Consider the following 72,089-nt stretch of genomic DNA (forward strand, 5'->3'; position numbering starts at 1 on the left):
TGTAGGCATTCTTTAGTGAACATAGATAGATCTATACCTACCTACATGTTGATATCAGTCAGATCAGACTTATCCCAAACTTTTTACAGTAGGTAATACTTTGACAAAAAATATCTAGACAATCTAGAGTAACTACTTCAATACTTTCAACTCTTTTAAAGGTCACAGCCAAGTTTTTCAGCTGTCACGTTCGGTGAATTTATACATATTTAAAACTTGTGACTCTGCAGACATATAATTCAAACTTACTCCGTTCATCCACAATTTCGCGTCATAAAAAACTGCTATAACCAGACTGTGAACTCGAGACTTAACTTTAGCTATCCTTTGCCCCAAAAATGTGTACCAAGCTTAACATTGTCGTGAATAATTAAAGTTCGGGCTAAAGTACAACTTAGCACGTTCACCCAGTTAATATTTTTGCTTGCATCAATTATTTAGGCCGACCGCTACGCACGTCTGCAGATTGTGAGTTACAAACCGGCGCGTGCGCTTGTAAATTAGTTAACAGCTTTCCTTGTAAATGGCTAGGATGATAAAAGTTTGGTAGAACTAGTTACTTGTATGTTTTTATAGTCTTAAGAGCTGTAGTTCCGCTGGTTAAACTAAGTTTCATATTAATCCTTAAAGTTATAATGAGGCATAATATTAATTACTTTCCTAGACTTTTGAGTTCGTTCGTTTTTTCGTTTCAGCCAAAGACGTCCACTGCTGGACAAAGGCCTCCCCTAAGGATTTCCATAACGACCGGTGCTACGTTGCCCGCATCCAGGCTCTTCCCGCGACCTTCACCAGATCTTCGGTCCACCCAGTGGGAGGCCTGCTCACGCTACATCATCCAGCCCGCGGTTGCCACTCGAGAACTTTTCTGCCCCAACGGCCATCGTCTCTACGATCTTTGTGCCCCAGACACTGCCACTTGATTTTAACAATTCTGCGAGCTATATCTTGAGTATTAGATTTAATGTTATTAAAGTTGTGTCGGTAGTATGTAATATGCACTAGGTCTAACAATAAAGTGCATACCGGCTTGCCAAAGACTAAGCAGCTGGGGTTTGAACTAAAATAGAAATGCGTCCGTTTCGAATATTATGATGTTTTCTAATATTCAAAACAATTTCAATATGAAATAAATTAACATCAAAATGAAATAGAGCTTCATTCGCATATTCGGTTATATTTCCAGTTCATTCACCTGCAAAAAATAAATTCTTGTGGTTTCAGAATTTCCAACACAGACGGTGAATTTATTTTCTACCGTTGTAATAAATTAATTTTCTGTGTAAAACGCTAAAACAATTATTGACACCTATTAATCTTTATGAAATAAACTTTAAAAGAATCGTTCTAAAATAGGCACTATTTAAATAGCAGATTTCGAAGTGGGTGTAGGATTTTTTTCATAAATAACGTTTATTTATTATTTTTGGCCAGCATTTTCAAAGGATTCTATTTAAAACAACTTTTTATGAATCAAATGTCATTCAGTTGAGCGACACTAATTAAGTTGATTCTTTTTTTTTAACTAAAATTCACAAAGCTTTGATGAAAATTGAATTGTAAGGTACCGAGGTTCGAAATCAATTATTATTTTATTCTGGCAGTAAAGATTTTTTTCGAAATGACGAACCGTCGGACATTAATCCTTTTATTGATTTATCTTTCATTGTACCTAATACTTGTACAAATTATTGTTTTACTTATTAGTTATGATTCCATAACTCCCAAGTATCTTTGACATTCTGTAATGACAAACAAAAAAAGATTTATTCACGATAACACAGTCACGAAATCAATTTAGAATTTAAGGGAGAAGTTTTCACAATAAATTAAGAATTTGAAAGTTTGTTAATGACTTCCTCTTGCGGATCTTGGAGGGATTCCAAGAACTGAAAGATCTCAGGAGTGTTTCTTGGAACGACGGCTTTTCAAAGTAAAGACGGCTTATCAAGCTAAAAAAATGTGTACCTTAGGTATTAGTGATAAGTGCTATTTTTCAATAGAATTATACGTTATTGACTGTACCTACCTTTTTACTTTGAACCGAGACAGACGATTTTTACAAGCAATATTTTGTAGCGAGATGATTATTTTTACGCAAAGTTACAAGTTAAAGGTAAAATAATTTTATCTTGGTGGTACTATTTAATTAATTTGATTTTTTTTTCAGGAAATGAGAATAACATGACAATATAAATAAAATATTTTGTCTGTCTGTTCCAGTTAATCTCCAAAATGACTAGAGCGGTTTTAACGAGATTTCCACTGGTTGATGTAACTTTAATATTTTAGACGAAGATTCAAGGTGAAGAAAAACTCATTAAATTGTGAACTATTTAAATGACAGACTGAATCCACATGAGTGAAGCCGCGGTCAAAAGCTAGCCTACTAATAATGTTAAACTCAACGGCGGTGACGTCAAAACATGGCGTGAGAGCTGTCACACAAGCATCACATCCTGAGTGTGACAGGTAGGGATTTGTATTACTTATTAATTAATTATTTTGATGGGCATTATTACTTAATAAGCTTCTCTTGTTAATCTTTGTTAATTGTTCTTGTTAATTGTTTAAGTTTGCAGTGATATCCAATATTAATAAATTAATTTTAAACTTATCGTCAGCTCTATAATTATGTTTCTCTCGGTCTTGCCTGTTTCAGGATATATGTCAATGAAAGAGAGAGGTAATGAAAGTAGGTCATCGTAGGTACGAATAAAGGTATATTATGAAGTATCTTATGTAGTCATTATAGGAGCTATTTTGCAACGAAAACATGTAGAGTCGTGTGCCGATGACTGTATTTATCGAGATCAGAAGTCACTGTGTCGCCGTTGGCGTTATTTATGAAGTAATAAATTATTAATTGAATAATTTCCAACACCCTTCTGTCCTTCAGAAGTATATTTGAACACGGCGATTTTCATTACATAGATTGATTGCTCATCAGATGCAAAACTTAAAGCCTACCCTCGTCAAACGCGTTCATGTTTTAATCATCTTTCGCGTCACGTATGAAGGATGTAGGATCTTTGTTTACTTTGCAAAGTTTAGACTTGTTGCAAGTGTGTTCGTGGCTCAAAAGTGGAACGCAAACGTAGTCTAGCAGTTTGTTACCGGTACATTTAAATCCCGTCGCTGTACAAACTTTATTAACATACTTAGTTACTGGGACAGACTGTAGTGACAACCCTGGGAATTGACCCAGATGATTCTGCAAGCGTTCTCCGACACAGTCGTTTCTCCATTGGACTGATCACCAATAGGAAGTTTCGTTTTTGAGAGATTCATCGATATAATGTTTCACCTATGGACGTTTCGCCGACAGAATGGTTAGCATTTGTGTGTTTCGACGACAGGCGTTTTCCACTCATTGAAGTAATATTACTACGTATACATTATAACTCAATGTTTCCACTACGGACTATTCACCGACAGAACTTTTCACCTCTTCTGGACGAAAACTAGCTGATTTCTATTCTGTTTGTTATTTTAACATGAATGAAATGAATCAATCCCAGATTTCCATTAATGATGATATGTAGTCAATTGCCAATAATTCATTTGCAAGCCGTAAGTTTGTTTGTAGGTATTATTTAGATGTTACAAAGTAATAATATGAGAATATTATGGACCCAGAATTATTGGAATAAGTCATTTATTTCTCCCATTCCCCGTCAGTACGCTCCCGTGGTTTTAAAACAAACCGCACTACTGAAATTTATACGCAGCGAAACATAATAATTTAACCTTCATATTACAATATTTCCATTTCGCATCCTTCACATAATTTTATAATATTATTTCCATTTTACATCCTTCACATTCAAAATTACCTGTCCTCAGGTTCCCTGGTACAAAGCAAATCCAAAACTCATGACAAAATGGAAAAGGTAATAAATTGCTCTAGCACCAGACATTTGTAAAAAGGAAAGTTGCTTTGATAAACTACGTGTCACACACATAACTTCACGGATCCTCCCATTTGCGGTGGATTCAACTACAAATACCCACCTTACTAACGTGACGTGTTCTTGAAATATTAGATACTAGATTTTGCCAGCGTTTCACCTGCGTTTCACAGAAAGACTCACTTACTCTTTATTTGTAGTTGTAATTTGACTACTTATTTATAGTCAAATTTTACTATAAGTATATATCTATTTATATACATAAAACTCAAAGATGACTGACTGACTGACTGACATAGTGATCTATCAACGCACAGCTCAAACCACTGGACGGATCGGGCTGAAATTTGGCATGCAAGTATATGTTATGACGTAGGTATCCGCTAAGAAAGGATTTTACGAAACTCCTCCCCTAAGGGGGTAAAATGGGATCCACGCCTACGAAGTCGCGGGCGGCCGCTAGTAAATAATAATACTGTACTGTTTCATTAAAATCCGTTCAGTATAATGTGCATAAAAGGATATTGAACTCCCAGTCTCACAAACTTTACGTTTATTATTAGTAAGATGCTCGAAAACTATTATAAACGAATAATTCGAAATCTGCAATAAACCTACCTACTGTACATATATGTGCTCCATGCAGAGTATTATTAATCCTGGAATGCAATAGCTCATAGAGTTTGTCACGTTTGTTTGACTGCGTGGAACGGAACGTAAATTATAAAGTTAATATGTCAAGCTCTTCGCCATTCCCGCCATTTGTTTTGTCAATCTGTTTTCACTTGTCATTCTTCCATGTACATTTTCAAATATGCACAGGAAAAAAAATAACTTAAACTCCATTAAATAACTTCCAAAGAGAAATTTACACACATTCGTATGCAAATTTTTAATCTGCAATACAAATATTTGTGTACTTATTATAATATTTCAGTCATGAGAAAGAAGCCAGGCAAAAGTATTCTATCACAGCATAGGTCGCTATGGAGTGAGAGAAAATTAAACTTGTTTTAAAAGGTCTCCAATGGCAGGGGAAGAAATAATAGTTCTCAAAGTGCTCCCGATGAAATGGAAAGAGTACTTAAAATATTCACTGGAGCAACTAGATATTACAATAAATTTTCACAGAAAATGTTTGCTTGCTGAGATTTTTACACATCACTAACACTAAATAGTATAAATTCTCTCTTGAGATTGAGATAACTCTTTTATAATGCGAACAGCTAGGGACTGGAATTCGGTGCCTGCTGCTGTCTTTCCCGAAGCCTATAATCCGGGCCTTTTCAAGGCGAGAGTGAATAGGCACTGCATAAAAAAACAAAGTCGCTTTCCGGTCTATCTGTCCATATGTATGCTTTGCTTAGATCTTTAAAACTAAGCAACGAATTTTGATGCGGTTTTTTAATAGATAAAGTGATTCAAGAGGAAAGTTCATCATTAAAAATAACGTGCATATTATAGAAGAGAAAAGCCGATAAATGAAGTTTGTATGCTTTGCTTAGATCTTTAAAACTAAGCAACGGATTTTGATGCGGTTTTTTAATAGATAAAGTGATTCAAGAGGAAGGTTCATCATTAAAAATAACGTGCATATTATAGAAGAGAAAAGCCGATAAATGAAGTTTACTTATTTATAAAATAAAACATTTTCATTTTCGATAAAATCCATTGCAACCGTGCGAAGCCGGGGCGGGCCGCTAGTTTGGTAACAAAATACACATCAAAATGAAGGGAATGTGTGGTTTCATCAGAATGTAATCCGACAGTAACACTTAATTTATAGTTTTTTCAACATTTTGCTCGAAAACGACTTTTGTAAAAGATATTGAATTCGTGATTTTATTCTCCGTTCCACGACGACGATATCGGTTCTGGAATATATTAGAATTACGCAACTGTTGAGATAACTGGTGCATTCCAATGTTTTTTTGTAACTAGATCAACCGATTTTTTACAAATGAGACAAAAGTATACCTACTCGCCATATCAATAATAATGCTAGCACAGTTTTTAAGTGATGTCCTTTGTCTGTATACAGAGATTTTCATAAATTACATTGATCAATAGGCATTACTAAATAAATACCTTGTAACTTCTTATCAAATACCTAACTTCAAATCTTTTAAATCGTTTTTCTATGAATCTGGATGGCAGCGCAGGTCCGGTCTTTATGGAGACCTGTGTCCAGCAGTGGACTACATAATTATAACTGAAACGAATGAATGAATTGAGTAGGTATCACCTACTATCAAAAATCGAATCCTTGTGCCTTGTATTACGTAATTTTAGCCATCGTGATCACCAAGGTTTTTATAAATTGGTTTAAGCCAGTTGTAAGTAAATTAACATTTTAATTACGAGTATTATCATAAGTGAATTGGTTTTATTAATTTATTTTAGCCAGTCGTAAGTAAATTAACATTTTAATAACGAGCATTATCTTAAGTGAAATATTTATTACTAAGTGCACAAATGATAAAAAACCGTGAATTAGAGCAGTGCCTACTTATAATTTCATGAAGAAACGGCTCAAAAAATTACCACTTTATCTAGATTAATAAAGCGTTTCTCAAAATTACGCTACTTTGTGCATATTAACATTGACCGCTTGATATGCCTTCCAATCGGATTATTCACCAACTCGACTAAAGATACTGGACACAAGTGTGGACACGCCAAGAATTTAACGCGTAGTTGTCGCGAAAATATAAAAGCGATTTCGTCGTTTCAGCCAAATGACGTCCACTGCTGGACAAAGGCCTCCTCCCAAGGCTTTCCATAATGAACGGTCCTGCGCTGCCCGCATCCAGCCCGTGCTCGCCACTCGAGAACTTTTCTGCCCCAACGGCCATCGTCTCTACGAGCTATGTGCCCCGCCCACTGCCACTTGATTTTAGCAATTCTGCGAGCTATATCGGTCACTTTGGTTCTCCTGCGGATCTCCTCATTTCTGATTCGATCACGCAGGGAAACTCCGAGCATAGCCCGCTCCGTTGCCCTTTGGGTGACCTTGAGCCTTCGATTTAATTCTTGTAAAAATCTTAAGTGTGTCTAACCGGGCTAGGATGTGCGCCTTGATATAATCTCATCTATAAAATGCTACGATAACAGTTTATCATGCAGTGCATCCTAGGACAAAATAATCATGATCATTTCAGCCATAGGACGTCCACTGCTGAACATAGGCCTCCCCCAATGATTTCCATAATGGCCGGTTGGTTGGCGACCTGTATCCAGCGCTTTCCTGCTACCTTTGTGAGGTCGTCGGTCCACCTTGTGGGTGGACCAAATAATTAGTGACACTAATTTTGAGTTTCACCAACTGGACACGCGTGTGTTCAGTCTCTTGTGTCGAGTTGGTGAATAACCCTACCGTCTTTAGTAAGAACCTTTCCATGATTGCGCTGTCACATTTCACTAAACTCTTTACTTAACGCCCTCTGGTGACAATTTCCTATAAGCTTGTTAAATTAAAACCAATTAGAGCCCTCCAATAACATTTTCCTAGGGATCCCTACTGAATAGTAATTGTGTATGTTGAGATTGGTTCTGTCTTCTGATTAGTTTCACAATATTAGGCCCGGAGTTGTGAAGCTATGCGCATACTTAGGAATAGTTCTGATTCGGAATTGCCGTTTAATTAATAATAATGTTTAGAACTTAATATTATACAGATGTTTCAGGTTTGTATTTGAAAGAATGTTAAGTTTGGTTCTAAAATTAAAGATTGGTAGTTGACAATACATAATAGGTATCTTTGTTTGTAAATTAAATAGGACATTAGTGCCCGTTTTCACCATCAATCGCTTTAACCGCCTCTGTGGTCTAGAGGTAAGACCACCTGCTTCATACGCAGAGGACCTGGGTTCGATTCAAAGTAGGAGTCTGTTCAGTTTGGTTGGTGGTAGGGCTTGTTCCAAGTCCGCCTGGCTAACTTACCTAAGGTTGCCGCCATAACTGTCACCTGTCAGAGGTAAGATAGCCAGTTCCTCTGTGGTTGAGGATTCTGGGTGAAGCTCGCTTCCACCTTTGGCCTTCGGATCATCACTTTACCATCAAGTGAGATACAGGCCAAGAGTTTCCTCGTTGTGGATAAAAAATCCCCAATTTTTATCAAAATTAATATTGTTGCGTCTTAAGGTCTTAACATTCTATTATTTAAAATAATAATATTTGAATAACCCTTTATCGAAAAAACTCTTTGTGCATTCCAAGAAAAATTAGTGTCCAATTTTCAAAAAAATAATTGGAATTTCTACCAAAAATTTTCGTTTTCTCAGAAAAGAAATCTATTTTGATAACAAACGGAGGAGTGGAGCTCAATTATGGAAGTGCTCGATATTTCAAAAGGGAACGTCGATAATCACCGAAGGGGATTGTGTTGCTTCAGATTTGTATCAGGTAGCTTTAATAAGGGAGAAAACTAGATTTTACCCGTGTCTTTGTCCCCTGGTTGGATTAGGCCTGTAACAGAAAATAGACTTTATTTACAAGTAGAAGCATAAAATCATGCGGCTAGCGTGAACTGTATTTTTTATTTTATTTTACTTGTTTAACAATCTACATACATGTGCAGGATCTCCCTGAAACATCACTACAACATGAACATAAGCCAAGTAAATAAATACATTCTACTTACTACTGAAACATGTTTAAATAGGTTGTAGGCCTAAGATGATGTGCGGCGTGATAAGCTTTTATCGCGCGTGCCGTTTTTATTTATTTATTTTATAGATTTTACTCGATAAGCCATCATTTGTCGTCTAAAATTATCGATAAGATTTTATCACGGCGCGAATCTTAGCTCGGCTGAACAGTGATGAACTAAATAAAAGCTTGTAAAAAGAACCTTTTATTGGACTTTAGACCAAATCATTTTTTATAATGATTTTCAAAATTCGTCCACTAATTTAGGCGTGGAAACATTATGAACACTGTATTCAGGACTCCTTAATAAATATTAATCTTTACAAACTGACATTCTTAATAGTTCATCAGAATATTATGACACAAAAGTTACTCACTACGTATGAATTAAGGCTGGCTAGATACTTAGTGAGAGCAAGAAAAACAACCGTATTGTAATGGACATACTGTAACATATTCAACTTCGCACAAATTAACATGGGGCAGAGATACAGCAAGAAAATGAAAATTACACTTTATTTCAGTTGACAATGTTCGCATTTTCCATGTCGACAAAGTACGCAGTTTTCAAACATTCCCTCCTACTTTTATCACTTCAAATCCTACAAACCCTTGTATCGTATCAGTGTAGACATTCGTCGCATCCGAGGTGACGCATCTAGATGGGAAACTTTAATCAGATGTGTTTGAAAAATACCCGCGATTTGTAAATGTCTTGATGCGACTATCCGGCCCACCCGCTAAGTTTTTGTAGACGCATTTGCGGTAGTGATGTGAAGGAGAAAATGGCTGAAAATCGCACAAACGATTTTCAGCTGTTTTCTGCCGCGTGAGGATTTTCCGAATTTTATCTGTTTTTTTTTGAGCTACTTGAGGGTTTCCTTTTTACTTTTTTTTAATGGAAAAACTATGCGCTATTTAAGTTTTATTTCATTTTATGTGAAGCTCTCATTAAGGACTCCTATCATTTATGTAAGATGAAGCCTTAAATGTAAATGCTGGCATGGATGAGATACTAAATTCCGGTGTATTGAGTTTTTAAGCCACCTGGCTTAAAAACTGGCACTAGGAAGAAACATCATAGGGTCATAAAATATAGTTTTTTTTTTAATTTCTCCCCCTAAAAAGGAAAATTCGTTTCTTTAAAGTTTGCTTTAAATGAAAATTGGTAGGTATTGTACATACACTCGGCATCAAATAAATCGCACCTCCCGCGACAAGCACTTATCAAACGTATGCATCCCCACTTCCCACCAACGTTGGTCCCATTTGAAAGCCTAGTTCTAAACTTTATTTAATTAAAGGAAAGGTTTTTACCCCAAAAATGTGTCTTTACAAGGATCCAGAGTCACTTCTTCAAAAAGTAGGTAGTTACGCTATAGCCATTTTTTATGACTATAAAACTGTTAAGTTGGGATTAATCGCTATCCATCTGTTAAAGAGGACACGTGAGATCTTTATTTGGTTTTATAACCATAAAAATTGGTCTAATTGATCCCACAGGTGAGCCCAAAGTGAGGTCTATTTTCAAGTCACATTTATGGTATATGTTAATCATTTATTTAGAAATGAAATGTATTTTTCTTTAAGGATATTTATTGGGCTTTCAAATAACACCAATATTGTTGGGGTACCATGATTGTGTCAGAAGAAAATCTTTAAAGTTCGCGTCGCGGAAGGTGCGGTTTATTTGATGTTGAGTGTATTTACCTAAATCTTTATGAGCCGTAATTCTTCGTTTCAATATTTCAAAACCTGAAATCGGATCATCTTACCCCCATCCCTAAAATCGGGACGTACGAGCGGTTGGTTCGGCAAAAGTGGGAAAGTGCTGAATAATTTTCGTCGCAATCGACTTTATCCTTCCCTGCCCTATATTCGTAGTCGGTACTTTTTTCGCGGTCAGCGTTTTAACCCTCCATTGGTGACGTCAATTTTGTCTTACATTATCGAAAATGGTCTAATGTGTTTTTATTTTAGCCCTAATTGTCCATACAATTAACGATCTTGACAATTATTGAAAAAATTGAAATAGGTATACTCTTCTACCACATAGGTAGTCTAATGAAATGTTAATTTAGGCCTCAGACGTCTAATACGATACGAGTAATAAACTTGATTGACGGCTTGAAACGAATCTTGTTTTCAACAATTAACCATGAAAATAATTAGGATGTTTTATTAACGAAATCCTTGTCCTTTAGAAAACTATAATTCTGTTTCTTTTGTTTTGTTTCAACCACCCTAAGCTATAAGTAAATATAACTACCTATCTCATAAAGGACATCACAAAAAGGCTACATAGTTTACCTAAGGCCGATACTATAAATCTGTGGTCGCGATCCTCTTCAGTGAGGGACCGAGGAAGAAGAAGAAAAATACTATAAAGGTTACATAGTGACTCTAATAAACCTACAGAAAATATTTTTCTTAGAGTTTTTCTTGATTCTACATCATTAAAATTACGTAGTAAACAACAACAATATCTCAACACGAAGTTTGGATTTGTCGAATATTTTCGCCGAGTGAGCGGCAAGTTTGAAGGCACATTGTTCTTGGATGGTTAAGTTAAATTAAGCCTTGAATGGAGTTTCACTCGCCTTTGCTTGCTTCAGCTGGATTTAATTTGGATTCAAATATATCTACACACACAATGGCGAGCCCCATAGTAGTCCAGTCAATAAAGCATTATAGATGGAAAACTGTAGAACACAATTTCTGACTTCAGGACTTTATTTAGACTAGTTAGGAGGTGAACATAGCAAAAGTCCCCGCCCTTAGCCCTTGAGCCGGCGGGGAGAGGGGGGTTTAAAGGTGCCACTTTTCGGTTTTTCGCTTAATCCTCGGAAACTATGCGTCCTAGTGACATGACTACTTTGAACCAAAAAAAGCGTATTCAATTTGCTACAGATGAGATAGACAAGTTTTTCTATAAATTGTATAGTTTTCGCGGCATCTGCTCTAGAAGGTCTGTAATATTGGAAATTTTATTTTTGTCTTACATGTTACCATCAGGAGAAAATCGACTAAATCAACATTGAGCAATCATTATAGACATGCGGGAGCATGTTAAGCCTAGTTCCAGCGAGGGGACTACACCGTGCGTATATTTAGACGAATCACTTTGAGCCACTTTTGAGTCCTCATCACTCAAAAACTACTGTGCATTAACACTTCAAATTTGGCTCATGTGTTGAGACTTACAAGATATACATCAGTTTCAAATTTCATAAATCTGCCTCAAACGGTTCTTTAGATATTGACGTCCAAAAATCTACATGTTTGACCTATAGACCGAATTCTAACCACTTCCAGATGACCTCGAAGGTTCAAATTTGGCATCCAGAAAGGTAGTTATGTAAATACAAAGGAACAAATAAAAAACCAGTAAATTTTAACATTTCACATGTGATAGATATCTAGTAGTGCTCTAAATATCGATTTTTGAACGTCAATACCTAAATAACCGTTTGAGCTATATTTATGAAATTTGAAGCTGATGTACATCTTGCAAGTCTCAATACATGAGCCAAATTTGAAGTGTTAATGCACAGTAGTTTTTGAATGATGAGGAGTCAAAAGTGGCTCTAATTGGTTCGTCTAAATATACGCACGGTGCAGTCCCCTCCCTGGAACTAGGCTTAACATGCTCCCGCATGTCTATAGTGTTTGCTCAATGTTGATTTAGTCGATTTTCTCCTGAAAGGAACATGTGAGACAACAATAAAATTTCCAATTTTACAGACCTTCTAGAGCAGATGCCGCAAAAACTATACAAGATATAGAAAAACTTGACTGTCTCACCTGTAGCAAATTGAATAAGCTTTTTTTGGTTCATAGTAGTCATGTCACTAGGACGCATAGTTTCCGAGGATTAAGCGAAAAACCGAAAAGTGGTACCTTTAAACCCCCCTCTCCCCGCCGGCTCAAGGTCTAAGGGCGGGGACTTTTGCTATGTTCACCACCTAACTAGGCTAAATAAAGTCCCGAGGTCAGAAATTGTGTTCCATGGATTTCTCTCTACACCGTCGTTAAGGCATTCATTGACTGGACTATAGGCAAATTACCAACGTGACATTTGTCGAAATCGCTTCGCTGTTTCTTTTTTGCATACGTACTTATTTCACTCCGTGAAGAGATTTCAATATTAAAACTGTCACTAATGTTCGTTCATTTTACGTGATCGAATCAGAAATGAGGGGATACGTAAACGCCCGACGGATTAGCAAGCTGAAGTGGCAAGGGGCAGGGCACATAGTACGCAGAACTGACGGCCGGCCGATGGGGCAGCAAGATTCTGGAGTGGAGGCCACGTACGCAAACGTAGCGTGGGACCTCATAAAGGTGGCAGGAAGGCGCTGGATGCAGGCCGCTACCAACCGGGCGATATGGAAGTTATCGGGGGAGGCCTATGTTCAGCAGTGGACGTCCTGTGACTGAAATGATAATGACGATGATGATGAATGTTACTTTGTTTAGCTAGATAGGTTAAAGTCACGTTTACCAATCTATTTGTTATAGCTATTTGCCTTTAAGAAAGTAAGGTATTTCATAATATTATTGTTGTTTGTAAGACTAGCCTGTTTTAAAATGTTAAACTAGATTTATTATTTTGTGGTAAATCTAGATTAATTTAATCGATAACGAAACAACTGTTTAAACCTCCGATTGTTAATTAAGGCGTATTTGATAAAGGCGTAATACCTAAAAGAACATTATGTACGCTTTATTATATCTTGTGTTTCAGTTTTGATATTATAATAATGAAGTGTATTTTATTATCTTAACACTTGTTAAAATAAAACTAAATAAAAAGAATGTAAAGTTTTTACAACTGGCGAGTAAGTTTCGAATATCCATCTGCGATGTCAAATTTTTTGGAATTACTTAAATGTTATTTTATCTTCAAATTGTTTTTGAAATTTTAAATCCCATACTTATTTATTACTCTGCTGAAACAAGGAAAAAGTAAAAATAAAAAATATTCACCATTCTCTAAGCCCGTGTGTACCATCGTTAAAGATTTGGGCACGAATGCAGATACGCAGTGATTTATTGTCACTTTTTTCTTGTATAATAAACAACAATAGATCTGTCATTTGCGTGATAAATTCGATAGATCCAACTGTTCCCTGGGATAGAATAAATTGAGTAATAACCCGTGGTATATAGCTTCCTTAGTATGATTTTGATTCATGAATATACGCATTAAGTGATATGATCAAACTACGATATCGATATTAGTGATTTATCAACGTTAGTAACGCCTGGCTACTTCAACCGTAATAAGTGAGTTCACATCTATAAATTATTATGTCAGATTTTATTAATTTTCTTGCTTGAAAGGTTCGGATACTTTGGTGGGCCCTTTCACATAACATGTTTTGAGCTGGACGTAAGTCGACTTTAGTGTGACAACTGCTTTGGATTAAAAAATACGTTTATCTACTTACATGCCAACAATTAAATTTTTGGTCTTATATATGACGTACAAAACGTCCTCAAGCAAGAGCCCTTTGATAGATCTATAATTTTATTATTAGTAATTTTCGAGTATTAAATATACATAATTATTTTTACTAGTTACAAATAAATATTTGAATTTTGAATTTTCGAATTTTTTACTTTTCGTATAGTACATTTTATCATGATTTACTCTTTTCGTTGGTCCGTTTTAGCTGAAAAACGTCCACTGCTGAACAAAGGCCTCCCACAAGGTTTTCGGTAAAAATTTCCACAAAAATATAGGAAGAAGGTGAAAAAATAAAACCTACTTGGTTTGGTGTAAAGCTAATAAAATCGGAAATAGGTTATTAAAGCATTCAATATTTCATCTGAACCGTGAACTTTTACTTTATGAATAAGCAATGTACCGTACGGCTAGCACGAAAAACTTTCGAGTTCGAATCGTTTGCGTATTCGAATCGCCATCAAAAGATTTAGTACGAAAACTACAACAGCGCCCTTGTGTATGAGAAATGGATGCACGAAACTTATTTTGAGAATCAAAACTGTCACGTTATCGTTTAATTCGAAGATTGAGTATCGAATTTTGTCGAATACGCAAACGATTCGAAGACGAAAGTTGTTCATGCTTGAGGTACAGGCCCGAGAATTTGTGTCGCCCCGGAAATTCGCTAAAAATTGCATTACAGCACCGGATGGCGTACTGTTTCACTTCCGCGGGTATTAATGAAGTATCCATTGGCGTAAAGTTAATGTGCTACCAACTTCCGGCATTAAAAGTGTAGCATAATGTTGCAAAGGTTTTCAATGTTGCACAGAAATTTCATTAATTTTTAAAAGACTTCGTAAAAGGAAGAGGTTGGATCGATCTGTATGTACCTACTTAGGTACTTATTTAGTAAATAACCCCCCCAATTTTTGGTCGAGAGAAGCGCGGGGTGCGAGGAGTTTGATCCGAGCAATCCGAGCGTCATTATTGTAGTGTGCGTACTCATGGATAATTTTAGCGTGTACTGATAACACTCTAACATTAGCGGAAGAATGGTGGGGCGCGTCTTCTTGGATGAAACGATCTATACCGTATTAAAAACTAACATAGAGAAGAGGGGAGGAATGAGCATGAAAACCGAGAAAGGATTATGAAACTGTCATCGACATTTTTAAGCATAACGAAGTGTTAATCAAGTGAGTTACAGAAAAAACACATTACTGTTCATTGCAGTTTGTTCTGCAAAATAAACCTTAACTCTATCACATTAGCACCCCAATAAAAACAGCCTAACCTAACCGCATTTAGGGGACTGCGTTTGTAAAGTGTGAGTAGTGTTCATGGCAGGTGGGTTCCGTATAATTTGTAAGGCAGAAAATTGAAATTTCACACAGTGCTACTTTAAAATAATGTGCTTTTGCTAACATTGTTCATTATTAGCATAATAATAATAAAAAAAACAATATTTTTATGTTTATCGTTGCCTTTTTTATGTAGTACCTAGTAAATAGTTTAATTTGAGACTCATAAAAGATGAATGTACTTTCAACAAATTCATTTCACTCAAGTGAACGGAAAAATGATTCCATTCACTTTTTACTGTGTACATTATGTGTTCCATATACTAAGTAAATAGTTTACATTACAGCATTATGTTTACATTGTAAATTACATTGATGAACAAAATTTATTTATTTCTCGTTCTACGTTTTACTAGTTGAGGTTGATAAAAGGTGACGTGCATCCATTCTTTATTTATGTTGTCAATAAAGATTTATTTATTTATTTAAATATTTATTTATTTCCCGAGACGTAATTTTTGAGCTGTCCCGAATCTAGTTGGTATTGTTGATCGGATGGCGGTACCCAAAAAAGGGTTTTAAGGGCGTACCATACAGTGCTCTGAAATTACTCGGTTCATTTAACTCTTCTTTGCTTTAGCTGTTCATTTGCCAACCCAACTTGGTTTTTAAGTGCGTTTTAAAATTTTATGCCTCCGTAAAACAAACTGAATTAAAAATTATTTTGCCTTATGTGGTACGTTTTAGGGGCCAGTATCGCTTACAAAAGAATATTAAATACAAAATGAAATGTTAATCTTAATATAATCTGGATAAAAGTAGGTATCTATGTGTATTTAAAATGTATAAATCTCGGTATCTATGAACTTTATTCTGTACAAGATTTTTACCGCGGCACCACTCTTCCATTTTATAATCTAAGGTTTATAATCCAATCTAAAACTTTATAAATATATAAACCCAATAAATTGTTTGTTTGTGAATAACAAAACAATCAAAACTAAAGTTTTGCTGACACAAATGTTGATAAAAAAATGTTGCGTACGATGTCAGGTAACAGTCCTATGAGATTATTTGTGTTTTACAATAACCCTGTATAGATAGCTCTTTTCAAGGCACTTCACGTCTCGTATCAATATAACTTGTCCTACCACTACTTGGGGACAAAACGGCTGGTGTTGAGAAGAAGTGGCAGAAGAAAGTTATCGTGATCCTACGAGATTTTTTGCCAATTCCATCCAGCCACAAAGGCCTTCCCTAAGGATTTTCACAACATCCAGTACTACGCTACCCGCATCCAGGTACTTCCCGCGACCTTCACCGATCGGTCCTTCTAGTAGGAGGATTCTTAAACTATTCGTTCGTTCGTTCGTTTCAGCCAAATGACGTCTACTGCTGGACAAAGGCCTCCCCCAAGGTTTTCCATAATGAACGGTCCTGCGCTGCCCGCATCCAGGCTCTTCCCGTGACCTTTACCATATCGTCGGTCCACCTATTAAAGTATTAAATAATTATTATTGCCATGTACCCAATGATATTAAAGAACTATAGATATGTTACGTTCATAGAAATTACGATTTGAATCCGTGCCGAGCTATTCCAAATTGCACACATTGACAAATGTAACTGATAAGTGAAACAAAAGACACGAAATAGCACGCAAATGAAAGAGATAGCTATAGTTTTAACGATTCTGCACTAACTAATCTATGTCCGCAGCGCACGCATCCTTATCGCTCTAACGTCAAAACAAGATCGCTTTCTCTTTCTTAACTTGAACATGGCGCATGGCGTCTTGATTGTTTGCATAAATAATTGAAAATATAAATACTAAATAATTTTGCATAATCACATGTGGTAAGAGATCCCTTGTATTTTGTTTACTTTAGAGTCATAATTGGTACACTTTCGAAACACACACGATGGCATTTTTTATTTATTTTGGTAAGAACAGGAACTTACGGTGTGGTACGCACGCGATTGCGCACGACGCAGGCCACACGAAGACTAAACACAAGACGTCCCAATTGGGACGTATTTGAGTATTCACAGCGCGAGCGCTTATAACATATCTGCTTTTGTTTTTATATAATATCATTGCATGTACCTTAATTTCGAGTTGCAATCGTTAAAAGACTGCGAAAGAGGGTAGACTGATATATCTGGCCAAAACATCTCACCCGCCAGTTTCCTCAGTTACTCTGTGATCATGGCGCTTGCAACAGTGCCGAAATATCGGAAACTCGAAATTTAGAAGGTACATGGTAGTAACCCTGTCATTAATAGTAATTCTTTTAGTGAGCATGAAAATTTATAGCTTGCAATAACTTTTGACACCAGCAAGATCTGAACCTGCAGTCGGTGGTGCTATTATAGTTATATTACAAAATACTCCTTCACTGTCATATTTTTCTCCAGTGCTTCGTCAATTTGTACGTAATGAAATTTCCATGAAAGCATGTTCTTAGAATTTTTAATATACCAGAATCATCTTACAGTCCTTAATTTTATCAGTCGAGTTTATTACAAGATTAAATACAAGTAGGTAAGGTATAAGGTCGACCCTTTATTGTCCCACAAAGTGTTTATACGGAAATCTATACTAATATTATAAAGCTGAAGAGTTTGTTTGTTTACTTGAACGTGCTAATCTCCGGAACTACTAGTCCGATTTGAAAAATTTTTTCAGTGTTAGATAGCCCATTTATTGAGGAAGGTTATAAGTTATACAACATCACGCTTAGATCAATAGGAGCAAAGCAATAATGAAAAATGTTGCGAAAACGGGTTTTCACGCGTACGAAGTCGCGAGCACAGCTAGTGTAGTATAATACTGATAACACTGGCCTTGATCTAGAAAAGCATCTAAACTGTGTCTGAAAACAAGTATGGAGGCCATTGGTGTACAGACGACAGAATTAAGATAAAAACTGTAGCATTTTATGTAGTGGTAATAGATGTTATTTTGCAACAAAAATTTACAGTCTAGTGTGCTATTGACTGTACATACCAAGAAAATAAAAGAGCCAAAACAATGGCAATTTAATATTGTATTAACCACTGCTTGTTTTTATATGGTGCACACAAAAGTAGCTTTTTAGCCTTTTAGTATTATTATGGATACAGTCGATATGAGTTGGTGAGTTGCATTTATTTAATTACATAGTAACACAATTCAATTCAACAATTCTGTTTATTGGCCAGAGTCTCATCATTTTGATTGTCCAGGAATTAATTATTTGGACATAGTGTAAAGTGTAAAATTATTATTGTCTGCATTTAACTTGAAAGGTCTCAATGTGATTATGATATTAGTGATTATGATAATAATATTAGTTACTACGTACTTATTTCTAGTGGATTCAACGCTTCCTGCATTTCACCGACCACCGGAACAGCACCAGACACATTCGGTGCTGCAGTTCAGTTCTTTGCGGCAGCTCAGTGTCTTTTAACAGATGCGCCGATTCCAGATGATGAAGTAACAGGTAAATTACTCCAATATGTGCTAAAATACTTTAAAGCAAGTGTGCGCAATGCGCATGAAAACGCATTTTTCAAAAGGCAGTGTAAATCTATCAGGTCATCTTTCTCCCACCGATAAATGACCTCATAAAAGTTACAGGAAGACGCTGCTGGATGTAGGCCGTTGCCAACCGTCCAATCTGAAAATTATTGAAAGAAAGAAAGATACATTTATTACAATGGACATCACACAAATACAGGCAATTACATAGACATGACACTGGCACATAATAATGGAAGAAGAAAAAAATAAAAACAATAGTAAACTGAGCAGTGCCACCCATTCACCAACAAGATGCCCACTGCAACGGGATTACGGGACCCCACTCAGCATATGCCGTGGCCCACGGTGACGAAGGCCACGGCGCTGGTTTTCAGTGTGCCCCATGCCGAGTGAGGGTCACGGACCATTGGTAAAATAAATAAAATAGTAAGCTATTATTAATATATATTGGGGAATGCCTATGTTCAGCAGTGGAAGTTCTGTGGATGAAATGATGATGATGATGAGATACAGCTTGCAGGTATTTTTGTACGTGTGCTAATGACATTATAGCCTCAATATTTTTAAAAATCTTATTTCAGATGGTGCAACGTTCGACTTCATTATAGTCGGAGGAGGATCTGCAGGGTGTGTGTTAGCCAACCGCTTGAGTGAAGTGGAACAATGGAAAGTACTGCTGATCGAAGCTGGTTCAAGCCCACCAGTCGAGAGTTCTGTAAGATTGAAAAAAAAATGCAATTCTATTAATAATGCTTATTATTCATTATACGGTGGGCGGGAGTTTGCATCGTGCGGTCCACACAGCTTATGACCGCAGTGTGTGGAGGAACATTATCTGTGGTCGCGATCCTCATCAGTGAGGGAACGAGGAAGAAAAAGAATTATTTATCCAGATACCATGATGTTAAATTTAAATGCTTAATTAATTTTTGTTTTTCTAGATACCAGGATTGGCTAAAGGAATCTACGGCACAAAATATGACTGGCAATATTATACCCAATTCAACGGAGTTACAAATAAAGCAAACATAAATAAGCAAACTTATTGGCCCCGCGCAAAAATGTTAGGTGGATGTAGTAACATCAACGGTATGTTATATTTCAGAGGAAACAGTTTAGATTACCAAAGATGGTTCGATTCTGGAAACATAGACTGGAGCCCACGAGTAGTTAAAGAGTGCTTCAAAAAAGCAGAAAGTCTCCAAGACCAATCATTATTGAAAAATCCGAACCTAAAAAGATTCTACGGTACTCAGGGTCCATTAGTAATTAATACCTTTAACAGCACTTACAGAAGCTTAACACAAAAAGTACTCCAGTCGTGGGACGAAATTGGTTTTAAAACCGTTGAAGATTTAAATTATAACAATGAACTAGGATCTGGAATTTTCCGCGCAACTGCTTTTAATGGACGCCGTGGAAGCACTGATCATGTGTACTTAAATCCAGCAAGAAGTAGGAAAAATTTATTTGTTATTACAAATACGCTTGTTACCAAAGTTCTTATTGACAGTAACACTTTAGAAGCAAATGGCGTTGAAGTGGAACGCGATGGAAAGCTGATGAACGTTTTCGCAAAATCAGAAGTCATTTTGTCTGCTGGTACTGTAAACACACCACAACTTCTAATGTTGTCTGGGATTGGACCAAAAGAACATTTGGAGTCGAAGAATATTCGGTGTTTAGTGAATTTGCCTGCTGTCGGAAAATACCTTCAAGATCACTTAATGATCCCAGTGACCATATACGGTGACGGTGATAGTGAACCATCGCAGGCAGAAAGAAGTTTTGATTCAGTTCAATATATTTATAACAAAACGGGTTCCTTAGCACAAAATAGTTTTAGTGACGTCGTAGCATTTTACTCACGTAAAAAAAGGGCTGGATATCCAGACTTTCAGAACCATCTTCAAATATTCCACAAGAACTCATCGGATTTGCAGGACTATTTGAATAAAACTGTGAGATATAAAGAAGTCGTAATAGATTCAGTGGTAAAACAAAATAAAAACAACACTTTATACTTATTCCTGTTCAATCTGCTTCATCCTCAATCTACAGGGTATATTAAGCTAAACTCTTCAAATCCCATAGACCATCCATTGATTTACGCCAACTATCTGAATGATACTCGAGATATAAAAGCTACAGTAGATGGGATTAAGATGTTAGCAAGGATTGTTAAAACCAAATATTTTAGATCCATCAATGGATTTTTAGGCCGAATGAGTTGGCCTACATGTGATGCTTTGGAATTAGATAGTGATGAATATTGGAAGTGTATAGCTATAAATATGGTATTCACTGTATATCATCCAATAGGGACTGCAAGAATGGGTAGTGATAAAAGTAAATCTGTAATAAACAGTAGATTGAAAGTACATTTTGTCAAGAAACTGCGAGTGATTGACGCCAGTGTAATGATGTCTCATATCAGTGGAAATATCAATGGTCCAGTTATAATGATTGCTGAACGCGGAGCTAATATGATAAAACAAGATTATAGGTTGGAACAACCGAATGATCTATATGTAACTGAGACGTTTTAACACTAGAAAGGCCGCCGTCCCATTTTTGTCCCACTCGCGAGTTTGATCGTCTCTAACTTTTTTATTTTTCAACGAAAGTCCATGAAACTTTTTGACTTTTTCTGATTTATTGAATTTTATAATTTTTTAATGTTTTTGATAATATAACATTAATAGATTTTTTTTTAAAATCGGATTTACCTAGAAGCGCCACTGGGTCAATTTTGTCCCACCCTGGTATTTGCCACAATAATTCGATGAACAGTCCTTTTTTCTAGGAGATACGAAAGTGGAGAGGTGAGGAGAGTTTAGGTGACTCGTGACAATGCAGAAATGTAAATATATTGTAGTCTAGTTTTTGCCTGTGACTTCACCCGTGAGAAATTAAGTTTATCATAGAAAGACTTAATTTCTTGACACTTATCGTTGCTTTTTGACCAAATAATTGAATATTATTCTAAATTATAGCCTATATTATGTTATTCTGAAGTATTGACAATAAAACTGCAAAGTTTTATTAAGATCGGCTTAGTATTTTTTGCATAAAAGAGTGAAAAAACATCCATCGATCTAACCATGAATCAATACTCACTTAGTTCAAGTTCCAGGCATATATCCACCCATTCATCCTTCCTATCCATTCATCAGTCCATCTATCCTTCAATTCATCAATATTTATTAACTTTTACATTTATAATATTAGTAGGAAGGTGGCTTCTAGACAGAAGCCAGTTCATACATTGTATGTTTTGATACATTTTTAAAATGTGTGACTTATAAAATTTTGAAGATTAAACGTACATACTTTCATTGTTATTGGTAAAAAACTTCATTGTTTGTGTACAGATAACAGAAAAATAACCATACCTATAGAAATTCCTAAACACATAGTACACCAGAGAGACAAAAAACCATACAAAAAAACTTTGTGCAAAATGTGCACTATTATTTGTAAGATATTTATTTTTTCTTTAAAAATAATAATGACTAGTTAAAGTAGTAATTTCATTATTGTAATACAGTATAACACCACGTAATATGTGACTATTTTTAAATGAAACCAAAAATATCTGACTTTTAATAATATATAATTAAAATTGAATACATTTATATTTTTAAAGAAATAAGTACATATTGATTTAACTACATAGATAAACCTTTTTTTTAGGATACTACAAATAGTTTTAATCATAATATTCATGCCTGAAACTAAAAAATGTTACAAAATACATGCTGGGACAAAATTGACCCAGCGGCGCTTTTAGGGGGGTCGTAATCTTCGGCACTTCTAGTGTTAATTAAGGAGTAATAAATTATTTGTAGAATTTAAATGCCATTGTGTTTTAATGTGGATTTTCACGCTTCTGTAAAGTTTTTATAATTCTCTGACACGACCATGACGTCCAAATTAAAATTAATTAAATAGGCTCGTGAAATAACACTTGAGTAAACGATATTTTATAAAATTATTGATGATATTGATGGTATGATGACACTTGATTACAGAAATACATAATTTTTACAAAAATAAAACCTACACATCGTAAAGGTAGCAGGAAAGCGCTGGACGCAGGCCGCTACCAATCGATCAACGTGGAAAGCAGCTCAGCAGTGGACGTCCTATGGCTGAAATGATGATGATGATGATAAAAACCTACACCAAAAATCTATATTTATTACGTCAAGTACTTACTTTTACCACTATTATTATTTTAGAGTAACTAATAGCTTGCTAAGATTAAGAAGCAAATACCTACATTGTTGGTAAATCTATTTCAATAAATAAATAAAATAAAAATTTTCAGTGAAATCCAATCGGTTCAGCCGTTTAATTTTTTTTTGTTTAGTAATGTATTTTAATTTATTTATGAAACAAAACTATTCCAATTGAATTTACGAAATTTTATTCATTATAAATAATTAAGCAGGTAGATAAAAAAGCTAGGTAGTAATTAGTGACACATAATTATTATTAATTGCTTTAGATCACGTGTCATCGCAATAAGGCTTGTGATGTCAATGTCATAAAATTATGTTTAATTAGGGGAGAACGGGGCTGAAAGTGCCGAGTTTGAAAAATCCTTAAATAATTCGGATAAAATAAGTACTATGTCTGAAAGACTAGTTCATCCTAATGCAAATTTAGTCTGATACGAATTTCTATAGATTTGGCACATTTTAAATAGTTTTTAAGAAAAAGTGTTTTTTTCTACGCAACGGGTAGCGAGGCTCTACCAGCCCAACTTTGGGACAAGTTGTGCCATAGCTGAGGTCAGTAACACAAGCAACCCAACATGATCGGCACATTTTACCCCGTTTGTGTGATATTTTTTCTCGCATATAAAAATTACTCAGCTCAAAGTATTAAAATTACAAAACTAGGATACATAACAAACATTTGAATAAAACTCACATTAAAAGCACGAAAAATGCTACCTTACGACCAAAAAGTATCGAGACAAAAATATTAATTTACGTAGCTTTGAAGGCACATGCACTGCCACAAGGTCCGCGTCCCTGGTGCAATTAAAATGGCAGCCACATCATGTGCCCAACTTTTAGGCATTACACTACAAAATGCGATCGTTTATCTAACTCTGTTTTTGAGATATTCGCTTCGGCAATAAATACCCCCGGCACGTTTAGCCCCGCTCTCCCCTACAGCACGCATGTGTGACACCGTCACCGTGCTCTGAATTTAGTGGTTTAGTTAGGTTAAGAAAAAAGCAATTGGGTCATTCTACAAAGAGGCCGATTTTTGTTCAAGTGATATTATACAAAAAAGCCAAAGATGTTTTCCCACGTAATACTAGGAATTGCAATAGACTAGTCCTTGAGTTCATCCCAAAAAGTACTCGTATTCAAAAAAACTGTTTCTGCATATGTGTCCAAATCTATAATAAACTTCCTCAAGATATTAAAGAACTGTCCTTTAATCAGTTTAAGACCACATTGCAAAAGTGGCTTGTCGCGCGATTATTCTACTCTCTCCAAGAATTTTTAAGCTATAGGGAATAATCAGCAAAAAGTAATACCGTAATAATTATATGTAATATCAATATTTCTTCGATATATTTGCATGCTATTGTTGATGGCTGGATGGGTGATCATATTTTGTTATTTTTGACCTTCTGTACACTCTATTCAAAGACAAATAAATATTTCTATTTCTATTTCTATAACTCATAAAATAAGATGCCTTTGTTTAGTTTCAAAATTCTGTAGGTAAAAGTTCACTTAGTTAAGTTATTAAGTTTATTTAAGTTAAAGTCGGCGCGTCGGCCGTTTGGTGTAGTGGTTCAGTTCAGAACTTTGCCGAGAGGTCCCGGGTTCGATTCCCGGCCGGGCAGAAATGGAAATGATGAATTTTAATTTCTGTGACGGGTCTGGGTGTTACTATGTGTACTTAATATTATATGTATGTAATTATTATGTATGTATTTACAAAAAAAAGTATTTAAGTATGTTTATATCCGTTGTCCAGTGCCCATAGTACAACCTACGCTTAGTTTGGGACTAGAACCGTAGTGTAAAATGTCCAAGGATATTTATTTTGTTATTATTATAATTAATAATTTTGATACCAATAGGGATGTTTCCTGGGTAAAAAAGCAAGAGTTTTAAATAGTCCGTCAGTTAGCTTATCAAAAAATACTCGACACCTATTTTTCACTTTTTAAAACTAATGAAAATGTAAAGAGATAAAGCGTGCCAAAGTTCTAAAGAAAAGGCCCGTGACGTCAGTGAGTGCGTAAAAGTGCAGCGCTTTGTGACGTCGCGCGGAACTTCAACGCACTATAACTTTGTAACTAATTATTTGTTTGATTGACAATTAAAAATTTACGTGTCCAATATTTTTTTATATTAAAATTGACGGACTTAAAAATATTTTTTAGGAAACTAGCCTATTATACTTACTCAAATTAAAAAAAGTATTTTTTTCATAGGCTCTTGTAGAATGACCCATTTCCTAAGTGAATTAATTTATGTCATCATGACAGTATTTAAACCAGTTGTTTCGTTCAAATGTTCTATTTCTTTTTTAAACTGTGTGAAACAATGAACATAACATGTACAGAATATAAGCAGTGTTAAGTTGAAATCAATTTTTCCGATATGAGCACTTGGTAAGTTTTATAATATTGATTTTTATTCAGGTTAAGATATTTTGTTTTGACACATTCTCATTTTTTATAAATTTTCAGGCGCATTTTCAGTCTTTTTATTTTATGTCCAAATAAAAACTAAATACATAGTTAGCTCTTCTTCTTGTGTTCCCTAACTATTGACATTTGGTGGATTTCCAGTTCCCATATAGGGTCGATTTTCTTTTAAAAAATCTTTACCTAATTGGATATTTGTCTTTAATTTATAGATCTTAAGGTTTCCCTTATTGCGGAATACATCACGATCACAAAAAATGCACGATCTAACAAAAGTAAAGCCTACTGTCCAGTGAAGCGTAACGCGTTTTAATTTTACGCTTGCTTGCAGCTTACATACCTACTTAACACTGACCTGTACCTACACACACTGGACTGGCTGCTGTCATATTTTCGTGCCTATTTGAGTTTCGCCATTTTGGCGCTGTAAGCCATACTGTGGGCAGATATGTTCATGGAACTAAAATTAGTAATGTACTCCTATGGTTAATACTACTACAATCGTATTGGCGCTTCAAATTGACACTCAAAATTAGCTGTCATTTGTATGAGAAAGCCTGTCCAGTGTATATTAGAGGTCAGTGCTACTGAAGTACAAAAAACTCAAAGGAGCATGAAACCTGCATACAGCGATGCGTAGACGGTCAGGTTTTTCTATGTTCAATTAACATCACATCAGATTATACATTTTGTAGTAAAATAGCTCTTATGGAATTGTTATAATAGCATAGTGCTTAGTTTACTGAGTTGTTATCTGTACAATCTGAAAGAACACTTTCAAATGCATTTAGGCGCAAAATGTCAAATCCATAAAAACGTAAACCTAACTGGGGTTAGCCTCCTAGTTTTGCTACGCCAGGACAGACTGTTCTGCGTTGTCGAAACATTTTTATGGACAAGGTCTATAAGTCCTTGGCCACCGTGGACCAATGTCCACTTATAGACCTTGTATGGCCTATTTACTTAATTATACTCACAGCAATGGTGGACCTATTCATTTGCTGTTCTTTAATTTAGTATATTGTTTAATTTCCAGTGGATATAACGCCACGTGCCTCGCACCAACTACCGGCACGGTGCCGCAGACGTTTGCTTCTGCAATTCAATTCTTCGCAGCAGCTCAGTGTCTACTAGCAGAGACGCCACTTCCTGATGATGTTGTGGAAGGTAAGCAAAAGATTCATTATAGAATCCAGATTAATTTTAGTTACAATATTAGCTGGGAAGTTTTACTAAATACTTTTGTTAGTAAATCGATTAAAAATATAAAATACCAAAAAAGATAGTGTCTTGTGATCGTTACAGTCAGAACTTTGCATTGTATTGTATTCATGTCTTTTCGCTGTTCATGTCTTCTCATTGTATACATTCAACCTCACGGGTGGGACCTGGAGTCCTGAAATACAGGGCTGCCCTACATTAGGCTCCAGTCACACCATTCTCTGTTCCTTCATAATGTATGTTTAATTCTAATTGTAACTAGATGTAATGAAGCCCTATAAGGTGTGTAAATAAACAATTTTATTATTTAAAAAAAAACCCATAATCGTTCAAAACCCCTTTTGACTGCAAAAATCAGTCAAAAGTGGTTGTAACTGATGCCTTTGGTCAATATTACTTTTGGCTGAGTTTTCCAGTCAAAAGTTATTTTGACCAAGGGCGTTAGTTAAACCCACTATTGACTGATTTTTGCAGTCAAAAGTGTCGATGGTAGGTAATTTTAAGAAAAACTATTAAGCAAGCGTTACCTTAAAATTGGTAACGATTTAAAAATGTACGGCCTGTTAATTATTGCAGCTTACAATACAATTTTAATTTACATTACAAATAAATATTTTATCTACATTTCAATTATTCATATTGGTTGCAGATGGGTCTTCATTCGACTTTATCATAGTTGGAGGAGGTTCTGCAGGGTGTGTGTTAGCCAACCGGTTAAGTGAAGTGGAGCAATGGAAGGTACTTCTGATCGAAGCTGGACCAAGCCCACCTGTGGAGAGCGCTGTAAGATTGTTAATTATTTTTTAATAATTGAGCTGCAACACTACTATTTATTAATTTCCCAATAAAGATACACAGTATAATACTTTCCAAAGATGTAAAAGAGGACTAGAAGATATTAATATGCGAACATTGGGCTTCTTAGGCCAGCGTGGTGAAGGCCAAGGCTTCCATTTGCCTCTGTTAAATTGGAGAGGATCGTGTTTCTTCAGTGGTAGCTAAATTAGATGATGATGATAGCGATGACGTTATAACATTACACGATAACATATATTTTACAATTATGATATTGTATAACTTTTTGTAGCTTAACCGATAGATATTCATTAATTTCATTCGTTCCTAAGCAAGATTATTATTTATTTAGATTATGTACTATTAATTTTCAGATACCTGCAATGACCGGAGGAATCTTGCACACTTCATATGACTGGCAATATTTCACACAGGATAATGGAGTAACGAATAAAGCAACTGTCAATCATACCGTTTATTGGCCCCGTGCAAAAATGTTGGGTGGATGCAGTAATATAAACGGCATGGTGTACTTTAGAGGAAATAATTTAGATTACCAGAGATGGTACGATGCTGGCAATACAGATTGGAGTCCAGACGTTGTAAAAGAATGCTTCAAAAAAGCCGAAAATGTTCAAGACCAATCTTTATTAGAAAACCCTGATCTAGAAAGTTTCTACGGTACTCAGGGTCCATTGATCATCAATACTTTCAACAGTACTTACAGAGATCTGACGCTAAAAGTACTTCAGTCATGGGATGAAATAGGTATTGAAACCGTTGAAGACTTAAATTTTAATAACAATTTTGGATCTGGAATATTTAGAGCTACTGCAGCTAATGGACGACGCTCAAGCACTGAATATGTGTATTTAAGGCCAGCAAGAACTAGGGACAATTTGTATGTTCTTACAAATGCGATGGTTACCAAAGTCCTTATTAATGAAACCACATTGGAAGCTGAAGGTGTTGAGGTGGATGTCAATGGTACACAGTTCAGCTTTTATGCAACAACTGAAGTCATAGTGTCTGCTGGTACCGTAAACACACCACAGTTACTTATGTTATCTGGAATTGGACCAAAAGAGCACTTAGAATCGAAAAATATTAGCTGTCTAGTTGATTTGCCTGCAGTTGGAAAATACTTGCAAGACCATTTCATTGTTCCAGTTACTATATATGGCAGTGGTTCCCCTGACCCTACTCTAAGAGAAAAGAGTTTGGATACATTATTATACATTTATAACAAAACTGGTACTCTGGCCCAAAATACTTTTGCTGACGTCATGGCATTTTACGCCAGGAATGGAACTGAATACCCAGAATTTCAGAATCATCTAAAACTATTCAACGAGAATTCATCAACATTAGAAGCTTATTTAACTCGTTATGCTTATTATAAAGATGTCATGACAGAATCAGTATTGAATTTCAATAAGAACAATACCTTGTACTTGTTCTCGTTCAACCTCCTTCATCCTCAATCTACAGGGGAAATAATTTTAAACTCGTCTGATCCTCAAGATCACCCGTTGATTTACACTAACTATCTAAATAACACCGAAGATATAAATGCCACAGTTGCGGGGATACAGATGTTAACAAAGATTGTTGATACAGAATATTTTAAATCCATCAATGGATTTTTGGGACGAATGAGTTGGCCTGAGTGTGATCCTTATGAACTGGACAGCTTTGAATATTGGCAGTGTATAGCTATAAATGCGGTTACTACAATATACCATCCGATTGGAACTGCAAGAATGGGTAATGATACTACAACGTCTGTAATAAGCAGTCAATTGAAAGTACATTGTGTCGATAAACTGCGAGTGGTGGATGCCAGTGCAATGATGTCACAAATCAGTGGGAATATCAATGGTGCAGTCATTATGGTTGCTGAAAGAGCAGCCAATTTAATCAAAGAAGATTATGGTTTTCAAACAAATGATACATGCAATAATTGATATTAAAATTTGTACTTTTTTGATTCTGTCTTAAAACTTGAATGTGTATGTATACGATTATGCTGTAATAAAATATATGGCATGAAGGAAATTTGTATTTCATTTCCTAGTTGATGGTCAAGCATATAAATAAAAATACAGTGAACTAATGTTATTTCTTATAATGTACCTAGATTTTGAGTATATACTCGTAATAGTCAGTATGATAGAGATGTTTAAAGAAGAAGACTAAATGACGATGATGATTATTATTACCTATTACCTATTATTATCAGTGGAGCTACAGTTCCATCAACGAGTTTGCTCAGTTCAGGATCATTGTTTCAGTGTTACGTCAGTGATTCTCAAGTTGTAGAAAGATGCTATAGAACAATAAATATAATTTCCTAAACCATACTTGATGTGAATATACTCATAAAAACTTTTACAGCTGCTCATAAAACTACAAAATAATAAAATCTTAGTACCGTGTAAACCGTGTTAATTTGTTGGATACGGTGAAATAATTTCAACATACTCGTTTTCCAAATATGACAGTCATTTTTCTGTAATATTACTTGATTATTTCTAAACTATACAAGATATCGAAAAACGAAAAACTGGTTACTGATTCTGAAATTGCTTCACGTGCTCTATCAAACGGTATCATTAATGTTTAGGCCAGTAGAATTAAACATAAAAATGAATTAAATCGGAAATTATTCCTACTAAAAATTTTTGTGCTTTAATGGCTTCATTAGTTGCCCATAAAGACTCTCCTAGGTTTTCGACTTCGACGGAGTTGTGCTTAAGTGGTGGGGGCCCCCGAAAGGGGCGCTTTTTCGGTTTTCCGGTTATACCGCGTAACGGACTTACCCTATCGAAAAGTGGTCTTCCTGACGGTTGAAAGGCATTTAATCCTGCATTAAATAAGACCAAATTCATATGTTTTGAACAAACCGTTTTCGTGCAAATGTTCGGCAAAGTAGAAAATATGTGTATAATTAAAGACCCTCTCCACGTCCAATTTCTCGTTACCCGCAGACTTCCAAGTCTTGAAAAGGAGCGCCTCAACCAGTGTAACCCTATCAAGGCTTACGAGCTGGAAGCGCCTATCCTTGTTCGTCCCAGCCGTTCCTTAACTGCGGTTGATGCACCTCTTCCTGGCACTCACCTGAACGACTCTGTGTTACCTACTGTGGCTGCCCCTCTTCCTTGTATCCTCCTGCACGACTACGTTGCCTAGCCGTATGCCTGGTCTAAGTTTCGACTCCAAAAATCAACAACAACAAGTTCATATTAAAACGCTGAAAAGTTTTAAAAACGCTAATCTCAAGAATTACTAGTTTGATTGAAATAATTATTTTTGTGTTGAATAGCTCATAAATTGAGGAAGGCTATAGGGTATATACAATTACTCTACGACTAATAGAGGCGAAGCAGTAAAGAAAAATGTTGCAAGCACGGAAAATAGTATATAAACTATTTTCACGCGTACGTAGTTGTTTTTGTGGCGTCGAACCTTGAACCAGGCATATGGCTAAGCAATGCAATCGTACATGAGGGTACAATAAGAGGGGCAGCCACATTAAGTAATACAGAGTCGTTCAGGAGAGTGCCAGGAAGAGGTGCAGCAACCGCAGTTAAGGAACGGCTGGGACGAACAAGGATAAGCGAATTCAACTCGTGAGCCTTGACAGGGTTATACTGATATGATAGGGATACGCTGGTTAAGGCGACCCTTTACAAAGCTTGGGAGCCTACGGATAACGAGCCATTGGACGTGGAGAGGGTCATTAATTATACACATATTTTGTACTTTGCCGAACATTTGCACGAGAACGGTTTGTCCAAAACATATGAATTTGGTCTTATTTAATGCAGGATTACATGCCCTTCAACCGTCAGGAAGACCACTTTTCGAAAGAGTAAGTCCTTTACGCGGTATAACCGGAAAACCGAAAAAGCGCCTCTTTCGGGGGCCCCCACCATTTAAGCACAACTCCGTCGAAGTCGAAAACTTAGGAGAGTCTTAATGGGCAACCAATGAAGCCATTAAAGCAATAAAATCTTTTATAGGAATTATTTCCGATTTAAAATCTAATTCTACTGGCCTATGTTACCACATACTCGTAAACTAAATCTATCCGAAAATTCAATGTTTCCAGCTTCCATACTAAATGTATGCCAGCCAACCAACTTCTTTCTCAAATCACACATTTTATTTACATATTTCTTCGTACTAGTTGATCGATCAACTGATCGATCCCATACTTTATTTCGACCACTAAGTAGACCATTCGATCCCTAACTCGTAACATTGTGTTTACGTTCCGGCTGTGTTAATTAATTTGTATTAATACCGCAGTGTCTCAAGACAAAAGTCTTCGAGCAGTGTGTGTTGCCAGTGATAGTATATGGATCTGAAACGTATGTAAACTATGGATGGGCCTCATAAGAAGGCTCAAGGTCACCCAAAGGGCGATGGAGCGAGCCATGCTTGGAGTTTCCCTGCGTGATCGAATCAGAAATGAGAAGATCCGCAGGAGAACCAAAGTGACCGACATAGCTCGCAGAATTGCTAAAATCAAGTGGTAGTGGGCGGGGCACATAGCTCGTAGAGACGATGGCCGTTGGGGCAGAAAGTTCTCGAGTGGCGACCACGGGCTGAAAGACGTAGCGTGGGCAGGCCTCCTACTAGATGGACTGACGATCTGGTAAAGGTCGCGGGAAGAGCCTAGATGCGGGCAGCGCAGGACCGTGCATTGTGGAAAACCTTGGAGGAGGCGTTTGTCCAGCAGTGGACGTCATTTGGCTGAAACGAACGAACGAACGAACGATTTTGTTTTAAGTTGTTTAAGATTATTGAATAATAGATAATGTAGATAATTTAATAACAGTGAGTGTGTGCCTACTGTAACGTTGCAGCTGAGCTGTTTTTCACAAATTGATTTTCTTACTCGATATTTGGATTTAGGATACCACTAACGACATCTATTGGCGTGATTTAGAAGTAGTTTGCAATAGATGGCGCTTTTTGCTCAGTCAATTCAAATATACTATTTTAATGAAACATTTCCTAATGTTTTTATTTTGATTATTCTATTTTTAAATAGAATATTTTCAGTGTTCTGGAAATTGTTTTCATCATGGTTTTTATTAGTATTTACTTTTTTAAGCGGCGAAACGAAACGTCTCGCGATGTCAATGACTCGCGACTGTCAGTTGAGCTGTCAAATCACTTTGGAATTTTGGTCGATCGTGCGCAACCGCAATTTTATTATTTTCGGGGATGTAATCCCCTGTATTTCAAATCGTGTAATGCATCCACGATAATGTCTTAATATATTTTAAAAATTAACACACATGAGGTAAGTTCCCGTCGGAGAACTTATTTATTTTTTGTGATTGATATTTTTCGTATTCCAGTACCTACGTGGTATTTCATGTGATCGTTTCTTTCAGAAATTTCCTAAACGTTGTTTTGGATGAGGGTTGTGATGCTGAAGACTGCAAGTGAAGTTCAAATTAGCGAGCAGTCTTCGTAAGTATTTGTTTCCCATTGCTGATTTTCTCATAACCTAATGCCACGTTCCACATGTGATGCTGACACTAGTATTTTTCGTTTCAGATGTGGAATTTTACAAATTAATTATTACATAATACATATTATATTTTACATATTTTATGAAATTCAATGACATTAATTTCTTCTCATTTCGTATAAATTATTTCTCCTTTCTAAACTGCTGATCTCTTCGCATTTCCTCCTTGTCATCAAACCTCTGTCTCTGCACGAGTTTGAACGCTTTCCTGTCGAGGAGATGCAAGAGCTTCATCTGGCACTGCGCGCTTGAGGCCGTGGAGGACGCTGCTTGTAGCCTAAAAGTGTGCGAGACCCGTTGGACCCCGGAAGAAGAGAGGAATGTTCAGGGTAACGGCTTATAACCGCATGGCTTCCAAGGTACCCACTTTTCCATCCTTCAAGTAGGAGTCAAGCATCAGGGGGTGACACAAGTCGCGCAGATTAGTACTCACTGGGCGCACATCTGCATGGCAAGTCTACGGTGTATATCATAATACGGGGGGAGGGGGTGCGATTGTCTTTCAATCTTCGAATCGGTAGGTAACCCCCCTGGGGGTACCAGGGGGTGCCTTAGCCAACCCATGCTACGCCGCCACTGTTTCCTACCTGACATCGCGCAGTTATCTTAACTAATAGAGTCTTTTAATATTTAGGCTGAGTTTTAAGAAATTTGTAGTGGCAATAATATTCACCAAACCGAACCTAATTAACGACCCTGAATCCCTTGAGATTGGCACTATCTATTACATTAGTTATAATATCGTAATTGTTAACTGTATACGAGCTTACGAAACAAAATAAATTGTGTCAATTGAGAGGGAGCTGTTTTATTTACATTTTTAACTTCAATACAAGGAACGGTAACTCTTATAAATTTCTGCAAGCCGGACAACCTCTTATCACGTGCAGACAACTCACCATCTTCTCCGTCTGCACCGGTGGCGGTTCAATTCCAGTCACCAAGCCGCCAGGAAAAAAATCCTTTCTTGCAGTTACACGTTACACTACTCACACTCATATTCATAAATTATGCATTCATTTCAGCTATAAAAAGTTAGTTATTATTATTTTTACAGTCACATAGTTTTCAGACGCCACGATTCGGCACTGTGGAGGTGTGAAAGTAGTGAAAAAAAAAATATTACCGCCCAGGATTTCTTACCTAAAGTGCTCTCAAACTCGCAGTACCTCGACTGGTGCCTGAAATAGGTTTCAAAAGAGAAATCTGTGTTACGGTGAAAATAAAATTAGTAACCAATGTAAGATAATTTCCAAAATCATTTTTGCTACTTTATCTCCAGTATTTTAGTTACTATTTATAAAATTTTATTGTTTGAAAGTTAAAATAAATAGATAATTAAATCCTATAAATTATATTATGTTACATACCTTTATCATACGCACTCGGGGCACTGTATTCAACCTATGACGTCTCATCTCAACCCACTCATTATTTATTTTCCTTACTTAACCTAATTTTGTTAACTAAACTTTCTCAACCCACTACAATTATTTCATTATAAAAGTTCCTTATTCACCCCAAAAACATTCCTAGCTCAAATTATTTTAAACCCACTTAAAAACTATAAGATTTTTGTGTACGGTCGGAATAAAAATATATTTTTTAGTAAGCTAAGTTGACCTTTAGTTACTTCGGCACCAGTTTTAACGTCGTTTTTTTTACTTTTAATATTTTTGAAGTCTGGCAGCTTTGTTACCAGACTGAGCCCCTGATCATGTAGTGACAACAAAGTTTCTTGATACAATGTCTATACTGATTCAATCTATCCAAATTGTGCAAAGATTCTTTCACAACATTTTTAATTTCACTAGGATCACAGTTGTGAGAAGTTTCTTTATACAACTTCGTTCAACACTGCCATAATAGCAAGTTGGTGCTTTATTTTATAAAATTGGAAACCGTTCATCATCATCTCAGCCATAGGACGTCCACTGCTGAACATAGGCCTCCCCCAATGTTTTCCATGCTGCCCGGTTGGTAGCGGCCTGGCGTCTTTCCGTTCTATACATAGCCAGAACGCAAGGGTGTGAAAGTAATCGAGTATAATTTGGAAATGACTTTTTTTACTAAGCTCCTCCAAACTATACACGACCAGTACGCATATGCTGCGTACTGCTCGCGTATACTTTGTAGTGACTTAGGTCAATTATCTTGCTCCAAAATATACATCGCCAGTACGCATACGGACTAATCATGTATGTATTGTAATAAGTGCGTGATTACAATTTATACGCGAGTAGTTGCATGCAGTAGCGGCGTAAGGGGGGGGCGGTGGGGGCGGTCCGCCCCGGGTTCCAAGCATCAGGGGGTGACACAAACACAAGTCGCGCAGATTAGTACTCACTGGCGCATCTGCATGGCAAGACTGCGGTCTATGTCATGATACGGGGGGAAGGGGGGGGTGCGATTATCTTTCAATCTTCGAATCGGTAGGTAACCCCAAAATCCTAGGGGGTACCAGGGGGTGCCTTAGGACTTATGACGGGGGGGGTGATCGCCCCGGGTGCCAACCAACCCATGCTACGCCGCCACTGGTTGCATGCTAAATAAAAAAAATAAAAAAACTCCATGCGGGTGAAGCCGCGGGCAGAAAGCTAGTAAATAATAAATAAATAAATATCCTTAGACATTTTACACTGCGCTTCTAGTCCCAAACTAAGCAAAGCTTGTACTATGGGTACTAGACAACGGATATAAACATACTTTAATACTTTTTTTTGTAAATACATACTTATTATACATAGAAAACACCCAGTCCAATACAAACAAATATGTTCATGCACACAAATGTTTGTACTGTGCGGGAATCGAACCCGCTACCTCCGGAATAGTAGTCCGTTTCGAACCACTACACCAAACGGCCGACAATACAAACCTAGCATTTAAAGTCTCGCATACTATGTATTAATAGCATGTTGAACTTTCTACACTAATAATTGTTATTTAATTTGAAATCTACCTAATCAATTTAATTTCGAAAACCACTTACAATAGTGTTAAAAATCTAGATTTATTATAGATTCAGTAAAATAATAATATTTTATGTAATCCTAATATCAAATAATGTAATTTTAAATATAATTCCATATATTACTGAATTTTACTAAATAAATATCAACTAAACACTCTCTAGTCAAGTGTAAGTGGTGTAGTAGTAGAAACGAAACGAGTATAGTTTGGAAATGACTTTTTTTACTAAGCTCTTCCAAACTATACACGATCAGTACGCAAAATTCGTGTAACTATAGTTTGGAGTCACAGATTTACAAACAGGCACTACAAAATATACACGAGCAGTTTCCTATGGGTGCGTTCTGGCCATGTATAGAACGGAAAGACGCAGCGGCCTGCGTCCAGCGCCTTCCTGCTTTTATGATGTCGTCGGTCCACCTTGTGGGTGAGACGGACGTGTCTCCCACTCTGTGTTTTCCGGTACGCGGCCTCCACTCCAGAAATGAGGAGATCCGTAAACGAACTAAAGTCGCTGACATAGCCCGACGGATTAGCAAGCTAAAGTGGCAATGGGTAGGGCACATAGTACGCAGAACTGACGGCCGATGGGGCAGCAAGGAAACCGTTACATAACAAGAATTTACGGCCTCGTTGCGAACCCACATAACACAAGTCACCATCATGATTGTTATGCATTTTAAACACGAGAGAGGTGCACTTCGTAGGTCAGTAAACTGGTAAGTAAGGGCCGAAACGCAACATTGTTCAAACAATTAAAACCGGTTTAAGGGTGAACAATGAGCAAACTCTTTTGCATAGATAACAGATAATAAATACTCAGACTTTCACGTTTAACAACTGTGTGTTGATGAAGGTTTGCCCATAAGAATGTTTGTATATTTTATTAAACATGTAGGTAATGTTTTCGTGCTACTCGTAGTATATTAAATTATCTCTCTTTTTAATAACTTTCTAAAAAATTAGTAAACGTTGTTTTGCTATACATAGGTACTTGTTTTTACCTTGGGATGAGTAACGATTGCATTTAGGATAAATAGCCATATAATGTCATAGGTTAAGCTAGGAATACTAATTAAGGATGAGTGAACAAATGGGCTGAGACATCATAGGTTGAATACGGAATATTGATTTACCTTTAAGTTATATGCCAGCCAAAATGGGGGTGAACCACTAGTATTATAACATAGGCATATAAAATATTCAAAAGTAGCAATAAGCATCAAATGCTTATCATTTGAAAGAATTTTTACTTTTAATTAGTACTATTTAGTACCAACATTAACGATAAGTTAAATAATTAACCTGAAATTAATTGGGCTGTTTTAGCAATATAAAGTTAGTCCAATTTATTGAATTAACGAGCAATTGGTTTTAGTGTGTCTTAGAGTGTCATCGGAGGCTAGTGAAAATTGCAGTTTAGTATGAGTTGGTAAGTTTTCTTTGTTTTGTTTAATTCTTAAATGCTTGATTTTGTATTGTACGATCAGACGTCGGAACATTTAACTATACTAGTCTTTGTCTAGTTTTTAAAATGACAATAATAAATTCTATGTGCTCCGGCCATTATGGAGTGAGGAGAGTACTGGCGCTCTGTAGTACAGGCTTCTCGCCTAGTTCAGACTCCAGTTCTCTCACAATCTTACCCTGTTCAAATAGTACATAGCAATTTGTGTTTCACTGTATTATTGGATTGTAAAAAATACAATAAGACTTGAAGTTGTAATAGTAGTGAATTTGCGACAAAATTAAATGTAGAGTCTGGTGTGCTGTTGTTTGTATCACAAATTTTCTCAAATTATTTCGAACAACGAGGATAGAATTTAAAATTAATTAATGCAATAGATTCGTGTGTTGACTTGTACTTAGTTTTCTATGACTCTTGACAATTTGTAAAAATCTAAAACTATTGTGGGTGGGTCAGCGGGTTTGGTGTGTAAACTGCATTAAGAATCTAGACCCTGTATAATATTACACGAACCATTTGGAGCCACTTTTGACCCCCTCATAACTAATTTTGTTATAAATAAGTACCTACTAATAATTTAATTATAAATAGTAATGATATCCCATGGTATCTTCCTCTAATGTTTACTTACCTTCTACAGTTTTGGAGGTTCACAAAATAAGTCTATACATTTTTATTTCAAACTCAACTCTATTACAACTGATTAAGACCCCACAATGTTTAGCTTAAAGTGCTAGCTTGCTTGACGTGCTGGCGTCTGTCCGTACTCAAAATTTTCTTTCTGACCCCATTTTTGTCTTATTTTTAGTGGTTACAATGCTTCATGCCTGTCCCCCACTACAGGCACTGCTCCCGACACTTTTGCAGCGGCGATCCAATTCTTTGCAGCATCTCAATGTCTTTTGAACGATCAAACTACACCTGATGATGACGTTGAGGGTAAATTCCTCGTATACTTACTAAATTGTATGATGTAACTTATTTAACTTCTTCATTTTTCTGTATAATTCTTTTGAAAAGATGATAATTTTATTGCTTTTTATTGGCAATTAGTTTACAAATAAGATGGAAATTATTTTTACTTTAAGCAAAGAAAACAAATTAGCTACGTAATTAACGCATTCCTAAAGAAATTCTGCAGTGAACTATGGTTTGGGCGGTGCTCCTCCACATCCCATTCTGGGAAATTTACTTTAACCCTCGCTGTACGAGGTGGGGTGTGACACACCCCAGTCCTTTAAAAATAGCCACAATTTTAAAATTTTGCAAGTGCTGAATTTGAAATTCTCAGTAGCTGGAATTATGATACTGCTGCTTCGATCAGCGTTGCAAAATCAGTCCAGCGGTAACTACCAACTGAGTTACATGCCTTTAAAGTGCGTGTGGGTGTCACACACCCCACCTGGTACGGGACGTTGTTAAAAAGTAAAAAAAAAAAATCTAACAGTTTTGGTGTAATTTATATATTTTTAGCTTTGTCAATTGAATAAAATTCAATACAAATATTATTTTTCGTGATTTTTACGGTATCTGAAATTTTCAAGCACTTTTAGTCAAATGAGATGACTTTTAGTGCGAATCTGGAAGTTTAGTACTGAGATCCGAAGATGTATGTGAACATACACTTGTGGGCTACAATTTATACTTGGTGATACAATTTATGGGCTACTAAAATGGAATAACATATTTTATAAATAAATAAAATTGTTACGCTCCCATTTTATGCATTGAGCATACTCATTTTCTTTCATCAGAATTGTGGTAAATTGAAAACCGATGATCAAAACAAATTTATACCCTTCCAGTTTTTAATTTACTTTTAAATTATAAGTAAATACTTGTACTTTGTTAAATAAAAACGGTTGTCATAATTAAAGGCACTAATTAAAAAATATACATAGGAAACTGATTCCTAAATTACAAGAACAACGGAAATTGTGTCTTTTTGTTTTTTTATGATAAAAATGTTATAATACATATTTTCAGCTCAGAGCATTTCTTAAACCTAATTAGCATACGTAAAAAATCAATATTAAATATTAAATTCCACCTAAAAAAATGTTGAATAAAAATTTTATCACTTTGTATATTGGGGTGTGTCATACCCCACCTGGTACGGGACGTAACTTTTAGTCGCCTCGTACACGGAGGGTTAAGAGAGTCTCAACATTATTAAAACATTTTATTTTGTTTCAAATTGTATTCGAACCTTTTAATGTTTTATTCACTTAATTATTATCACCTTTTGTTGTAGTTGTTTGCATTGTAATCCTCACTTTACCACCTAAAAAAATAAGTTTATTTAATTATTTTACAAAAACAAAAAGTACGTGTATTTATATTTATTTAGCTCTTTCTATTTACTTTACAACAGTATTAACATAAATGCCTAACAATGTTTGTTCAGATGGAGCAACATACGACTTCGTGATAGTTGGAGGAGGCTCAGCAGGCTGTGTTCTAGCGAATAGGCTGAGTGAAGTGAAAAAATGGAAAATTCTCCTGATCGAAGCTGGACCAAGTCCACCCATAGAAGCAAGCGTAAGAATAATTTCCTGATTGATTCTTTATCATTTGCATATGACTTTGTGACAGAATCTTAAAAATCTTGTTTAATTTTCAGATCCCTGGATTAGACAAAGGCATATTTTTCACTAAATACGACTGGCAATATTACACACAAAACGATGGCGTGACCAACGGAGCCAATGTTAACAACACTGTATACTGGCCGCGAGGAAAAATGTTAGGTGGCTGCAGCAATATAAATGCTATGCTTTATGTCAGGGGAAGCAATTCTGATTACCAAAGATGGTACGATGCTGGCAACAAGGACTGGAGTCCAAGCGTTGTAAGAAATTGCTTCAAAAAAGCTGAAAGTCTACAAGACCAGAAATTAGCCAGGGATAGAGGCATCAAAAGCTTCTATGGTAGTACAGGACCTCTGGTAATTAATACTTTTAATAGCACTCTCAGACCTTTGACATTGAAAGTGCTCACGGCTTGGAATGAACTTGGGATCAGGACTGAAAAAGATCTAAACTACGCTAATGTTAAGGGATCTGGTATATTCAGAGCCACAGCATACAATGGACGTCGTGGAAGCACTGATCATGTTTATTTGAATCCAGCAAGAAGCAGAGACAATTTGCATGTTATCACAAATGCATTAGTTACAAAAGTACTCGTAAAGGAGGATGAAAAGGAAGCTTATGGAGTTGAAGTTGATTACGATGGCAACACGATTCAAATATTAGCATCTAAGGAAGTTATTCTGTCTGCTGGTACTATAAACACCCCACAACTACTTATGCTTTCTGGTATAGGATCTAAAGAACATTTAGAATCAAAGGATATTCAATGTATTGCAGACTTGCCTGCTGTTGGAAAATACCTCCAAGATCACTTAATAATTCCAGTCACTATATTAGGCGATGAACCAGAAGAACCCTCGCAAGCTGATCAAAATTTTGGGACAATACAATATTTATATAATCGTACCGGTCCCCTAGCACAAAACAGCTTTCTTGATGTAACAGCATTTTATGCGAGGAGCAGAACCGCTAAATACCCAGAATTTCAGAACCATCTCCAAGTATTTGGGAAGAATTCCCCTCGTCTTGAGAGATACTTGAAAACGATTCCGAGATACAAGGTTACTGTACGAGAATCATTGATTAATCAAAATAAGAACCACTCTGTGTACTTATTTCTATTCAATTTACTGCATCCATATTCTACTGGGCATATTTCATTGAATTCATCGGACCCTAACGAATACCCATTGATATACGCAAACTATTTAAATGATACCAGAGATATGAAAGCAGTTGTAGATGGTATTCAGATGTTGACTAAAATTGTTAATACCAGATATTTTAAGTCAATAAAGGCGCGTTTGGCTAGAATTAGTTGGCCGGAATGTGACGGTTACAAATTGGACAGTAGTGATTATTGGAAATGTATCGCAAAGAATATGGTGATTTCTGTTTATCACCCAGTGGGGACAGCAAGAATGGGTAAAGATAGCAAAACATCTGTTGTGAGCAGTAAGCTTAAAGTGCACTCTGTTAATAAACTCCGTGTGGTTGACGCTAGCGTGATGATGTCTCATGTAAGTGGGAATACTAACGGTCCTGTCATAATGATTGGCGAAAGAGGGGCGAACTTAATAAAAAGGGACCATGATGTGCCACAACCGAATGATAAATGCTTCTGACATTGACAATGCAACCTACGAGGTATATTTTTTTTGGCAGCTGAAATTAATGTTCATTAATAGACCAATGATGATGGTCTAGTCAGTCAATAAGAGTTTATCTATCATTAAATGAGATTTGGTTTATAAAAAAAGCAACAAGAGCTGTTAGGTACTTTGTTCATCACTGATTTTATATTTATTCAGTCTATTAAATGGAATTTTCGAAATAAAAAAAAACATTGAACAGTTTTGTTTAATCCAGCTGCGAATACCTATCCATTATTATTACAGCAATTAGTTTCATTATAATGTCTGTTATTACAGACTTTTCCAAGTAAATATTGGTGAAAGAATTCTGAAGCCAGCGCGAAATTTCTTTATTCTAGGAACTTTTCCGTGGTTTTAACGTCTAAATCAAGATATTTTCCGTGATTTTGACTTCTAAATCAAAGACTTATCTAGTTAGTTATCCGTAGTTTCAATTTGATCAACCGGTTTTCCAGTCAAAGCGTTCTGGAGCTAATTGTCTAATTTCCGTGCCGCTTGGCGGACCGAGCTTAATTTGTGTAACGTTTCAGTCGTTTTCGGTAATGGCCAGAACGTAACTAAAGTGCATTCGACTCTTTGGTCTTTGATTGGGTATTATCAACAATTTGTCTTAATAAATTGCACTAATATTAGTATTAGGACTGTTGTTAGATATTTGTATTTTTTTTTATCTCGATTTTTGTATCGTTCTTGTCATGAATAATGGTGATTGAATATCTACACACTAGGTATAGCATTGAGGTATCCCTGTTCATCTCCATAGACCTCTAGGGATATTATTATGTAATGTTTGCACGCACCTAAATAAAAAATTACTAGATTTTGCCAATAAATGAACGTTTGTACGCCAACAAAGGCGCGTGTATCGTAGGCGTCTATTAGTTACAGATACTGGAAAAATACAAAGTTATTTCAGTATCAGGTTGATAAGTAGCCATGATAGCTTTTGTAACTAACCTAAGCCTATCCAATTTGTCTCAAAAAGATACGTATTCCCCCAAGTCCTGACCACTGATGCGCGGACTGACATGATTAATACGATGTAGGGACAAGTCCGTGTTTTATTGCTACCTATTAACGGAATGATATATTTTCTCATTTGATTTAGTAGAGCGAATTTTATTGTCGGCCAGTCGGCCACGGGGCTGGCTTAAAGATTTTTTTATTGGTGCCCGTTTGTTTTTTCGTGAGTATGTTAAAGGTGATGTGTGGGAAAAAGTATACAGTTTAAGTTTTTTTTTTCATGATGAATTCAACTTTAAATGAAGTTTTTTTTCATGATGAATTGAAAAATTAATGAATATTGCTTGTTTTTATCCAAAAAGGTGTATTTGTGAGAACTTTAGGTATTCTTAGATCTAACTTGAATAACTAAATCTTTTCTCTTTGGACTGATTAGCAACAGGACGTTTTGTTTCTGAGAGGTTCATCGCGAAACAATGATTAACATAATTATAAACTAGCGACCCGCCCCTGCTTTGCACACGTACAAATCTTCCTCTGGAATCTCTCTATCTATTAAAAAACCGCATCAAAATCCGTTGCGTAGTTTTGAAGATTTAAGCATACATAGGGACGGACAGACAGCGAAGTGACTTTATTTTATACTATGTAGGTACCTAGTGGCTTTTCCACTATTGACTAATTAATCAATATTGTCTTCTCGGTACTTAGATACCGAGACGACGTTTTGCCGATATAATGAATTACTTATCAGTGTTTCGACGATAGTATTTTTCCATTTCACCGAAATAACCTTCGAATTCATTTACGATTGTTTTCAAGTAAGATCACCGACTTCGTGCATAGTGCAAATGAGTTATCTGAGGGCTTAGTGTGAGTTTACATCAAACGTCGTCTCAAGCGAGCGCGTTAATAAAATATATGAAGATTTTAGTTGTTGAAAGTTTCCGCTAGAGGCGCTGTACGGGGCGTCATACAATTAATGTCACTTTTTACGCAGTCGACATCGAATGCGTTTAACGTAGACGAATTTTGTTGAGTTATCCTGGTCACAGTTCCATCTACCTATTTTAGGTTTTACTCTCGCTCTTATCAAAAGGTGATTCTTTGCGATAGAACGAGACGACATGACCGGAAATGGGCAGCTGGAAGTGAGGCCCATAGTACCTCTACAAAACCTGAACTTCAATGGCGTCTGTTGGTTTTTATCATATTGCATTAAAGCAGAACTGATAATTTCTCTTATAAATACCATTTTTGCGGGGAATAAATGCATTGAATTGCACCTACCCTGCGGGGGTTATATGTTGGGATATAATATATTATGTCTTACTAAGTCAGAAGTACAAGACATACTCACTACAAAGACCCCGGTGCTCCGGTGGGAAGGAACTGTGGGATTCCGGACAAAGCCTTCACTACCACAGTAGGACTACAAATACCTAAACGTCAAGCTAAACTGTGGAAATCTTATGGAGTTGTAATAAGTACTACATTGCAATAAAAATGTATATTTTGATGAGCTGTCATCTGTAAATCGATTCTACATCTTTCCAAACTTCATTCGACGGCTCACAAAAGGTCTATAATGTAAATAACCTGCCACGGACAGAGGTTGCTCTCGTATCTGTCCACACAATGGCCCTTGAAAAGGGCGTTAACACGGATATTACTTTTAGCTAACCCATCATTTTGTTATAATGAAACATAATTTCCCTGCGGCCCATCTGCGGCGGGCGTACACTGAAAGAGCAGCGCAGATAAAACGGCTGAAACAGTTTTTTCAGATTATTTTTCCAATGAATAACGATTTATGACAATAAGTTGCTTTTTCCCGCGGCTTCACTTGCGTGATTTTGTCACAGAAATACTTCATCGCGCCTTTAATAATCTGGGAAAACTATCCAATGTTTAACTTTAATCAAAAACTATTTTTTGTGTGAAAGAGTAAGAAACATCCCTTCTGACCCACCGCACTACCAAACCACACTACCAGTAGTGTCGTGGGGAATATTTTTTCCCTTCTACACTACCAAGCCAGTAGTGTCGTGGGTAATTTTTAAGGGCCATACATCTTCATTCCCATCGACACTACTACCATAACTAAATGTAAAATTTGTAAAATTTTGGATTGTTTTGTAATAAATTATGTTTATATGCAACACTAACCTCTGTGCAATTTTGCAGTTTGACGGAATTTACTGAAAATAAAATATATCCTAAAAGGGCTTATGTACATGTTACGGTAAATGTACAAGTAAAGCACTTTCAAATGATACCAAACACGGCACATTTATCTTAACTTTATTTTTTTTACTCTGTATGGTTTGTCCGCTAGAGGGCGCCACATAAGATTTTGTGAAACCCCATATAGCCTATAACCAGCGGACAATTAAGACGCTTCTAATGATATATCATTTGTCGAATTCTGATAAGTAGTTTAGAAGTTACGAGGGAACAGATGAACATAGGGGAGACCTAGGAGAGTTGTGATCTGTCACAAGGTGAGTTGTGACAAGGACGATTTCTCCTTACTTAATATAGTTAGGAAGCTGGTAAAAACGTTTGTTTGTCGCTTTTAACCCTTAACTGGTATCGTGGGGGCCGCGCGGCCCCCACGCATGACGTTTTCTTTGATTTCTAAGAAGCTACGCATCTTGGGCACCCAAAATTTTTGGTATTCTCATTTCGGCGCTACTCGCGTCTGGTACAGGCGTTTCAGCACTGTATCATTCACCAGGACGAAGATATGCATGTGTTGGGGTCCGCGCGGCCCCCACAATACCAGTTACGTTAGTTTTTTTTTTCATGGCAATTTTTATTTGATTTTTGTTTTTTTGCCGTATTGATGGCTTAGGGGAAAGGGGGGCATAGTGGAGTACTTAATTTCAATCGAAAAAATAAAAAGAACCAGATAAGTTATGAAGACTAGTATTAGTCAAAATGATACTACAAGTATTGTATTATAGATAACTCTAAAAAAAATTAACGAATTATTAACTATTTTGGCATAAAATAACTTTTTTTTATAGTTTATAATTTTCCGCTTTGCCCTTATCACAAGGGTAAAGTGGAATTGCACTTTGGGCAAAGTGAAAAAGGTACTTATTAAGCGTTTATCTACTCTATTTGAGCATTTTCCTAATGAGGTCAATTAAATTAAATAACATAAACAACTTATTAGGTAATTAGGAACTGTTTTAGGCCATAAAAAACCTTGTCCCTTACTACTGAAAGATCATATCTTTTTTGCTAAGGTTTTATTGAAAAATACCGGACGAAACTTATCAATCTTCTTCGATGCATCACCAGATTTCAAATGACGATGAAGAGTTCCAAATAGGATACCATTTTTTTTTCTACCGAACTAATCGTACTAAAACTCGCTTCCTCCATCGCTCTTCTCATTTGATCTTCTGTCCATGAGCCTTGGTTCGTTTTTCTTTTGTAATAATTATGAACCATCTGAAAAAACAAATTAAATATTTCTATGTGGGAATCATTCCACTTTGCCCCCTTGTAATTTTTTCCACTTTGCCTTTTTGATAATAATTACAGTTTTCAATTGATAACTAAGAAAGTATTAAAATTTGTTTAATCTACAAAATGTCAAAGGAATCTATGATAAACAGATATTAGATTTAAATAATAAAAATACCATCACTACTCACTTTTCACAATAATATCCAGCCTCCAAAATCCTTGAATTTCGTAAGAAACTCACTCGATCTACATCGCGCAGTCATGTAGCCTGCTCGGTGGCGCTAGCCGGACTGATTTTGGTCAATGACCTTGGTCGGCCCTGTGCTTGGCTTACGTGAAGCACGAGTGCCGTTGGGTGAAAGAGTGTTGGTTAAATCAAATTTTTCGCTTTGCCCACCCCTTCCACTATGCCCCCCTCTCCCCTATTAGTGATAAAACAATAGAAGATACCTAGAACGACGTTTTTGATTCCAAATTAGTGATTAGTAGCATGTCAGAAGAAGGATATAGTGATAATAAAATTATACGTCATTGTGAAGACCCAATAACCAATATTCGGTCGATAATGAGGATATTGATTCTGATTTTCGAGTTTTTTCTTCAGAGAGTGAAAATGAAGATGTTGTAGGACCTAGTCAATCCAGCTACTATGAAAAAATAAATACAAGTGGTCTGAAAATTCACCAGTACCTGCTAATGTTTGTCAACATAATATTTATGTTTTTATTTTTATAAAATAAAAATATATGGTCACAACGGAGGATGTAAAAAAAATGATTTTATTTAATAAATTTAATTATTACAGAGTTACAATATTACAATAGTGAGACTCGACCGATGCTAGGTACAAGAATGAATGTAAAATATATTAATTAAAATAACACAATGCAGTGATTGACGTCAATGGAGGCACGAGGCGCGATGTCAGCGTTTTCGGTTACTGGCTGTTGCAATCCGTGAATGGGGGCAATGCTGCTTGTGCGATATCCATACATTAGGGCTCCGTAACACCTCCACCCGTAGAACAGCGATTATTGAAGACTGCTGTCGTAAATTGAGCTGGAGGCTGTTTCATCGTGGTCCTTGATCTGCTAGGAATGGCATAGGTGCCTTGCAGTTCATGGGACATCTCTTGAGAGTCTTGAGATTTGATCTTCATCCGCTTCAAGTAGAATCGGCGATACGTTACTACAGCAATCAGTGCGCATGCACTTAATAGGACTAAGTACATTGGGATCGTGGTGTGATAGATGCTGTAATCTTGCTCTCGTAACGTTGATATTGGTGATTGTAGCGAGATCTTGGCGTTTGCGGCATGCAAGTGGTCCAGATTGATGGAGTTCAGCTTGATAGTTGGTAGTGACGATGTTTGAGGTAGATTTTCTCTCGGCAGGTCCATGATCTTCACAGCTTGGCCTCGTAAGCGATCTTTAGCGTTGTACATCCGAAATTGTTCTGTCTCTACATTTTATTCAAGTATATAGGTAAAACATGCTTGCTAGAAGCAAACATAGTATGGGGGCCGCGCGGCCCCCACGATACCAGTTACGTATGTCCAATTTACGATACCAGTTAAGGGTTAAGACGCTCTTCTTAACTAAGTACCTGCGGGCGGCGCTAGAGGCACGTTTACGTAAATATGACGTCTGTGTACAAAAAAATGCGAAAAGTAAGTTTTTCGTCAAAATTTTATTTAAGTTTATATCATGTTTTAGTATACTTGTACTGTTGTGTTATTTTTTCTCAAGTTGCATGGTTATTCAGGTCTCAAAATAATAATATAATAATAATAAATAATCTTTATTCACAAATATCATTTCCTGTGATGTAATAAACCACAGCTTCTGCACTAGGCTCGCAGGCCTGTGTCGCAGTAGTTGTGTTGAGTGAGCATTACAGATTACATTTTTACATTAAATATACAGCTCCGATTCCTTATCAGGTGACTATTATTGTGGTTTTTTAAAGATTATGAATCATAAATATTGTGATATATGAACAAATTATGTGTGTGTGTGTGTGTGTGTGAGTGTTAGTGTTGTGTTTGAGAGTGTAAGATGAATCGCATGTCAAGATTGTGGGAGGATTCGTTCCGAATCTGCATAATTAAGGTCCAATAACCAAAGTTTGACTTTGATCCCGTGCGCTTCGAGGACGAAGTTCTGGATTACAATTTCAATCACCGGCACAGTGCTGGCGGTACCCAGATGCGAGCGCCGCAGACGGCGGCTTTTGCGTAAAAATACGGAATGCCTTATCAAGGAGTTGTTGCCAGAGGGCCACGACCGCGACCGAGTTCTATCGATGGATATTGCGGAAGTCTACCTAGGTACATACCTACAGTGTGATTTGGACAGATGAGTGCTTGTTTACGCGAAAGGGACTTTTTCCGTAAAAAAGTTAGTGCGCGAATTGTGAATACAACATCCGACGTGGTGTCTAGTGAACAGCAAGCAAGTGTGCAGCCCGGAAGCATTACCTCAATTCGATCGTGGCTAGATTAGACAGTGCAAGACAGTGTTTACGTGAACATTCAACAAAGGCTTGACGTTCAAAATGTATTGTGATTAGTGTAATAATAACCTAGGAACTTTAAATAACAACATTCAAAATAGGTAAATGTGTGAATAAGTAAAATCAATGAATCTAAAGTGTGATGGCAAATCATAATTTAGGAATTAAAACCAGGAAAATTGATCAGTGAGTTTTATTTACAACACCTATTCATATTCAATGTTAGGGTGCATTTCCACTGAAGCGAAGCGAAGTAGTAATAGGTATGTACCTATCATTTTTTTATTACGTCTCTAAATAAATTGCGTAGGCATTACGAAACCGTAGATGTTGAATTCCAATTTCTATCCTTTTTTAAATTTCTAGTTTAACGCGGATGATTCGCCTCGGTTCGTTGGAAAAGTCCCCCGCTATTACACTAATGAAAATACACTTATTTACCTACTTAAGTGGCTAGATTTTGTTTCTCCCAGCGCGTAGTACCTAATAACATGACGTAACTTCGTACATACTCACGAGTGATAATTTTTGGTAACGTAGGTTTAGTGTAATCTAACCTTTATGTGTGTGAACGTTGAATGAACGCGCGCGGCCATTGTTCGTACTCGTATGAATGAAATGAGTAAAGAAAGAGAGAGAGGCAGTGAGTGAAGACAGGATGGTTGTAAAAATAATATCTTTTTTTTGTTAGGAAAAGTAAAAACAAAAACTAGCCTGAATTTTTTTTTAAAAACACTTGGGTTGTATTTGTATGATTTTATTAGATGCGTTGGTAAAGTATGATCAGTATAAAAAATAACACCTTATATATTGACTATATTAGCTAAAGTATATAATTAAAAAAATCCAGGGTGGGAGAAAAATGAAAGCTGGAGAAATGTGGCTCAATCTGTGTAACGACATCCTATAACTATTTGTTTTAATTGTTACTTAAGGATGATTAAAGTACTTTTTTGCTAAAAAATCATATTTAATTGAGTATTATGGTATTTTTATATCTAATAGATGAAATACAATGCTGTCACAACTTACCTCGGTACCTGTCACAACTTACCTCGGTGCTAGGAGAGTTGTGATAGAGGGAGTGGTCTAAGATTTTGGTGATTTTCTTAGAAACCCTAATACTTTAGTTAACTTTGGTGATTGTTTTGAAAACAGAAGGAACGGCTCTACATAAATTTGTATGATTCATAGCTGTGGAATGTTTTTTTGAGCGAGATATGGCCCCTAAAGTAAAAATTGTCACAACTCTCCTAGGTCTCCCCTACATACATACTTATCCTGTCAAAATCATAACCCTCCTTTTGCTTTGCCGCAGTCGGGTAAAAATAATTTTTGTTTTTCTTTCACGCAAAGTTATATGGGTAGGTATAAGCCCTTTTAGGTAATATTTTATTTTCAGTAAATTCCGTCAAACTGCAAATTTGTACCGAGAGGTTAGGGTTGCATATAAACATAATTTATTGCAAAACAATCCAAAATTTTACAAATTTTACATTTAGTTATGGTAGTAGTGTCGATGGGAATGAAGATGTATGTTACCCACGACACTACTGGCTTGGTAGTGCAGAAGGGAAAAAATATTCCCCACGACACTACTGGTAGTGTGGTTTGGTAGTGCGGTGGGTCAGAAGGGAGAAACATCCATCCATTCCACAACAGTCTACAACATATTTCCATTACTTATTGGTATGTATCCTATAACATATAATTTTAGATCTAGGAATATCTTACGTCACCTTTGTTGGAAGAAATCTAGGCAAATCAATATCATTTTCATTTTCATTTAGAGTAAGCTCACCTCGAATATCTGTGATTCTTGAAGTATCCTTTGTTAATTTAATCATCAATTAAGATTGTAATTGTTTAAGTATTCACTGCTTATATTCCTCTTGCTAGGTCTCCGTTGCAAGCCATGTTAAATCATTTCATATTTTATAATTTCTTTGTCCCTTTTTTAGTTTGTCGTAATGTTTTAAACTGCATGTAGAATTATATCAATAAGGTTTCAACATAAACATAAATAATATTCAAAGAATAAGGCTGGGTTGACCCATCTTATTTTAACTTGAACACACATCAAAAATCTGTCAAACTCCAAAAAAAGCACCGATTATCGTTTTAGTTACCGTTAAAGTTAGGTGGTGCAACTCAGCCTTAAAGTTTGTAATAGTAGTTACGGAACTATCTAAAAGCAATCTATCCACCATTCCTTTAACAAAGCCAAATGAAGCTGATTGAAGAAAACGTCTCTCCTTTTACGTACAAAGTGCAATCAATTCAGACCGTCCACAATTTGCTTCAAAGTAATATTTTTAACTTCCCCACTACAAGGTTTGCGAAATTGCATCAGATCTAAGGATATTACGTGGGTAATGGCAAAATGCTACTACTGGATTTAAATTTAAATGTTCGCGGGAGAAATATGAAATAGAGCTCAGTTCTAAATGTGTTTGAAATGAAACTGTCGCGGTTTGTTATTGCGAATAAGTTTGCCTCTTCAGGTGTCTTGGAATTGCGGGTAGGGCTACAAAGCGTAGTCTAGCTTAAAACTGTTACATTAACTAATTTGGTAGAGTTTGTCTGTAAAACGAAATGTAAGTTAGATAGAATTCCAGTCAAATTGGTTAGAAAAAAAAACTAAGTACTTGTTATTACTGAATGTGTTACATAATAATGAGTGCCTCTATAATCAAGCAATTGTAATCGTCGATTAGATAACTCAATTATTACAACTATACTTTACATGACAGCTGGAATAATTTTTGCTCGTGATTTCCGGAAATTAAAAATATATGCTACGGTCAATTAATAATTTTGTGGCTTCCAGGATACAAACTCTCCCTTTTAAGCTAACTGTAGTAGATTCACAACAATATTGGGCTGTTGTCGAGCCTAAATTATTCGTATAAAAATCATATTTATTACAAAAGAAGTAATATTTTATTCAGTCTAAGCCCAGCTAGCACTATGCATAAAATCAAATCTCACATCTAGAATAACGGCGAATTACCAAAGCAAGCGGTAACCAAGCATACGCTCTCGCTTGCACTAGGTACAGGCACAGTACAGGTTTCCAGGGCCTCGTTAGTTATTCGACACGATGCATGGGCTGGTAGCTTGTCTCCGATTTACCATATTGTTTAGTAGAATGGTAAAGCATTTAAATATTTTGAATAATATTGCATTAAAATATCTATATTAAATTTCAGGAAAAATAATAGTTGATTAAAGTAATACCTGTGGTAATACCAACAAACAAAGTTAAGATGGGACATAAGTTTATGGTATGAAAGGTTAACAGCGAAAAGAACTAATGGTTAATGCCAATAAGTAATCCACTTTTATACAAAACTTGCAGTCGCCTGCGACTTCGTACGCGTGGATCCCGTTTTACCCGGAGTTTCGTAAAATCTTTTCTTAGCGGATGCCCACGTCGTCATCTACCTGCATGCCAAATTTCAGCCCGATCCGTCCAGTGGTTTGGGCTCTGTGCGTTGATAACTTGATAGATCACTATGTCAGTCAGTCAGTCAATCAGTCAGTCAGTCACCTTTGAGTTATATATTTGGATGGTCTATTGACATAGGTAGATAATGATAACTTATTTTTATAGATTTACGCTTACCACTATATGTCTGTTACAAATAGAAACATAATACAAATAAAATGCCACAACGTTTACTTACTTGGAAGTGCCATCATCCGTACATTCTCATTAAGAAAAATGACGTCCTAAAACGACATCCATATTGCGAAAAACGATGTGTATTTTCCTCATGAAACAAACAAGACCGAACCCCAAAACTAACAAGACGGCCTCTCAAAACATGATGAAACGCCGTAATACCCGCCGACTGCACCGACAAATCTTAGAGACACAGCAAACGGGCTACTTTTTGCATCCGCAATCAAAATCAAAATCAAAAATATTTTATTCAGTTTAGACCACATGTCGTCGCTTGCCTCTCTAACTGACATATCTGAATTCTTTTTCGAAACTGAGATATCTACACCATCTTAATCAATTGCGCAAGACGAATCGATCTGTCTAATTGCCTGAAAATTTTGCTAAATGTCAGTTACGTCAGTTAGAGAGGCAAGCGACGATGTAGCACTTATGAACGTCAAAATATAGTAAAAAAAGGTAGCCCTTACTTTACATGTCTCCTTATCTTTTGGGCCCTACCAGCGCTTCGAGACAAACATATGGCAAGTGCTGAGAAGAAACGCCGGAACAAACTCAGTCACCACTATTTGCCAGTAATTATCTAACGGTAAGAATAACCAAATTCAAGTACATCAAATGTGTGATCGGCTATTGATACCCCGCAGACTGTAGACTTTAGTATGAACGTAATAAGTATGGAAATGCGCATACTACTTCGATTTGGTATCAGCCAATTCCTCATACAAATTGGAAGCCGACCAAACTATCGCTGACTAAAAGTCTGCGTCTGCAGCGATGACGATGACACTTTCCACACAACACATTTAAAAACGCGAAACGCGGCGATTGAGTCGGTTTTCGGAAGATTGATCTTGACTTGCTTGATTAACTGTCTCAATCAACGCGAGATTTCGATGCCGCATCCCAACGCATGAAGTCGCGAAATCGATAAAATCGTTAAAAACGCGCGATTTCAATACCGCATTCTAATGCATGAAGTCGCAAAATCGCGATGCTGCATCGATTCAGTCGCAAAATCGTTGGTCGCTGAATTCATCGATGCTGAAAGTTGCATGTCTGCTGTGGCCCTTACCGACGAAATATTATAAACGTCAGCATTAAAGTTACCCGGATAAATTAGGGTAGTAGACCCAAATGTTGACCTTTTGCCGGATGGTCACGGAGATTAAATATGTCTAGAAAATTCGTTAGGATCAACATCGAGAGCCGTGAAGTAACATTTTTCGTATGAAAAGGGTACGGTAAATTTTTTGGGCGGTGGTATATGGGCGGCGTGCTTAAAATTATTTTGGATAATGGAACAATGTATTGGTATACCCTTTTGACTTTGGCTATTTTCGCATGGATATATTGCTTGTGTGTGACATTCTCACATCTTTTGTGTTGATAAAATAACAAAAAATAGGCCACGGCGGCCATGATATTCACGTGTAATAAATGTTGGAAGCGATGAAGTATTTTTATTTTTTATTTTTAGAAACCATCTTACCTTTATACCTTGTACAGTGTATTTGTACCTTACATACCCTTGCTGAAATTCATGATAATGCTAGTACGCTGATTATGCAAAATTTCTAAGTCGTAAAGAAATGGTCGGTCCACGGCCTATGTTCAGCAGTGGACGTCCTATGGTTGAGATGATGATGATGATGATGAAAGAAATTAATGGTCAGTTTTCCAAAAACAGATGATTTTATGCTCTGAAGAATGTGTTAGGTTAGGTTTTTTTTCAACTATAGAAATCAAGAGTATCTAATAAGAAGTCTTCGCACCACAGTCATAGTCAGAGGCGAGCATTAGTTTTAAATTAAAAATTCCAAGATAGGCGCCACGCGATGCATTCCACGCTCTAAACAAGAAAAGAAAAAATCCCAAAATAAACAGTTTTGTCGTGTAAAACGAAAACAGCCGGTTGTCATTGCAAATTGCACAATAACAAAAAACGTCCTCCTGCGCCATTATCACGCCCAAAGCTTTAATGCGAATTCTCAAATTTTCGAGTTAATAACGAGAACGAGGGGTTTCCTATTCCCAGACCGCATTATTCGTTGACAATATTCCCAGTGGCAGACAGGATTTTTATTTTCCCGTCTTTTGCTATCTTTCCGAGGATTTTCTCGCTGAGGTAAAATTCGAACACAGTTTTCAAGTGACACTTTACTTGCGATTAAAGTTATTGGGATTCTCTCGAGATGTAGGTACCTATTTGGTGTACCCAGATCTTAAAAATAATACATGATGTTTGAATTTTATTTATTTCTCCGTTTTAGCACAATCTTTTAGGGTGGTTACTGACCAGTTAAGACCATTTTTAAGATGATAAAGCATAACCTTTGTAACAGAGTATGTCCTGATATTTATTGTTACTTATGTAGTCACTTAATTAAAAAGTGTATGTATGAATGTAAATACTCGTATATTAGTAGACTCATAATGTTAAACGCAAATACTGAAACTCATTTCATTTTACTCCGAACTCTTTGTGTTAATTTATTTCGTTATTAGATTCTTGATTGCTTGTTCACCGTCTTCTAATAATAAACATCTAAAATAAGAGGCAATTATTGTGAAACTCATACCTATGGAAAACCTTTAAGTTCAATAATAAATTGAAGCGCAAAGTAATCAAAGACGAGTTATTATTTATAAGCTTTCTGCCCGCGGCTTCGCCCGCATTTTGTATGTCACAGAAAAACTTTTATCGGGTGGCGTCCCTGTTTAAAAAAAAATGTTCTTTCCCGGGAGTCAAACTATCTCTATGCCAAATTTCATCAAAATCGGTTTAGTGGTTTAGGTGTGAAAGTGACACAGACAGACAGAGTTACTTTCGCAGTTATAGTATCAGTAGGGATAAGTAGGAGAATATTTGGAGTAACGTATTTAAAAGTCCCCAGACGACAGGCTTTTCATCGGCGAATAGTCTGGCTTCTTATTCGTATGAGGAATCGGCCAATACAAAAGCGGTGTAATGTTGGTATTTTCACACTTGTTCTACCTTCCTACTGAATAACAGCTCGATTAAACTCGCTGACAAAGTCTGAATTCTGCGGGGACTCCAAAACTTAACTAAATAACGCCCACGAAAATTTGCGGTTAGTTCACAGATTGAATTCTTACTTTGTTCTTTAAGGTCTAGCCAACTTAGCAAGAACACGTGTCGATTAAGTTGTAATATCAATTTCCAAGTAAATGACTTCATATGAACTTGTGCGTGCCTTTCTGTCTGTCTACCTATGTCACGTGGATATTTTTCTACACTCGCGAGCAAAAATATGGAATCACCCTATTTATTCCGAGCGATCATAAGAACTAAATGAACTAAATTTTAAGGTGATATTATAAACTTTAAATTGATACCAAAGATACATACAATACATAGTCATTCAGTTCTTAAGACCGCTCGGAACACAAAGGGGTGATTCCATACTTTTGCTCGTAAGTATATTAGTAAGTCAACCTATATCCAATAATACTATCTCCTTGATCGATAACATGGCTGGACTAAACATGGATTTAAGACCATTTGCACTATTTACTACCTATTTGCTACTTTTTACTACTTGTAAAGAAATATTTGAAACGAGTACATTTTGTATTAAGAAAATAAAAAAATCCATCACAGACCTGGATGGTTTTAGCGTTGTTTTAGTATAAATATTTATTATCTATTTGCTACTTACACGTGTCCGAATCCTATATTACCATCAGGTGATCCGCCTGCTCGTTTGCCTCCTGTCACAAAAAAAAATTACACCTATCTTTATGTAAAAAGACAAGCACGATAAAAAAAAGCATTTTCTATTTAGAATCTACTTAGATTTGACAAAAAGAACACAATAATAACAAGTTTGATAAAAGCTATCAATTCGATGTTTTTGTTCTTATTCCTTTTCCACGAAAAATGCTTAGTAAGTGTTTAGTTAGTGTCTGTCGCGAGATTACTGTTAAGCGTACACTTATTCGATATTTTATCAGAATTCCCAGTATACGATAAGTAAAGAAGAAACGATTAAGACTATTTTCTTGTCATTTTCTTGCGATTAACTTTAAGGTAAAGTCCACTTATCTTACAAGTAAACGTTCTACGAAACATTATAAAAAAACTAAGAACTAAATAATATGGCTTGATACACATTTGTTGATAATAACGTAACAACAAAAAAAAAACATTCAAGATTAAAATAAATATTTCTTAAATTTAAATGTTCAAATTTTTTGTCATAAAAGGGCAGTATTTTTACTAATTCATGTTTATATAGGCATCACATTAAGGCAAGCGTTTACTGGGAGTTTCACTTAATTAAGTATCACAAGCCACTAATTGAGTTATTAGCAATGATAGTGCTGAACTACTGAGATGCATTTTAGTGCACCACAAATTTTATGACGTAAGAGCCAGCACAAAGCATTCTAAGATGAAATGAGGTTAACAGGTTTAGGTAATTATGCTTTGAAGCATTTGAAAGAAAAAAAGATACATTTATTACAATGGACATCACACAAATACAGGCAATTACAAAGACATGACAGTGGCACATAATAATAAAAGAAGAAAAAATAAAAACAAGAGTAAACTGAGCAGTGCCACCCATTCACCAACAAGATGCCCACTGCAACGGGACCCCACTCAGCATATGCCGTGGCCCACGGTGACGAAGGCCACGGCGCTGGTTTTCAGTGTGCCCCATGCCGAGTGAGGGTCACGGACCATTGGTAAAATAAATAAAATAGCTGCATAAAATTGTCTAGTTAAACATACATAAATAGTAATATTAGTGCACAGATAAATACAAAAGGCGGGAAATCGGTAAGGATGATAAGACTACGTTTATTAAGAATACTAATGAAAATATTGATTTGGCACCTTGCGTCTCACACATTAAGGCTGGGTTGCACCATCATACTTTAACTTTAACAAACGTCAAAAACCTGTCAAACTTCATATAAAAAACACCGGTTATCGTTAAAGTTACTGTTAAAGTAAGATGGTGCAACCCAGCCTAAGTATATTAATTTAAAATACCTAGTCCGAGCTGTACGGGACAAATTCCACAACAACTTTGCATTTGGTGATCCAACAATGCCACTCGGTACGAGTGATGTAAATACTCATAGCTTCGATTTTAGATTGGGACCACGCGAGGAGCCCACTGTAGGACAACAATGGGACCCTAAATAGGTCCACAATTTCGATTTGGCATTGCTGAATCACCAACAAAATTTAATTTTGTAGCGTTCGGAGTTTTTACATAAGGTGTGGTTGCAGTCAAGTGCCTACCTTTTGCCAACAAAATATCTAAAAATTCAGGGTCATTCTCGTCTCCTTTGGAACCTCAGGCTGCCGGTTCATTGGAAGTCAACAAAGACCCACTGCTCAAAGTCACATAAAATTCTTCTCGGCTCTGATCCACCCCGAAAATTTCTTTATTTTTTCATCTCCACATAAGTATTTAAACACACAGCGGAGTCGTTACTCAGGCACAATGGAATGCTCATTTCCGCGGCAGCGTGATAAATTAAAGGTCTAATCCAGCGTTAGTCACCGGAACTCATCTCTTGCCCGGTGAACCAGTTGATTGTTCGGTACATTTTATATTCTCTAAGGGTGTGTGGGAAACGAACAATTTTGAATGCGTATTTTTTGAGAATTACCCGTCCTTCATTTTTTAATCGGGCTTTGCTAACCTATTCCCATTTCGAATTTTTTTTTTTTTTTTTGTATAATTTCACCACAAAGTTCATAAGTGGCCAGTAACAAAACTTTTTTAATTTATTATTTTTGGGCGGCTGTTCTAGTTTAATGGGTCTTACATGGATAACAAAAACATTTAGTAATGGTTTTCTTTACCCTATTCCCATTTTAAAAATCTTAATACTTTAATTGTTCTTTTGACCGCTGACAAATTAAAATAAATTATTTCACCGATACTGTGGATTTCTGTTCGTTATCAATTCCATTTTAACGTAGAAATAAAACCTTCAATGCTCAAAAAGTACATCAAACGCTATTTAAAAACAAACCTTTACGAAAATGTTGGACAACATAAATAAACGCCATCCTTTTGATGCCTATGACGTAGTAACGCGGCGCGTGGAACTAACATAATAAAAAAACGTGTATAGAGGGAAAGCACGTGTAGTTTAGGGTTGACAGGTTCTACAGAAAACCTAGTCTGTGGAGTAATTTTTCATCTGTTAACATTTCCCTCTAAACGCCACTAACTTTTTTTTAATTAATTTTCTGCCAGCCTGTTTTGTATTCAACTACTAAGTTGAAGTAAGAACACTAGTTCTAGGAAAAACAATTAGGAAAATTATTGTGAATAGGTAAGAGTAATCTATGGAAATGTGTTTTCTTTTGCTTGAAAATATACTCGTAATTTACAAGTTAATTAAGATTTAGACAGAATATCAACAGATTATCATTTACGATATTCGTCAGTGGGTCACGCGAATCCATTTGAATATTTGATCGGAAATGACCCAGGCTGACCTAATTCAAGAGGTTCTACTCGATAATCGATTTTGATTTCGATATTAGCTGTCTCTCTCGCTTACTCGTATAAGTATGAGAGACAGCTAATATCGAAATCGAAATGAGAGAGACGTATAGAATCGAATGTGATGAAATTGGTTTGCGTAGTACCGCCTTAGGTTAGTTGCTGAGACACAATAATAGAGCAGTTTGAACTTTAAGAACAGTTTTAGAGAGTTATTTTGTAAGAGATATATTTTGATACTTAAAGGTTAGCTTAGCTCTCAAAGGCTTCATTTATTTTTAGTATATTACGGAGTATTGAGAGGTGAATGCTTAACTTAGTATTTTAGTGAAAAAATTGGTTTGTTTGAACTTAATTATTTTTACAGTGAGTAAAAACACGTTCAAGCTTGGTATTATGATAAACTTTATTGAACACCACACAATAATACAAAATAATAAAAAAAAGAACAAAATTAAAACGACACAATTTACTACATTCTCCTCAAAAGCGATATCTACCCAAAAGCCTATAAATATAAATCTTTTACAGCCCATATTTTCCTGGGTAGTGAACTTATTAATATTCAATGAAAATACCCAAGACCAGGTGTACCTTTAACAAGCACGAGTTAGCAAATATTTGCCTCCGTTCAGTAATAAATCTATCAGGAACGGTCCAGCTATTTAGAATCCCGTAAGTATATTTTCCCGCTGCTGCACTACACAATGAAGTCGTTACGGGGACACAAAGGAACCCTGTTCCCTGGCGTTGTTGTTCCCGGGTAGGGTTACCATGAATTTGTGGAAAATCCCGACAGAACAGGGACTTTTTACAAAATTTCCTGATTAATTCACAACAATGAGATGGAGTTCATCTCTAAGCAGTCTTCACACTTCTAAGCGCTCCTGCACACGACTCCGCCGCCGCGCCGCCGCTGCGCTTTGATGGTGTGGTGGCGGCGTGGCGGCGGCGCGGCGGCGGTGTGGCGGCGGGCTTTACTCGGTGCGTATGAACAGTGTAGGGGCGCGGCGACGGCGCGTCGGCGGCGTCTTGTGCAAGAGCGCTAAACCTACCGATCTGCCGACATGAGTCACGTTGTCAAAAGTCATAGATTGTACTAGACGTTGACAAGATTCTTTTGAAACAAATTCGCTGACACCAAGCCGTTAGGCTTGTAGGTAGAGTCCTTTAGATAGACATTTTCTTCTGCTTTTATCGAAATATGCCGAAAGGCTGGCTGGCTGAAGTCTTGCAAAGTTTGGATATAAGGCCAAAAGGCTGACTAATACCAGAAAATTTCAGACTTTCCCGGAGAAATCTGAAAGTGGTGACACCCTATTCTCGTGGCCGAGTAATAAATTAAGGGTCCTAATCCAGCACTTGTCACGGGACTCTTCTTGCTCGGTGAGTCAGTTTGTCTCTTTTTTAATTCTAAATAGGTCAGATTCAGACAAAATAGCAGTTAGTAGGAGTTAAGGTAAAGTACATCTAACGCTACGTCAAGTAAACCCTATGGCATTGTATGTGAGTTGTTATAACAGTTATTTTACAACAAAAATGTGGTCTCATGTTCTTCAGTTGACTGTACAACAAAGACTAGAATGCTCTTTAATAACATTTGTTTTTCATATTAAAACACACTTAGGTACAGAAGATGGCATACCAAGCCATGGTACTGTACTGCACTTCCACAATTACTGTCTCCATATCAATTTTATGCGTACTAATTTGATTACTTTGAGAAAATAGACAACGTAGTTAGTTCTTTGAATAATTGAATAATCACAAGAAGAACAGCGCGCGTACTCCCTTAGGATTAATCTATAACCAAATTAACCCTAAAACAAATTGGTCTACAAGAACTGAAAAATGCCTGGACTTTTCAATTGGATTTGCCTCTCAGAATTTTAGTTTCATGAATAAATCCCACGTATTCTTATTATTAGCCAACCATTTTGTATTCTGGCTATAAACGAGAAACTTTAGGTACTAGCGAACCAGAGCAATAGTAAACGTTAACATAAATAACGCAGGTTTTTGCTTGATTTGAAATGCAAACCATAGTTGGAGGTAGTCCAGCATTGCTGTCGTCCACAAGCTGAGATATCCTTTGGCTGGAATTTAGAAGAATACGGGCGTAAATTGAAGAATACGGGAGTGAGAGAGTCAGTGACCTTTCGCTTTTATAAATATAGATTTGAGGTGACGTTGAATTTTTATTCTTATCAATTCAGCATCACTGCGTTCAACAAGCGAAATTGATGCAGTTAACCAAGTTATGACGTCATTGATGCAATGCCCATACTCAAAATTTACGCGATCCATTGCGACCATTTTTACGCACGATCAAATGAACGCAATAAAGTAGGCGCGAGCTACGTTTGCACTATTCGCGCTATACTCAAACTACATAATGTTATTGAAGTTTCCTTTGATATTCCTCATCATCATCATCATCATTTCAGCCACAGGACGTCCACTGCTGAACATAGGCCTCCCCCAATGACTTCCACATCGCACGGTTGGTAGCGGCCTGCATCCAGCGCCTTCCTGCTACCTTTATCAGGTCGTCAGTCCACCTTGTGGGTGGTGGTGGTTATTGATATTCCTATTTATAATTAAAAAAAATACACAAACTTCTGTCAAAAACAAAAACCTGTCGTTGAAAAGTTTCACTGGCGACCAAACTGTAGTTCCTGGCTAAACAGGAGTTGCAATGGTGGGAAAGAGAGGTGGGATGAGTCCCATACTCTGTCGTTTCACTCTTGGTAGAGCGATCAGAAGTAGGTAGAGTCACAGCTCTCCGTATCTTCTGTAGGTCTAGGATGCGCATTATGATAAACGTTTATTGTGGCGTTTATCGAATTTACGCGATAAGCCGTTTGACGTCTGAAATCTATATTAAAAGCGAAAGGTCACTGGCTGACTGACTCACTGACTCATCACGAAATCTCTGAAACAAGGAAACTAAGGGCTCAGTATGTGAATCTGTTATATCAGCCTCAATGTTCCACTTACATTTATAGAAAAAATGTATTCAATATGTGTATCACATTGTTTAACAACCTTCCAGACAATTTAAAAACTTTGGACTGTAAGCTATTTAAAATAAAATTGACTGAATGGTTATTTGAGTACTGTTTTTACAGCATGAATGAATTTATGGATTATAAAAATATGACAATGTAAATGTAGGTAAATAATAAATTGACTAAAGTAATGTAATGATATAATTGAATGTAATGTTAATAAAGAGTGATCCTACTGACTTACCACTTGACAAAATGTATTTGCACACCTGCATGCAGGTTGAATACTTGTACTAAAAATTTTTTGTAAGAACCTTATAACGTGTATTCTGGCAAATAAACGCTTCTTATCTTATCTTATCTTTTAAACTACAAGTGCTAGGAGTCTCAAGTTCCTTTTAGAGCGTAGGTGCTAAGGGGGTAAAACGGGATCCACGCGTACGAAGTCGCGGGCAGGCGTTAGTCTAAATATAATAATTATGTATAATCACTCAAAGGTGACTGACTGACTGACTGAGTGACTGACATAGTGATCTATCAACGCACAGCCCAAACCACTGGACGGACGAAATTTGGCATGCAGGTAGATGTTATGACGTAGGCATCCGCTAAGAAAAGATTTTACGAAACTCCACCCCTAAGGGGGTAAAACGGATTCGGGCGGCCGCTAGTCATCAATAAAATTTTGTCACGGAATTCAAAGTTATACTGGTTAATATGCCAATAAGAAGGTTTCAAGGAAATGGCACGACCACAGCGTCAATTCGCCTCCGCAATGGGCATACTTTGCATCCATTCAGAGAGACAAATGGCAAAGTGGTTATCATAGACAAAAAGTGCCCATGTTTAGGGCTTTTATCTCGCCAATAACCCTGCGGTTCATTGTTCACGGGTCGAGCCCTGTAAATAGGGTTGGCAAAATATAATATTGCAGAATTTTACTGAAAATGGTAACAACAATATTTAAAAAAAAATTATGGAAGGTAGGAAGCTTGTATCGTGGGTATCAGACAAAGGATATTATAAATTATTGTTAAATTGATAGACACCATTGTTTGTGAAGTAATATTTAAAATATCTACTAATAAGTATAATAGCACAGAGAAAACTCCCAGATACACACACAAAATACAAAAATGGTAGCACTAACGTTCTAAATAGGTCAATGACAATTTAATCTGACTCATAATCCAGATGTTTAGAAGTTTTACCAATAAATCAATCATTATAGCATTCAACCTTTTTTATCTAACGTCAAAGGCTATTTAAAGAACTCAACGACATTTAAATACTTAATAACGCAACAAAATAGCCGTCCTCCCTGATCCCTCCCATTATCCCGGGAAGGGCCGTCAAAAAACGTTTCTATTTATGGGGAGCTTTTAAATTGTGTGTTCGAATTTCAAAAGCTGTTAAAACAAAGGATTACAACTTTGGCAACCCTACTTGTATGATTAATATATCGCTAAACAGAGGAAAGGTCCAACTCTATATTTAGGAGTACCCACTCCTGTTTGAACCTTTCCTGGTTTTGACGTCTATGAACACGCTTGTGCGAACACTCTTAGGCTGAGTTGCACCCAACTTTGACCGTAACTATAACGATAACCGGTGCTTTTTGTATGGAGTTTGTCAGATTTTTGACGTTTGTTAACCCTTAACTGGTATCGTAAATTGGACATACGTAACTGGTATCGTGGGGGCCGCGCGGCCCCCATACTATGTTTGCTTCTAGCAAGTATGTTTTACCTATTGTTTAACCCTCCCTTAGTGAGAGGGTGGAATTCCCTCACCCTGAGCACTCCTAGCCGTTATCACTCCTATCACTCACTCCTACACTGACTAGGGGTACTACTAACTAGTGAATCAAACACCGTCTTGAGGTCAACTGAATTCAATTTTATTCTTTCCTCGGTTATATATAAAGGGCGGGCAAAAAATCTGGACACCGCGCGCTAATATTTTGCCTTAATCTAAGAGGTGCCATCTATTGGCCAAACTACGTGAACTACCTGTCATCTAGCGCGCGGTGACATCTATCGGTAAACCACGAAACCTTAAACCGACGTCAACATAATCGCCCACCAAGGACAAATATGCAATTTGTCCTTCCTTAACTAACAAAACAAACAATGTATCTACCCGATAACTGCTAACTTAAAAATCAAACTATTCAACTACCTTAGAGTACTTATTCTATCTTATACCTATTTACATATCAGTCTCTATTGGAAGCAGACACAACTTAGATATTGGGCGCTTAATTGTCCCATTTTTTGTTTTAAGCGTTATTACCCTAACTAAATTGTCCTGTCCCGGATGGACAGCATAAACTCTACCATACAGCCAGCGGCAGGGAGGTAATCCGTCCTCCTTCACCAACACGACATCGCCCACCTGTGGTTGAGGCTGCTGTTATGACCACCTGTACCGATTATAGAACTTTGTTAAGTACTCACGAGACCATACTTTCCAAAATCTTGCAGCATTCTCTGAGTTTACTGCCAACGCCTTAAAGAACTAACATTATGAGAGTCATAATTTTTATCAGGAGCCGTGACAATAGGCTCTCCCACAAGGAAATGACCAGGAGTCAAAACAGAAACACCTTCAGCATCGCTTGAAACAACTGACAGCGGTCTTGAATTAAGACAGGCTTCTACTTGACCGTTGAACCATCTGCTATTTCTCACTAATCTTGGAATTGATACCTGCTTGACTGGTGCGACTCTTGTTTTAGCAGTTAACAGTGACACACGAACGTTCCCTTGGGAGTCGATCACCTGGACATAAACCACCGCCGCTTATGCCTCTTTGGAGGCATCACAGAAGTTATGCAATTCGACTACGCAATTAACCTCAGTGTGGACCCATCTTGGTATGTTATTTGATTCGAACAGTTTCAGCTCTTCCCGGTAAGTAAACCACTCATCCAATATATTTGTCAGTACAGCTTCATCCCATTCAATTCCTGCTAACCATAGCTTCTGAATTAGTAATTTTGACTTCATGATGCTGGGTCCTACCCAGCCCAATGGATCATAAAATCGTGATATATCACTAATTATTTTCCTTTTTGTTACAGGATGTTCCAGCGTCGGGAGTTTGACAGCGTAACGGAATGAATCTTCACTGCGGTCCTAGGTAAGTCCAACTATCTTCATTGTTTCATCCGACTTAATCTTCAATCCCTCTTGAACATCTTTCATCCCTGTTTCTCTTCTCATCTCTTCTATTAATTCGTCACAGTTACTCGTCCATTTCATTAACTCGAATCCTCCTTTTTCTAGCAATTCATTCATTTCCTTAAATATCTGGAATCCTTCTTCTTTAGTTTGACATCCCGTCAATAGGTCATCCATGTAAAAATCTCTTAAGACTCTCTCCGCTGCCATAGGATAACTCCCACCCTCATCAATAGCCACTTGTTGCAATGTCTTGACAGCCAAGTATGGCGCAGATGCAGTTCCAAACGTCACTCTTAGCATTCTATAGTGATTTATCTCAGTTTCAGGGTCATCTCTCCAGAGTACCCGTTGATAATCCACATCTGATTCCGAGATCTTCACTTGCCGATACATTTTGGCTATGTCAGACGTGAGACAAACGGGGTACGTACGCCATCGCATCACTAAGTGCCGTAGCTCTGACTGTAAGGTAGGTCCCACTAGCAGGTTATCATTTAGAGACATATTATTCTTACCCTTACAGGAGGCATCGTACACTACCCGTACCTTCGTCGTTTCCCTGTCTTCTCGTATGACTGCGTGATGGGGTAAGTATATCGCCAATGGATTGTCAACTTGATCATCAGGTACAAGTTCCATGTGATTCAGATCTATGTATTCTTGCATCACTTCAGAGTACTTCTCTCTCAAGGCTTCATTCTTCATGAATTTCCGTTCCAACGAAAGAAATCTCCTTTCAGATATCTCCCTGGAGTTGTCTACACAAGGAGGAGCATTCTTCAAGGGAAGTCGAACTACATATCTCCCTTCCTCGTCTCTTGAAGTTGTCTTTGTGAATATCTCCTCACATCTTTTTTCTTCCTCTGTAAACATTTTCTCTCTTTTTATTTCAGGTTCCGCTTCCAGTTCCCAGAACTTCTTAAGGAGATCATTTTCATCGATCAGTGAATGCATTACTACTATACTCTTTGGCTTCTGCTGTGAATCCATAACCGTGCCCGAAATGATCCAGCCTAAAGCTGTAGATTGTGCAATCACTCCACCCTGGATACCTTTCCTTAATCCTTCTTGCAGAATCTGCCCGTACACATCTGCACCTAACAAAATATCCACTTTGTTGGGCGTGTGGTACTCAGGGTCAGCCAAGGTAAGTCCCGTTAAATCCAAACCTTCCAGGTCACCAACCTTTTTCGCTGGAAGAAAAGCTGTGATCTTTTTTAACACGTACGCCTTGACCTTGAACTTGATTTCAGGATTGACCCGTGACTGCAAGTTGATGTTAACCGTCGAGTTGATGATGACCTTTTTATCTCCTCCCAAACCTGATACAACGTTTTTCTCCTTTGACTTCTTTAAACCCAAACATTGTATCGTCGCTTCGGTCACAAATGACGCCTGCGATCCTTGATCGAGCAAAGCGCGTACCGTTCTCCGTGTTCCGTTATTAGCTTCAATATTTACCACAGCTGTAGCTAATAGTACCTGTTTTCCCGTTTTATCCGCCGAAAAACACGAAGTAATAATTCCTTCTGCACCTCCTGCTTCTTCAGTAAGCGTACAACTGACTACTGCCGAAGACCCTTGCTCCTTATCATCACTGGCTTCTGAAATAAATTTCCCATTAGAATGAAGCAGTGAGTGGTGCTTCCTTTTGCAGATCTGACACCTTGTTTTGATACGACAATACTTAGCTGGGTGACTTCTACCTAAGCAATTGAAACAAATATTATTGTCCTGCACGAAATCTCTACGTCTGTCAACTGTTTCTTTCGCAAAACCCGGGCAAAATGCAAGTGTGTGTGCTTCCTTACATAAAACACAACTATGGTTATTTACATGGAGGGCTTTCAACTTATTTGAATTTTGAGTCACGTTTTTCCTAGGTGTGTTGGATCCAGAAACCAAAAATTCGATTGCGCGGTATCTATTTGTCAAAAACTCCTGAAACATTGAATATGTTGGTAGCTGATCAGCCGAGCTATGACTATTCACGTAAAACTCCCAACTACGTTTGGTTTCTGTGTCCAATTTCTGACTCAAAATATGTACAACAATCACGTCCCAGCTCCCCACGTTGACACCAATGTTCAGTAAAGTGGACATACAATCATTCGTGGTGTCAATCAGTTCTTTCAGTATGGGTGCGGACTCATTAACCATGGGTTTCTGATTGAAAAATCTAATCAACGTTTGTTGACATATGTACTTCTTATTATTGTATCGCTCCTCCAGTAATTCCCAACATCTGTCATAGTTACATTCTGCGATCGAAATGTGCTTCACAAGCTGTTCCGCTTCGCCTTTGAGATAACTTTTTAAGTAATGGAACTTTTGAACCTTTGTTAAGTTATCATTATGATGCACCAATGAACTAAACAAATCAAAAAATGTTGGCCATTCCGAATATTTGCCAGTAAAAAATGGTACTACAATTTTGGGCAAATTAAGATGACTCGGTTTCGAAACAACTTGAGAAGCACCATCTTGGGAACAGCAGGGATTCAAGTTCGAAGTAAATTTCAGTAAACTGGTTTTTAACTCACATTTATACCAGGTATACATTTCTTCCATTTTATCATATAAATCATCTTTCACATAAGAGGAATCAGTCAATTCATCAGACCCTGCATTACGCATTAATTCCCGGTGGCCTGATGCGAAGTCTACCCATAACTGTTCAACCAACTCTATTATATTTTCTATGTATTCCTTTGAAATTTGATTTGCTGATAATTTATTGAAATTTACTTTATTTTTCTCAAGACGTTTATAAATGTCATACTGAAAGCGCATTACGTTTTCTATTTCAGTTTTGAATTCCCTGCGTTTCGCCATTTTACGAAATTTAAAAAACAATAAGCGATAAACAAAATAAATCTAAATTTAAAAATAAAGTCTTTAAAAAAGTAAATCGCTTGTCAAAATAAATTCGAAACGCACTGACACTTGACACTTGACACACACAATTAAAATTTTACTTACAGTGACAACTTCACACGAATTATGCCGAATCGCTACGTAGAGATGACGAACCTCCTTCTCCCTCTGGCAGGAGGGCTGCTCTGAGGGCGTTCCTCCGTCCTCTGGTCACCAAACCTGACGCGCCGACTTGTTGCGCTGTCTGAGGTCCTCACGACCTCTGATGTGACCGTCTTCCTCCTCCAGCTGCAGCCTCTGTGGTAGGGCTGCAGAACTCCCCTCTGTCCTCCCACGTTACTGGATCCTGACGCGCGCCGAGCAGCAAGCCAAGCGCCGTCTGAGGTCCTCTTCTGGGCCTCTGAGTTGAACGTGGGGTACTCCCGTTGCAGCCTCTGAGGGCTGCCCGAGGACCCTCCTCCGTCCTCCGATGGCACCGATCCTGACGTACGCTGGCTACGCTCAGCGCCGTCTGAAGTCCTCCTGCGGACCTCTGGGGTGCCCCACAGCAGCAGTCCACTGCTCGTGGAGGAGGAGTCCACTCCTTCGGACGCTAGTACTTCCTCACTAGCATCCGGCTCGAAGGACCATGTTTAACCCTCCCGGAGTGCTCAGGGTGAGGGAATTCCACCCTCTCACTACGGGAGGGTTAAACACCTATGTACTTGAATAAATGCTCATAAATGATAAATATCAGGCTCGTTCTATGTAATCATTTAGTTTTTATTTTATTAAATCTTCTTACTTATATACTTCAAGTTGTTACATAATAGTAACAACTTTTACGTAATATTTTTTTAACGTTACAAATATGTATGAAACCTTTCGTTTAGAAAGTTATAACCAAAATGTTATTATTTTATTTAATCCATAATAATGTGAACTTAATAATAAATAACGTTTTAATGTAATGTTTAAAAAAATAATAAGTATTTTATATAAATAAAAACATAAATATTATGTTGACAAACATTAGCAGGTTCTGGTGGATTTTCAGACTACTTGTATTTATTTTTTCATAGTAGCTGGATTGACTAGGTCCTACAACATCTTCATTTTCACTCTCTGAAGAAAAAACTTCAGAATCAGAATCAATTTCCTCATTATCGACCGAATATTGGTTATTGGGTCTTCACCATGACCTATAATTTTATTATCACTATATTCTTCTTCTGGCATGCCACTAATCACTAATTTGGAATCAAAAACTTCGTTCTAGGTATCTTCTATTGTTTCATCACTTAAAAGTCATCAATACTGCAAAAAACAAAAAAAAACAAATAAAAATTGCCATGAAAAAAAAACTAACGTAACTGGTATTGTGGGGGCCGCGCGGACCCCAACACGTGCATAACTTCGTCCTGGTGAATGATGCAGTGCTGAAACGCCTGCACCAGACGCGAGTAGCGCCGTAATGAGAATACCATAAATTTTGGCTGCCCACGATGCGTAGCTTCTTAGAAATCAAAGAAAACGTCATGCGTGGGGGCCGCGCGGCCCCCACGATACCAGTTAAGAGTTTAAGTTAAAATAAGATGGTGCAACTCAGCCTTAATCGGTTCTCAACAGGTGCTCCTGTCTGAAGTTTTTAATCGTGATCTTGATTCAGCTGTTTTATCGCAACAACTCCTTCGTAGTCGAAAGACAAGAGTTGAGGCTTGAATCTCTACACCTAGATAAAGCGACATTATTTTGTGACAGCTTTAATTTAGAAATGTGAAATAACCTATTTACACAAAACGCAGAATTAAAGCTATTTCGTAATTGAAATTGTCACATACTATGTGTAGAATTGACGACAAAAACGTAGTACCGCAGACATCAAGAGAACAACGAGGCTAGTCTAGCAGCACTACATGAACCAAGAACAACCAAAGCCATCTCATCAAAGGCCAGACCGCCCATCTCATCGCATCAACGCTCAGTCCTATCAACGATAACCCATCTTTACCTATTTTCCTAGACCAGGCTCAGGATGCATATCTACTTGGTTGTGGTCGACCGGTCGCGGTTTAAAAGACGCAGCGGCTAGTCGGCCGTCCTCTCCCATCCCAGAGCGTGTCTTTCCTTAAAATCGTGCCCCCTGGTATACCGGTTTGACCGGGACAGGCCTCGTCCTGGCTGGGTCGGCACTATCGTATCGTATCGTATCGTATCGTACTATGTGTAGAGGAGAGAGGTCGTGATTTTATGTGCGTGCGACATCCACCCACAAGGTGGACCGTCGACATCATAAAGGTAGCAGGAAGGCGCTGGACGCAGGCCGCTACTAACCGGTCAACATGGAAAGCATTGGGAGAGGTCTATGTTCAGCAGTGGACGCCCTATGGCTGAAATGATGATGATGATGAGGAGTGATTTTATGATTGTCATAGCTATGAGTGATTTTAACTCGATTCGCTATTCGAGACACGTTAGCACTTATTATACTGAATATTGTCGGTTGCAAGAATACTGTATTATCTAGTTTCTGGAAACAGTAAATTAAATCTTAAACTTCATTATTATCATAATTCCAACTTCAAAATCCTGGAATCCTTAGGAGTGTAATACTTAGGAGAATGGCGAACAGACAAGGGAAAATTATATTAACAAGAAACATTAACATAAATCGAAAACAAATATTTTTTGGCTATTAAAAAAATAAGTGCTCTTCTCGTCAAGAAAAATATTACAAAGATGAAGGTTTCAGAACAAAGAAATCATAGTCCGTATTAGTGCGAGCAAATAGTCCTAATCCACGCTAAGCTCAAGAAAAATAACGTCCTATTTTTACAACAAAAATAGAACCGATTTGTAAGTATTTAGAAAATGTACCTATGAAAAACAATCACACATCTAGATTAGGCAACAATCATCAAACTACTTAACGTATCATAATGATACATAACACCTACAAAATGATATAGAAATTCCTTTTACAGAAGTCAGCTGAGAAATAATGAGCATTTAATACCGCCGCATGGGAAATCTGGCACCCTTGGACTCGGAAACAAATTATATCAAAGGAAGTAAGGAAATTTTATCCAGTTTTTCCTTCTGGAAAATATAATGAAATTAATTTCGCCGATTTATCTCTCAATGAAGATTATCAAGTACAGGAAAACGGACGGAATTCAAACATTTACGTGTTCTATGATTAATTTCTTCAGAAAGATCTCAATTTTATTACATTTTAAATTTAAGTTAGATTCGCTTAAAATTGTGGATATCATTTTGACAGACGATTGAAAAGATTTCGAAACCAGAAATGTAAAAAAATCTTTGAGCAGATAAGGGAAAGAGATCTCTTCATAAGCTAAATATTTTACAGTAGAATCTTTTAGTCCCTCAATGCAAGAAAAAATAATCATAAGAGTTTAGCTCAGACCATTCGTACTTCAATGCGTTCTGCAAGTTTGCAATTTGCAATTGAAGCAACGTGGTCCGGATAATATATCATTGAATAACTCGCATTCACGTTAACAGACAAATTAGCATCTAGAGTCTAGACTGACAATATTGACAATCAATTTTTAGTTCTAGTAATGTGGACTGATAGTGTGACGAAGTGGGGAAGGAACTTTCGCAAGGAAATAAAATAATAACGTTTAACTTCAATTTCTAAACGTAATATACAAATAGCTAGGTATCGAAAATTACCGCAGTGGATTTTGACAGAGAATGTGCCTCGTTGGAAGTTATGAAGAAACTTTAAAAAATTTAAAGATAATAACAAAAGATAAGTTCTTACATAATATTTAAAAAATATAGTTTAATAGATGACAATTTGAAAGTTGGATCATGAAAAGGATTTAATGTTACATCTAGTCAGGAAATTGGTCTGTATTGTGTGTTACCGCAAAAAGGCTTCAGTGTGCCTACCATGAGTTTACGTTAGGTGAGCTCGCTAGCGAATACGTCAAAAAATTATATGAAGATTTTATTTCTTGAAAGTAGCCGCTAGGGGCGCTGCACAATATGTCATACATTTAAATGTCAATTTTTTACGCAGTCGCTAGCGAACACACCTAACGTAAACTCATGGTA

The 72,089-nt window shown here is 36.8% G+C and overlaps 3 protein-coding genes across 3 annotated transcripts; all 3 read left to right on the plus strand.

Annotated features, from left to right (window-relative positions):
• The first annotated feature begins 18,367 nt into the window (after nt 1–18,367).
• On the plus strand, nt 18,368–21,395 carry LOC135074766 (ecdysone oxidase-like). Its single transcript, XM_063969149.1, has 4 exons — nt 18,368–18,456; nt 18,675–18,805; nt 19,428–19,561; nt 19,788–21,395. Exons 1-4 carry the CDS (start codon nt 18,434–18,436, stop codon nt 21,393–21,395), a joined length of 1,896 nt encoding a protein of 631 aa, XP_063825219.1. The 5' UTR covers nt 18,368–18,433.
• A 4,014-nt stretch (nt 21,396–25,409) lies between these two features.
• Nucleotides 25,410–29,611, plus strand: LOC135074935 (ecdysone oxidase-like). The gene is made up of 4 exons (XM_063969299.1): nt 25,410–25,501; nt 26,574–26,704; nt 27,408–27,541; nt 27,928–29,611. The coding sequence occupies exons 1-4, from the start codon at nt 25,491–25,493 to the stop codon at nt 29,518–29,520; spliced, it is 1,869 nt and encodes a 622-aa protein (XP_063825369.1). The 5' UTR covers nt 25,410–25,490; the 3' UTR covers nt 29,521–29,611.
• A 7,835-nt stretch (nt 29,612–37,446) lies between these two features.
• Nucleotides 37,447–41,954, plus strand: LOC135074936 (ecdysone oxidase-like). Its single transcript, XM_063969300.1, has 4 exons — nt 37,447–37,509; nt 38,354–38,484; nt 39,953–40,086; nt 40,169–41,954. The coding sequence occupies exons 1-4, from the start codon at nt 37,502–37,504 to the stop codon at nt 41,762–41,764; spliced, it is 1,869 nt and encodes a 622-aa protein (XP_063825370.1). The 5' UTR covers nt 37,447–37,501; the 3' UTR covers nt 41,765–41,954.
• The last annotated feature ends 30,135 nt before the right edge of the window (nt 41,955–72,089 follow it).

This window comes from Ostrinia nubilalis, chromosome 9, assembly GCF_963855985.1.
Source record: "Ostrinia nubilalis chromosome 9, ilOstNubi1.1, whole genome shotgun sequence".
Lineage (NCBI taxonomy): Eukaryota > Metazoa > Arthropoda > Insecta > Lepidoptera > Crambidae > Ostrinia > Ostrinia nubilalis.

Bases quoted from the DNA above. Each gene is read 5' to 3' on its own strand.
- LOC135074766 (XM_063969149.1), top strand. From the start codon at position 18,434: ATGGATACAGTCGATATGAGTTG. The intron at 18,806-19,427 runs GTAAATTACTCC...ATCTTATTTCAG, and splicing joins TCCAGATGATGAAGTAACAG to ATGGTGCAACGTTCGACTTC. The intron at 19,562-19,787 runs GTAAGATTGAAA...TTGTTTTTCTAG, and splicing joins GCCCACCAGTCGAGAGTTCT to ATACCAGGATTGGCTAAAGG.
- LOC135074935 (XM_063969299.1), top strand. The intron at 26,705-27,407 runs GTAAGCAAAAGA...TATTGGTTGCAG, and splicing joins TCCTGATGATGTTGTGGAAG to ATGGGTCTTCATTCGACTTT. The intron at 27,542-27,927 runs GTAAGATTGTTA...ATTAATTTTCAG, and splicing joins GCCCACCTGTGGAGAGCGCT to ATACCTGCAATGACCGGAGG.
- LOC135074936 (XM_063969300.1), top strand. The intron at 38,485-39,952 runs GTAAATTCCTCG...ATGTTTGTTCAG, and splicing joins ACCTGATGATGACGTTGAGG to ATGGAGCAACATACGACTTC. The intron at 40,087-40,168 runs GTAAGAATAATT...TTTAATTTTCAG, and splicing joins GTCCACCCATAGAAGCAAGC to ATCCCTGGATTAGACAAAGG.